General features: G+C 55.4%; 5 protein-coding genes across 13 annotated transcripts; 3 read left to right on the plus strand and 2 right to left on the minus strand.

Moving 5' to 3' along the window:
- The first annotated feature begins 12,623 nt into the window (after positions 1 to 12,623).
- Positions 12,624 to 30,696, plus strand: ARF1 (ADP ribosylation factor 1). 3 transcript variants are annotated; one of them, XM_029217197.1, is made up of 5 exons: positions 12,624 to 12,750; positions 28,613 to 28,797; positions 28,873 to 28,983; positions 29,092 to 29,216; positions 29,377 to 30,696. In XM_029217197.1, exons 2-5 carry the CDS (start codon positions 28,650 to 28,652, stop codon positions 29,536 to 29,538), a joined length of 546 nt encoding a protein of 181 aa, XP_029073030.1. In that variant the 5' UTR covers positions 12,624 to 12,750; positions 28,613 to 28,649; the 3' UTR covers positions 29,539 to 30,696. The 3 variants fall into 3 exon arrangements, with proteins under 3 accessions (XP_029073030.1, XP_029073032.1, XP_029073031.1); XM_029217199.1 differs by lacking the exon at positions 12,624 to 12,750 and adding an exon at positions 12,894 to 12,912; XM_029217198.1 differs by lacking the exon at positions 12,624 to 12,750 and adding an exon at positions 20,774 to 21,075.
- A 1,289-nt stretch (positions 30,697 to 31,985) lies between these two features.
- CUNH1orf35 (chromosome unknown C1orf35 homolog) lies at positions 31,986 to 34,214 on the minus strand. Its single transcript, XM_029217066.1, has 8 exons — positions 34,055 to 34,214; positions 33,814 to 33,964; positions 33,618 to 33,663; positions 33,446 to 33,525; positions 33,177 to 33,249; positions 32,901 to 32,986; positions 32,267 to 32,392; positions 31,986 to 32,184 (listed from the first exon to the last, which is right to left on the minus strand). Exons 1-8 carry the CDS (start codon positions 34,146 to 34,148, stop codon positions 32,127 to 32,129), a joined length of 714 nt encoding a protein of 237 aa, XP_029072899.1. The 5' UTR covers positions 34,149 to 34,214; the 3' UTR covers positions 31,986 to 32,126.
- A 1,868-nt stretch (positions 34,215 to 36,082) lies between these two features.
- Positions 36,083 to 40,103, minus strand: MRPL55 (mitochondrial ribosomal protein L55). Of its 3 annotated transcripts, none has more exons than XM_029217075.1 (4): positions 39,953 to 40,103; positions 39,125 to 39,202; positions 36,719 to 36,923; positions 36,083 to 36,316 (listed from the first exon to the last, which is right to left on the minus strand). In XM_029217075.1, the coding sequence occupies exons 2-4, from the start codon at positions 39,148 to 39,150 to the stop codon at positions 36,167 to 36,169; spliced, it is 381 nt and encodes a 126-aa protein (XP_029072908.1). In that variant the 5' UTR covers positions 39,151 to 39,202; positions 39,953 to 40,103; the 3' UTR covers positions 36,083 to 36,166. The 3 variants fall into 3 exon arrangements, with proteins under 3 accessions (XP_029072908.1, XP_029072909.1, XP_029072907.1); XM_029217076.1 differs by having other exon boundaries at positions 39,125 to 39,205; positions 39,953 to 40,076; XM_029217074.1 differs by lacking the exons at positions 39,125 to 39,202; positions 39,953 to 40,103 and adding an exon at positions 38,790 to 39,096.
- Positions 40,104 to 40,116: 13 nt separating this feature from the next.
- GUK1 (guanylate kinase 1) lies at positions 40,117 to 49,396 on the plus strand. Of its 4 annotated transcripts, XM_029217070.1 has the most exons (10): positions 40,151 to 40,347; positions 40,811 to 40,963; positions 46,509 to 46,622; positions 46,870 to 46,911; positions 47,020 to 47,116; positions 48,354 to 48,492; positions 48,567 to 48,651; positions 48,838 to 48,923; positions 49,064 to 49,126; positions 49,294 to 49,396. In XM_029217070.1, the coding sequence occupies exons 2-9, from the start codon at positions 40,897 to 40,899 to the stop codon at positions 49,097 to 49,099; spliced, it is 666 nt and encodes a 221-aa protein (XP_029072903.1). In that variant the 5' UTR covers positions 40,151 to 40,347; positions 40,811 to 40,896; the 3' UTR covers positions 49,100 to 49,126; positions 49,294 to 49,396. The 4 variants fall into 4 exon arrangements, with proteins under 4 accessions (XP_029072904.1, XP_029072903.1, XP_029072902.1 ...); XM_029217069.1 differs by having other exon boundaries at positions 49,064 to 49,378; XM_029217071.1 differs by lacking the exon at positions 40,811 to 40,963 and having other exon boundaries at positions 40,117 to 40,347; positions 49,064 to 49,378.
- Positions 49,397 to 53,656: 4,260 nt separating this feature from the next.
- Positions 53,657 to 60,608, plus strand: GJC2 (gap junction protein gamma 2). 2 transcript variants are annotated; one of them, XM_029217068.1, is made up of 2 exons: positions 53,657 to 57,752; positions 57,927 to 60,608. In XM_029217068.1, exons 1-2 carry the CDS (start codon positions 57,678 to 57,680, stop codon positions 58,965 to 58,967), a joined length of 1,116 nt encoding a protein of 371 aa, XP_029072901.1. In that variant the 5' UTR covers positions 53,657 to 57,677; the 3' UTR covers positions 58,968 to 60,608. The 2 variants fall into 2 exon arrangements, with proteins under 2 accessions (XP_029072901.1, XP_029072900.1); XM_029217067.1 differs by having other exon boundaries at positions 53,657 to 59,974.
- The last annotated feature ends 5,756 nt before the right edge of the window (positions 60,609 to 66,364 follow it).

Raw genomic sequence — 66,364 nt, forward strand, 5'->3', positions numbered from 1 at the left:
TCCTAAGGGAGCAGAGCCCAGATACCCAGAAACAAGAAAGGAGCTACCCTGGGAGCTGATGCAGAGGTAGGTTCTGCCTACCTGGTCTCAGCTCTCTACCAGGTGAGGCACCAGGCTCCCACTACCCATCGCCACGGCTCCAGGACAGAGAGGGGCAGAACCCCACCAGAAGAGGCCCATAGATCCACAGGACAGGCCCCAGTAAATGGGCGACGGGAGCTAGCAAGAGCCTGTGTGAATGAGGAGGCAAAACTCTCAACTCTCTGCTGGCCAGGAGCAAGCCCCACCCGGGGCCTCAGTTTCCCTCTAGTGCCAGAGGAAGTGGGATGAGGGGGCTCCCCAGGGCCTCTCTGCTCCTGCCTTTTGCTGATGTGGGATCTATCTGGAGCCCCCTCTAGAGCCCAGCTGGCCCCCCTCACCTGCCAAGATCAGCATGTCCCCATGAACCCTGGCCCAGCCCCTCAGCCGCTGCCCTTTACCCTCAACTCAGAGGGAGGGCAGAACACAGTGCAGCCTGCCTGGGCCTCAGAAGCACCTCTCCAGGGAGTTTACAGCCCCTCCCGCCAGCCCTGAAGAAGGAGGAAATGGGCCTGGTGGGCCTGTTCACAGGTAGTTGAGATAGGAGAGGAATAACCATATTAAAGGCCCGGAGGTAGTAGGGCCTCACCCCACCAGGGCCCCCCTTGGCCCAGCCCCCTGCAAATCTCACACCCCCAGGGCAGCAGCTTTGAAGTTCTGGAGGGTGTGTGGCCAGCCCCCTCCTCCTGGGGCCCCCACAGGCCCTCCCCTTCCCCCTCCTCCCCATACTCCCACTTTCTGGGTCCTAGGACCTCAGTTTCCACACACTTCAAGAAAGCTCTGAAGCACCCCATCCCCCCACCCCTATGCTGGGCCAGAACCTCCAGGGCTGGGACCCCCAGAGCAACAGGTGCAGGGCCAGCTCTGGATCACCAAGCCTGGTACAAAGGGCTGAGGACCCCTGGCCAGGTTCCCTGGTCCCACACAGTGATGGCCCACACTGCCTACAGCAGAGCCTGGGCTGGATGGGCTTTAAGGTCCTGCTGGCCAGGCCTTTGCCCCTGTCCTGAGGGTCTGGTCTGGGGGACATGACACAGCCCATCCTGGGGTCTGGCCTGATGGCCTGGGGTTGCCCCAATCCCTCAGCTTTCCCCTTCAGGGGCCTACCCTGGCTCCAGCCCCCTGTCCCTCCCCAAGCTGCTTGGCCCTCTTGCCTGTGACTCATTTCCCTGTTAGAAACCTGTGTCCCTTCGTGAAACCCTCTGGTTGGGACACCCAAGGACAAGGCATCCTGGCAGTCAGCAGCTTCCTCTCCAGCAGCCCCTTGGCCTCCTGGCCTGAGCAGGAAAAGGACACCTTACCCGCCCACACTGCCCTCCAGCCTCCAGCCTCAAGTCCAGCTTCAGTCTGGACTGAACAGACTGAAGCTGGACTTGAGGCTTGAAGTTGTCCCTGCAGGCAACCTCCCAGGGTGATGTCCAAGGCTTGGAGGAATGAGACAGCATCCCTGCAGGGGTGGGAGTGCTGCCAGCCCTTCTGTTCATAGGCACTGACAGGTAAACTGAGACCTACTGGGTGAGGTCTCTCTCCCCAGTGTGAGTTTATGAAGGCAAAACTACCCCATTTTCTCCCTCCCTCTCCCACCATAAAGTAGGGGGACGGGAAGCAGCTAACAGAGGGTACTTCCACCTGTCACACCCCTCACCCCCCCCTTACTCCCTCATCTTGGCCCCAGAGATTTGGGTGATGGCCCCTTCTATATCTTCTGGGTCATCTGCGAGGGCTCCCAAGAGGAGGTGAGCATGTGGTGCTATTTCTATGGCTCTGACATCCTCAGTCTGGGCCCCTTAGGCATCCTATACTACTGAGAAGTCCATCCCTACAGATGCCAGGACGAAGGGGGGTGCCCAGGGCACTGGGGAAGCCCTGGGGAGGGCCCCAGCCTGGGAGCCACCACTGCCTGGCCTGGCAGCTGGGACAGAAGCTAGTCAGAAGGTGCTAATTGATGTTTAGATCCAGGCTGGCTCCTCAATCACGTCTTTCTCTTTCTCTCTCCCTCTCTCTTTTTTTATTTGAGTCTCTGGAGCACACAGTAAACAGTCATTTGGCTCTCAGGGCCCTGCAAATTGGTGTTTATGGTATAAGGACCAAGAGTCGTCCACCCAAACACGGCAGGCTGGGAGGGAGGCACTGGGCTGGTAGGGATGGCACGCCCTCCTGCCCATGGAGGCCCAGCGCTGGGAGGGCCTTCCCTCCACTCTTAAAGGAGGAGGCAGGCCTGCTTCCAGAAACCCCTGATGCCTGCATCCCAGCCTGAGGTGAGGAGCCAGCTAGTTCATCCACCAGCAGTGGGCCAGCACTGGCCAGAATCCTGCCAACTGGGCACTTGTGTGGTTGGAGGTGGCCAACACTTGAGGAATTGCCATTAATCCAGGAGGGCTTCTAGGAGGAGGTGAGTTTCTGTGAAAGAGAGGACCCTCCAAGGGGAGGTCCAAAGGTTCGCCAGTGCCCTCAGATTCCCCAGGGCTCTGTGTCCAGTCACAGCTCCTGTCCAAGCTCCTCTCAGGCTTCCATCTCCTTCAACCTTCTCCAAGTCCCTATGGCAGATGTCAGGACCCTCTACACACACACCCCCTCCCAACCCCAGAGGCCATCTGCAGAACTAAAGACAGGAATGTGGGGAGGTCTAGGCCTTAATGCAAGAGGTTGAATGGTGGAATTCCAGGACAGCAATGGGAAGGTCTTGGGAGAAAAGGGGGACTTCCCAACCTGTCTGCCCCTTGCCTAACAACCAGACTGCAGAGAGGCAGGCAGGCCTATGCAGAATCTCCAGCAGGGCTCAACAGCCCTCCCCGGCTCCTTAGCTCCCTGTGCTGCCTATAGGTTACAGGGGTTCATTTCACCTCAACTGGCTCGCCCAGCCTGTCAGCCTGCAACCTTCAGAGAGGCAAAGCCGGGAGCCCTGGGGAAGGCTGTTTGATGTTTGGATTTTGGAAGGAGCCCCATAGATCACATGTGCTTCTTCCCTGAGTGTGCTCTTAGCTCCCAGGTCTGGGCCAGAGAACAGGAACCTCAGGAACAGAGGACATGGGTCGCACATCCCCAAGCTAGCCCCCTCCTCTTCTCAAGATACTTCCACGGCTCCCCAGTGCCCATGAGTTGGAGTTGGAGTGCCTCAGCCTGCACCCATCACAAACTGGTTCCACTCTGAGCTAAAGGGGGACCTCTAATCCGTGGATGGAGAAACTGACCTGGGCAAGACATGACTTGCCCGAGGGCATTCAGCACGTTAGTCAGGACAGAGTCTTAAGGAAAACTGAGACCTCATATATACCTTCTGGTCCCACCCACAGTTCACTCTCACCTTCCTTCACCCTTGCCTCCATCCCTCCAGTCTCAAGCCTCCCCTGGCCTCTGCTGCAGCCTTCTCACCGCCTCACTGCCATAACCTTTGTGGTTCCTGTATCACTGTCCCCTGGGGACATGGAAGGTCAGTGCCAGCCACACCTCAGGGGCCCATGCAAGGCAGAGGAGAAGCTGTGTATGTGTTGCATGTGGGGGTTGTTGGTGGTGGGATATGATGTCAAGCTGGCCCGTCCCCAGGGCTACAGGCCTCTGCAGGGGCCCTGACCAGCTCCTAGGGCTGAGCTATCTCCCCAGCTCTAGACCCAGCTCCCAACAGATCCACCCTCCCCAGCTCCAGCCCTTGTGCAGGCCAGTCTGAGTAAGCCAGATTATCAGAATGCCTGAGGGGAATGCCCCTTATCTGGGAGGAGATTTGGGAGTGGTTGGGACACCTGCAATGGGCCACCCTTACAACAAGTGGCGTCAGTATCAGCTGTCTCTGCAGCGATACCAGGGGGTCCCTGTGTGCATGCCCACCATGGAGCCTCACCCCAGCTCCCATATCAGGGTCCCCAGGAGGTGGCTGTGAGGAAAGGTGTCCCAGGTCTCTGGTCACATTGCAAACAGGGAAACTGAGGCTGGGAAAGAGGCAGGCCTTGTCCCAGCCTCTCAGAGTCAACGGCACATTGAGGACAGGCAGGATCCATACACTGGGTCACCCCTGCCCTGGAAGCCCACCAGGAAGGGGCTGCATCCAGCGCAGGCAGCTCCAGCTGGGCAAGTGTCCAGGAAGGACAAGTGCTGCCTGGGACAGGATCAGGGTCAGTCTGAGGTCAGAAGTCAGCCTGGCAGCTCAGAGCTGGGTCTGGGTCTGCCCCTTGCCTGTCTCCAGAGGGCTGGTTTTCATGGATGTCCCCCACGGTATGGGGTATGGGTGGCCTCACCCAGGCTCCTGGACACCCCTGCGGGTGCAGCAACAGCTCCCTGGTCCCCAGCCCATGCCTAAGCGCCTCAACTCCAAGTCTCCCACCCACTGGACCACTGGGGAGCTGCCCTGGCACTTCCCAGTGACCCACAGCCCTGCCAGTGCTTGTTTGGCAACTACTCCTGGGGTTGTGGAGGTTAGAGAGTTCTAGCCTCTCAGATGGGGAGGATGGACACCCCAGCCCACAGCTGGTGTGAGGAAGCTGGTAGAGCTCCAACCCAGCACCCACCCACTCAGACTAGGAGGACAGTGTGGCCTCCTCCCCCAGACAGCTCAGCTCAGCTTGCCCCAGAGTAGCCGAGGATAACAGGTATGCTGGGGACTCAGATGGGGGTAGTGCAGCTGGGGACACTGCAGGTGAGAAGGACACTGCAAGTCAGGAGGATGCAGGTGGGAAGGAGAGAGTACAGGTAGGGAGGATACAAATGGGGACCCTGCTGGTGTGGATGCTGCAGGTGGGGACAATACGAGGGAGCATACTACAGGTGGGGTTGCACACAGCACAGGTGGGATACCTCAGGCTAGGACACACTCACAGGTGGTTCAGACCCGCTCTCTGCCTCTCCCTGTCACACAGCCTGCCCTATGATGGACAAAAAGAAAGGAGTTTTGTTCTTGACCCCAGGTTTAGCCCCTCACCTGGGCTGACCCTCGACTGTGAGCCAGTCGGGGCTGACCCACAGGGTCCAGCTCCTGCAACCCAGCCCAAGGCTGACATGACAAGTGGGACAGGCCACCATCCACTCTGATATGCTTCCTCAGCCAGTAGGTTCAGGAACAGGTGCAACACTTCCTATTTCCCCTATCACAGGGCTTGGGGTCCCTGAGCAGGCCCTTGGGTTGAGGGACATGAGGACACACCTGGGCCCTGGAATAGGACCAGAGGCCTCTCCAGGGTTCCCCCTGCAGCTCTCCAGCTGCAGCTCGAACCCAGCCTGGCCTGACACGCTGGCAGCCAGCAGCACCAGCCCAGCTGATACCCCAGCATGGCCAGCAGTCTCCAGCTCTGGGTCTGTCCCAGTGTCAGGTGTTCTTTTTATATTTTCCTTGTTCAGTTATGAGGAATAATTTCTCTCCAGGCCCAGAAGCAATGCTGGGCCTCCTCACACCACCTGGCCCACCTGCTCAGGCTCCCCCAGCCCTCAGCCTAGCTCTGCTGGGCCTCTGGGCCTGGACTCTGCCTGTTGCCCTGATGTTCAGGCTCTGGGCAGCAGTGAGACACTCAGGCTTTCTTTATTCCCATCTATGGCAGAACAAGGCCTGCTTTTGTCAGGGACTCGCCTTCCTCGGCCTATCCATGTCTCCCTCTCTAGAGCCAGGCCTTTGAAGGATCAGATCCCAGATCCTGATGTCCCTGACTTCTCATCTGGCAGGCCTCTGCCTGCCTACTGGCCTCCCTCACAGGGCACCCACCCCCTTGAGCACACCCGGGGAGCCAGGTGCCTTCCAGGGCCTGTCCTTCACAGACAGTTCTAACTAGGGGTGGCAGGAGGTAGCAGCCTGTGCAGGAAAAGGCTTGAGACACCCTCCCAAGAAGGGGACTCTCCAGGGCAGGTGCCCAGCTGGGCTTGCAGGTAGAGATGGGGTGCTGAAAAGGGCAGGGCCGGCCCACCATGACCTGGGAGCCAGAAGCAGCACCCAGCCCCCCAGGCTGGAATCAGGACCTGGCACAAACAGGCTGGTGTCCCCAGAGCCAGGCTGCCCTCACTTGGTGGGGACAGCAAGCCACTTCAGAGCCTCAGGATCCCTGAGGGATTTTCACACTCTTGGAGAGACCAGAGTGGGGATCATGGAGCTGCACCCCAATGTGGGGTGGCAGGTGTGAGGCCAGCCCTCTGGGGTATGAGGCAGGGTGCACGCGGGCAGACCCTGGCAGCAGGTGCTGGGACACCGTGATGCCTTTGGCTGGGCTTTTTAATTAACCTTGGCCACTCTGAAGGGCCCCAATTAAATGGAGAATGTGATGGCAGAGTGGGGTCAGGCAGAGAGATGAGTTTTAATTAAAGCACAGAAGGTTCCCAGCCAGGGTAGCAGTTGCCTAGGCAGGAGCGCCCCCGCCTGACCGCCTTTGCTCCAATCTTGCTCCAAAGGATGATGGCACGTCTCAGATGGCAAGAGTGAGCACTGCCTGCCCTTGGCCTGGCAGGACACAGCATGGTGCCTGCAGAGCCTGTGACCTCTTATCCAGTCTGTGTGGCCCAAGATCAGGCAGCTCCTCTCTGAGCCACTGTCCTCTGCTGGCTGCCCCCCTGCTCTCCTTCCCATCTTTGAGCATCTATGGTGTGTCCACTGCAAAGGCCCTGCTGGGTGGTGGAGGATAGACAAAAACAATGAAACAAATGTATTAAATACTTTCATGTGCAATGGAGGAGAGTAGAGTGAAGGGCTGAGAGAAGCAGGGAGGGCTGCTTCAAATGGATAGGGGGTACAGAGGAGCACCTCCTTCCTCGGAAGGAGGAAGGAAGGAGGGAGCGAGCTCACCTGGATGGGAGCAGTCAGTGCGAAGGCCCCGGGACACGACCCTGGGCACAGCTGAGCTGCCTGATACCTGCAAATTAGAATGAGAGGGGGCCAGATGGCAGAAGGCCGTGGGCATGGGGGGCTTTCAGCTTCACTCAGGGGGACAGGGACCACATGCAGCTTCTGAGCAGGGCCACTTGCTAGGTGCCAGGAACCAGGGTGTCTGAGCCCTCCACAACCCAGACCCCAATCTGCTTGTCGTCCAGGCTCCCTAGCCTTGCTCAGTGGGATGGCAAGCAAGATGCTCATGAGTCCTTGGGAGATTCTGTGAATCCTGACTCCTTCTTCTGAGGATAATCCACATCTGGGCCTGGGCCTGGAGCTGGCTGGGGGAGGTGGTGGCAGGCAGGCACATGAGCCTGCCCCCACAGCTGCCCATCTTTCTTCAGGGCAGTTTTGCAATAACTGCAGCTACAGAGACATTCTCCACACCTGGCTTCCTCCAGACACGGGGCTTTGGGAGCGATGAGTGAAGGAAGCAGGGTGAGGGAGTGTCTTTCAGTATCAGCACGGACTGCCTCCAGTCCTTCCCCTAGTCCTGCTGAGGGCTGCAGGACAGGGGGCACCTGGGAAGGGACTGGTCTGACCCCAAGACCCAGAACCACTTCAAGGTGTGGCGGTCACAGCAGAGGACACATACCCAGTGGGGGACACATACCCAGCTGGGCAGGCTAGGTGGCCACTTGCTAGAAGTCGGCCACCCTCAGGCTGATGTGTGCAGATACCACCCGGACAGGCAGGTGAAAGGAAAGAGGGGTGTCTAAGGGGCCCCCATCCTTTCAGCCCCAGGAACCAGCCCACATGAGGCCCTGGGGAGGCCATGACAAACTTCCACAAATGTGGTGGCTAAAAACAGAAATTTATTCTCTCCAAGGTTTGGAGGCCAGAGCTCTGAGATCAATGTGTAGGTAGAGTGTGCACCCTCTAGAGACTCTAGGGGCAGATCCTTCCTGCTTCTTCCAGCTCCTGATGCCCCAGGCGTCTCTTGGCTTATGGCTGCATCACCCTAATCTCTGCCTCTGTTGTCACGTGGCCATCTCCCCTTGTCTGTGTCTCAAATCTCCTTATAAAGACACTTGTCATTGGATTCAGGGCCCGCCCTAATCCAGGGTCATCTCATCTCAAGATTCTCAACTAATTACAACTGCAAAGATACCATTTCCAGACAAGATCCCGTTTGGAGATTCTGGATGGGTGTGATTATGGGGGTCGCAATTCTAACCCCCTGCAAAGCCTGTGGTGTAAACCCAGGCACTGCCACTGTCTGGCTGCACCTCACGCAAGACTTCATGCCAGTACATGTCACCAAGATGCCGCTAGGTCCTAACCCTCAAGAAGGTGGCATATATAAGGACTGTCATTTTAAGCCACTAAGGTTTGTGGAACTTGTGGAACCAGTCACCAGACCGCAGAATGGGCGGGGACCAACTTTTCCCTTTCCTAGGGTTTTTGGAACCCTGAATTCATTAGATGCCTCCCAGGCCAGGTGGAGTCCCTCCCTCCTGCTGTCCTCTGTCCGGGGATTGAAAGGGGAGAAGGGCCCCCAGAGAGAGGCACAGACACCAGCCCCCTCAAACCTAGGGGTGAGTCCCAAGAGAACAGCTTGGTCCAGGTGGAGACTAGTGTTGCATGCCCCCTCACAATCTGTGTCTCCCCACCCCCAGACCCATGAGGGCCCCACTCTTCCTCCCTCCCCTACCCACCACCTTGCTGGGTGCTGTGGCTCCACACCCTGGTCAGCCTGGTCCTGGTGGCCTCCTCCTGCTGGCTCCCTGGCCTCCAGCCCCTCCCTGGCCACACTGCAGGAACCACCAGGGAAAGCCCCTGAGTCACTGGGGCTCTTCCTGCCCCTCAAATTCCAGCACAGACATCTCTGCTGGCCCCCTGCCCTGCAGCCTGTCTTACATATCCCCAAGTGGGGCCTCTCTCCCACCCCTACTGACCTCCTCCAGAGGTTAGAGCAGAGAGGCTATGTAGGCACCAGGGACCCCCTAGCAGGCTGGTGAAGCCCATGGGCTCCTTCTCAGAACAAGGTTTTATTACTGCCTAAAATAAATGATGCACCATCACAAAAGAAACAGATCCAGTTATCAAAAGCTTTAAGACTTTTGTGGCATGTGACTTCGGGGCAACAGGTTTCCATTACCTTCCATTACAAGGGTGATGGCTTCCAAGACGTACTAAGTGTGGTTAGAACTTTCCAGACCACACACCACCAGTGTGTCCTTCTAACTGCGTTCACCTCCATAAAGCCAGAAGATATGGAAGTGAAGCGTTGTGAAGAAGGGGGCACGGCATGCAGCATTGTCACCAGCACCAGAGATGAAAAGGCTGGCTGCAGGCTGACAACCTCTGTAATTTCAGTTGAGCAGGGAACAGAAAAAAGATTTCATGGTTCCTGCAACAGCTATGACACGAGATGAAAATGTCTTGAGGTTTCTGTTGCTGATGTCATAGGTCCAGCACATACTGCTGTTTGGGAATGTCACCTATATTCAAAATGGGAGGAAAAGCTAAATGTTAGTCAGAGGGTCCTAAAAACAAAGATGTGCTTTTTGGCACCCCTGTGCGAGGCTCACTGAGCGGGGCTCCCTGTACGCGCCTTACCTGTTGTCTGCCCAGGCATGGAGTGAGGCCGAGAACCAGGTGAGAAACATCCTTGCCCAGTGTAACTGGCCTTCCAGGGAGGACCATGGTGCCCAGGAGAGCTGAGGTGAGCGTGCAGGAACCGCCCATTCCCAGACAGTGCCCCAGGCAAAGGGTGAAAGGCCCTGGGTGGGGAATGGTCCCGGCCTGTCCCTGTGAGCTGGGCCAGAGTGAAGGGGCTATAGTGAGGATGCAGGGAGGGAGGGGCCTGCATGAGATGGGGAAACTGAGGCAGGAGCAGGTATGCTCAAAGGGTCCGAAGGTGAGAGAGACCCCAGAGCCAGCCCTCTCACATGTGTGGAACTGGGCTATGGGGGTCCTCACACTGTCCCTTGACCGCTGTGTGGCTCTGGGTGAGCCCACCCCTGTGCCAACCACAGGCTTCCCACATGACCTGGCAACCCCCAGACTCCAGCCCAGGCCCAGGACAAGGGGCAGAGCTGCCCAGGGATGGGGCAGGAAAATGGACATGGAGGGTGTGTAAGTCCCCTCCTGGGACCCACACCATCAGAACAGCTGTAATAATCCCTGCACCTGCACCAGGAGGGACATGTAGGAGGGTGGGCTTGGAGAGTGCGCCTAGAGAAGAAGGGATCTAAGCTGAGCAGAGGGAAGGGTGCGGCCCTCTCCACACCCCACCTCTATCTGGACAGAAGCCTATCTCAGGGTCTCCTCTGGGCTCAGGAAATCTATAGAGGCCAGCCCAACAGAGCCAGGAGCAGGTAGGGGAGTGCAAGTAGGCAGGGGACCCCCATCCCCACCCCACCCCCATCCAGGGAACTCTTTAAGAGGATAAAGTTCTGCAGTTACATCCTGGACGTTGAGTGCCTTCACAAGTAGTGAGCTCCCCATCACTGGAGGAGTCCAAGATAATGTTGCAGCCGGCAGATGTACTGAAGCTCCAATGTCTCCAGAGGCAGGGTAGGGCCAGAGAAATAGTGAAGGTGCTGGCAACAGGCTTTCTGGAGTCCGAGTTCCAGGGGCTCAATCCTAGCTGTGTGACCTTGGGTGGGCTTGCAACCTCTCTGACTGCCAATAACCTGGCACAAATGCTGTCCACCTCACAGGTGCCACACACAGAAGCTGCATGAGGTACCTGCCAGGCCTGGGGTCTTGGCATTTCCTATTCCCTCTCTCTCCTGCCTCTGCCCCTTTGCTCTTGCTGGTACTTCTGTCCCTCTAGCCACCTTCCCCAGGGGGCCTTCTTATTCAGCATCCTTGTGTCTGACCTTGTATTTGGACTCAGGGACCCCCAGAGGGGAGGAACTTGACGCCAGACCCCAGCCAGGCCCCTGGCGTGTGTCAAGCTGAAGGTGAGGATCTGGGCTGGGGACTCTGAGCCTGACAATGGAGGTGGCCATGGATGTTGGCAAGCCCTCTAGCCAGCTCACCTTGCCCCCTCCTGGCCAAAGCTGGGTAGGCACCCTGTTCTGTCCATCCCGTGTTTCCATCGCTTGGACTCCAGGGAAGGGGGCAGGGAGGTCCTGGTGGGCACTGGGGCCTCACCCTCCCTAGGCAACTGCCTGACACCTCCTGGCTCTCTAACAGGTCTCCTGCCAAGGGCAGGGATCCTTCCCCTGAGGTGCCCATCATGGGCCTCCCATACCTGTCTGGCCTGAAGATGCCTCCTTTTCCCAAGGGAGGGGGGGCACCAAACCAGAACAGAATCAGGAGGAAGGTAAATTAAGTAACCTGGGGATTACACAGGAATCCATCTTATTTTTTAAACTGTGCGCGTATCTTTCACATGCTCCTTCCTGTGTGTGTGTATATATATATATATATATATATATTAAAGGAAGCTCTGAGGACACAATAATCATTTGCGACAGTCAGCTGCGGGTCAGTTCTCTGGGGGTAGAGAGCCAGCACCACCAGAAGGTTCTGTGCCCCTCTCTGGAGATATAAACCCCTGAAGGCACTTTGAGTGAGCATTGTGATGTGTTTACAGCATTGGGGGGGGGCAGCAGCTGAGGTGCAGAGCACAGGCTGGTTCTTCCATAGATAGTGAGGTCTGGGGGAGGCTGGGTCTCGAGACGGGACTGGTAGGGTCTGGCTAACAGGGCCTAGGGCCCTCAGCCTCTCAGGAGAAGAGGTCATCAGTGTTTGGGGCAGGAGGGTTGCCGTGGGTGTGTGTGTGTGTGTGGCTGGGCAGCCCTGGGGAGGGCTGGTGAGGTCCTAGCCACCCCAGCCCAGTAAGGAGGCCCTGCCCAAGAGGAGTGGGTGGGTGAGGGGGGGCAGAGAAATGACAGGAGCCTGCCGGCATACTGCACAACACCTCAAGGCTTTTCTCTGCCGGGCAGGCTCCTGGGCCAAGACCCAGGTGATGGCCTGCTTTGCGCCCTCCACAACATGCAGGGGCACTTGGGGAAGAGGCCCCCAGCAATCTCACCAATGACTCTTGATTTGGGGACCCTTCACAGCAGCAGGAGGGTAGTGGGGGAGAGAGTTCAAGTAGCACAGGGGTGGAGGGATGGTGCGGGACTGGGGGTTGGGGGGAGGCCACAGTCAGACTCCCAGCCGGGAGAACGTGGAGAGGGACCACGACAGGCCCCCTCTCCCTTCTGATCAGCTCAGGGAGGCTTCCCAGAGGAGAGGGCTCCCCCGTCTGTCACCTGGAACCCGCCTCGGTGGCTACCTCGGGGGAGCGCTGTTCCCTGCCCAGCTTGGCTCCCGGCTCCGCCCGTGCTACTAGGCGCCAGCTTTATTTGATCTTGGGTCTTGCTTCTTCAGGCCGGCTCCTCGGGCGCGCACGGGGCTGCGTGGGTCACTGCAGTCACCCGAGCTGAGGCTGGGGAGGGGAGCTGGCACCTGGGCACCGCCCTCCCGGGACCGCAGGGCCCACCCGGGACTCGACCTCTGCATCTGCGAAACGGACGCGAGAGCTCCCCCCAGGGCCGACCACTGAGAGGCGCGCGCAGGCGCAGCCGTACTCTGCCGGGGCTGAGGGAGAGGGGGATTGGGGGCGGGGGGAAGGAGGGGTGCGCGCAAGCGCAGCGGTGAGAGAGGAGTCGTCCCTGAGCCCCGCGCCTGTCCGCGGTCCCGTCCCCACCGCCCGCCCAGTCTGCGTGTGCACGCCGCAGCGAGAGAGTGGGCGGGACTGCGGGCGGGACCGCCCCGTTCCCCAACGTCCCCCGCGGCAGCAGGCACTGACGTGGCTGCCGTCAGAGCCGCCATCTTGTGGGAGCGAAACCAACGCCTGCCTCCGAGCAGCAGCTGCGCCGCGGCCGCCGAGGGTGAGGCTGGGCTCGGGCCGAGGGGGGCGCGGGGGCTGAGTTGAGGCCCGGCGTGAGGCTGGGCCGGGGCGGTAAGAGCCAAGACGGGTCCGAGGTGAAGCCGGGCCGGGCGAGGGGCGAGTTGAGGCCGGGCCGTGGGTCGAGGCGGGGAGCCGAAGTGAGGTAGGTAGAGGCAGGGAGCCGAGGCCCGGCAGGGTCCAGGGTCGAATAGAGGCCGGGGGCTGAGGAGAGGCTGGGCCGGTCTGGGGGTTGAAGCCGGGCGTGGGACCGAGGCGGGGCGGGGCAGATTGGGTGCTGTGTGCTGGGCCAGGGGTCTAGGCTGGGATGGGGGTCGAGTAGGGGCCGAGCTGGGTCGGGAGCCGAGTCGAGGCCGGGGAGGGGGTTGGTCGCGCAACCCTCTCCTCAAGCCCCCCAGAGCCGCCGGGGCGGGCGCCCGGAAGTCCGGCCCGCAACGCGGGCTCTCCAGGAAGCCTCGCTTCCTGCTCCGCCTGCGAGGCCTCCTGCCTCGGGGTCGCGAGGACCAGGAAACTGAGGCCCGCAGCCCGGGACGCGGCCAAGGTCACACGATGGCCAGGGTTTGAGCCCAGTTCCTGTCTGTTCCGAGCACGGAGCCGGCGAGGCGGGGCGGGGTTCGGGGTCCGGGTTCCAGGGCGGGTGCTGTGGAGCTGGGGTCTGAGTGGGAGTGCCTGCGGCCCAAGGAAGCCCCCGATGGACGCGCTGGCGGCACTGTAGGACCCCTTTATCCAAGCTTGCTGCAACCCCGGGATTGCTTCCTGGGTGCCTTTGGCATGGATTAGAACACACTTCCGAGCTGGTGAATCTTTAACTTACGTTTGGAACGACCTGTCCAGGGTTGAGGCGGCCTCCCTAGCAGAGCGTCCTAAAGCTTTCTTGTCGCCCTGTCCAGGTGGTTACGGGAGGTAAAACGGTAGCTTTGTTAATAAGGCTTGGCAATTACAAAGTCCTTAAAATATTAGCTAATCAACTGAGCACTTTTGAGCTCCTCAAAACACCAAGTTGCTGTTTTAAATGAATCGAGCAAAAATGCACAAGAAATCATTGGCAGGAGACAGAGGCAATTCGGACGATTTGGGGAGGCCCCGGAAGTCGCTGTTGAGAGCTGTGTAGTTGATGTAGTTGTAGCTGATGTAGTTGGTGTTAGAGTAGTCAGCTCTAGTTCTTGTTTCAGAACTGGTGGTCAGCGTTTTTTTCTGCTGGCTGTTTGCGTGGTTGCTCCTGCATTTCTGGCAGTGTGTGTGTGTGTGTGTGTGTGTGTGTCTCTGAAGGAGTGTGAGATGCCATGGCGCATGCTGTGTGTGGTGTTCTTGGAGTTTTCAGAAACTCAAGAGTAGCCAAAACTGGAAGAACTTTGAATGCATGGTGTTGTTAGCTGGGTCCAAAATTATGAAGAATTGAGTGTGTATGTGTTTATCACAAATCTGGCCACTTTGTTAGAGTGTGCCATAAAGGTTTTCTCTAGTTAACGGGTAGAATGTAGTGTGCCTGTTCACTGGGCATGTCCTGTTGAAAACAGATCCTTGTCACTTGGGCATTAGAAACCTGCTGTTTCCCGTGAGGGCTAACTTCAGATACAGGTATTCAAAATTGCTACTTCAGAAAGATTTAAAATAGTTGGTTTGGATAATAGCTGACTCACATGCTGTCTGCTCATCATTGTAAGAAAGTTAGTAGAAAGCAAAAACTGGTTCTGTGCTTCTCACAGTTCTGGTTTTTAAATCATGTGGTTTAGCTATTTGCTTTGCCTCTTGCACAATGTGAAGAGGGCGTTCAGACCTGCTAAGCCACCTCTACCAAAGATCAGACAGGGTTTGAAACTACAGGAAGGTACACCTGGACTTTTCTGTTTACTTTAGTAGAATTCAGTATGGACCATCAGCCACTGAGGTGATCTCCAGGGTCGAATGGCTGTAGGAATAAATCTAACATAGGGGAAAAACCCTTGTGCAAGTTCACAAATAGTATATTAACTTGGTTTGAGAGAGTTAAATCAGTTTCCTTCAAATTCTTCAAATTCAATGTTGCCTTGAGATATATGAATTTAAATCTGCTCTTGATCACAGTTCAGGCTCACCAAGCATTTCTGCAGCCTTCCTGAGGGTTGTGATCACTTACTGAGCTGGTGTTCAGACCCAGCTAGCCTGTGCTTGCCATAGCATTTATGACTGGTCTCTGTACACGTTGTCCCATAGATATTCTCCCCTTTGACCTTCCAACCTTTGTAGGATTAGGAGAAAGAAGGAAATAAAATGCACATCTGTCAGAGGTGGTTGGGAAAGAAACATGAAAAATTCCTTTCAGTTGGGATCTTAACATTAAATAAGAACTTACCTCTTTTGTGGTCTGTCTGCTCGTCATTGGTGTGGATGGTGTTAGAGATGTCCTCCCAGCACCATCTGAAGTGGTCTTTTGGAAATGTTTTTGACCTAATAGTGGGTTGGGTGTAACACTTCCTACTGGCAGGTAAAGGAGGGCTTGGGAATGTGTGAGTGTGAAAGAATGGGGGTGAGGTTAATTTCAGAGTGTGAGCCAGGGAGAGGGGAATACTTCATCCTTAGGTTCTTATCCTCTCGTGCTTGTTATAGTCTTTAAAATATAGTATCTGTTATAGCTATACAGCTCTATCACTATTCTGGAAGGTAGTTCAACATTCTCAGATGGTTCAGATGGCCTGATTAGCTAGAAAAAATGTGGCAGAATTTAACACAGAAACATCAAAGCTCCTTATTCCTAGGAGAATCTGTTAGGCCCTCACCCAGTTCTTTCAGCCAAGCTTCCTTATATGAGTGGGAAGAAATGGTGAAGCTATCTGTTGCAGGGACTAACCTCCATATTCCTAACAAACCCATGTTTCCTGGGTTTTGCATACATTGGAGACAAGAGCTTAGCAGCCTGTCATCACATAGAAAGGGAAGAGTGGGACTTATCACTCACTGAAAAAGAAGAGACAGAAAAAAAGCATACAAGACAGGCAGATTTTACACACATAGCATTCGGGAGCGATTCTCTTTAGGAGGCAAACATTTTTACACACCTGAGGCTACAGGGGTAACTGTTAGTATACAGCATAAATTAACAGAAGCCCCAGTTATGATCCATGCACATTTTCAGAAGTTAGAGATGTACAGTATATTTTAGAAACATTAATTAATGTTTAATCAGAATTTAGTAAGTTTTGCTCCTCAGAGGGATGCTAGCAAGCTAGAAGAGTTTGTCTCCAAAGAGCAAGTCATATGTAAAATAGCCAACATCTTTCGGTTTGTATTGTACATCAAATTATTTTTGCAGTGATGTGTGTGGGAGCTAAACAGAAAGCTTAATAGTACTAGGTCTCTGAGGTCCTGGAAATTTTTAACATGAAGTTTTTAAGTGTCCTATCAGTTTGACTTAGGGACAAATGGCCAAGAAAGCAGTTTCAAGATTCTGTCTAGACTTATATGTGAAGAGTAGGAACGAAGGCAAAGTTAGATGTGCCTGTGTTTTGATCACAGGTTTCAGAATAAAGGATGTCTTTAAAAATTGCTGTTAAGAGGGTGTTTTCCTGTCAAGTATTCTATCATCTGTAGATGAGCATGCAGTTCCTAACTGATTGAATCTGTTAATTTATATTTAAAATACTGTATCTTTTGTCAATTTTGGTGATGTAACTTTGCTTAAAATAATTATAGCTTTTAGCATTTCTCTTTTGTCAAAGTGATATGAGATCTTGCAGATTCCTGGGGAGATCACTGAAAATATATTTTTAGTCACTGGTTGCATGTACCTGAGGGCAGGTTTAGGAAGCAGATTGTGTACACACCTCTCCTGTGGTATTGAACTTTGCTGAGATGGACGTGTTTGCCCTGAGTAGTTATCTGTGTCTCTACAGCCCAGATTTCCTCCTCACTGGAATGTCAAAGGAATGTTCAGAGTCCATCACACTCATGTATACTTTTAAACCAGCATGAAATTCGTCATTGAGTTGATAGGGTTTTTTTTCTGACAAACTAATTTTTCAGAAAAGCATATGTGTATGATTAATCTTTCTACTTTTTCATACTTAAGACCCTGATAAGTGTTCTTTTATGATTCTTTTCTCCTCTTCTTGACAGTGAATCTCTTGGGTGCCCAGGGAGGTGGCCAGTAGAGAAAAAAACAGGTGGAGATAGAGAGATGGGCGGAGGAAGGTGCGTGAGTTCTGGGCAGAGGAGTACTCACTGGCAAAGTATAAGGCTGGGTGGAGACGCAGGGCCATGACAGTGAATGGAATGGAAAAGCAGGCCAATGGGACACAGTAAAAGGAGTGGGCACTGAGTCAGACCTATCAGGAGGATAGGGGAGGAGGTGCCATTTGAGAAGAGGTATAAGGGAGTGGGGGTCCTGTGGGTCTTTGGGAGAAACAAGAAGCTTCTCCCAGGCAGGGGAACAGTAAGTGCAAAGGCCCTTAGGTGGGAGTGCACTTAGTGGTTTTGGAGACCTGCCAGGAGCACAGGAGGGGAGAGAAGCCTGCTGGTGTGTACCAGTGGTCCTTTGAGGGATAGCCCCACAGAAAGGGTATTTTGGGAACTTGTGGGAGGATTTTGGGCCCTGCCAATGGTGAGAGGCAATACTGATATTTAGTACGTTTAGCAGCAAGAATGCATTCAGCATGACTTTCATATAGGTGAAAAATCTGTTTATATCTTAAACCTAATTCTGTTTATGTACGGAGTCAACGTGTGTGTGTGTGTGTGTGTTTGGTTTTAGTAGATGTTCTGAATTTTCTAGGAAGTAAACTACCTTGTAAATTAAGGGTGATTGTATTTTGTTCTTTGCAGAACTTTACCAAGAGTTGTTCTCTGTTTCCGGTGGTGGGACATTTCATGGACACAGCAGGTTCTGAGTATCTGAGATGCTGGCGTATTTGTGGCAGTCTTCATTAGGTGGTTCTCTGACTACCTCCCTTGAACTTGTAGTGTGGTCATGACCAATACTGAAGGTCATGTGTTATATGACACCATCTTTCATTTCCGTGTTACATTTTAGTTGGGGCATCATGGGTTTTTTGCAGTCTGGTGTGTATGTTGGTTGTATTGTCTGCTAGTTTCCTTTCTGGATGGCAGGGGTGGTGCTGCGAAATGCCATGGGGGTGTTGGCTCTGATCTTCTTAAAGAACCTGACTTAGTCTGACCTTTCCTAACAGGACCCTCTTGCTGGCATTGAGAACACCTTGGAGAGTGGAAGCTCCAGGCTTTGGGAGTGCCAGAGGAGAGATGAGGTGGCCGGGACCAGGTGGATAGTGATGGGGAAGCACCTTTTCAAAGGGAGAGGTGATGGGACTTGCCAGTAAAGTAAACAAATTTGAGGATGATCGGGACAGAGAGAGGAATTGTGAGTGTCTCTGGGGTTTGGGTCTGAAGAACTGGGAGGAAGTTGCAGAGGGTTAAAGTGGGAAAGAGTGGGTCCTTTATATTTGAGGATTAGATTTTGATGGGAAACCCATGTGTTAAGGGGGTAGTAGAAGAGAAGTCTGGAGGTGAGAGGAAGCCTCAACTGGGGTCCCATGTAGGGGACTGCGTTCCTCTGGGAGTGAATGGCTGGATAGGGGCAGTACTAGGGAGTGAAAGTGCAAGACACTGAGTGTGATGGGACTGCTGGTCACCTGAGGCGGGTGATGGGGACTGCTGGGAGGTTTTAAGCAGAGGATGGCAGGAGCAGGTATATGAATGAAATTTCCCTGAGTCCAGGGCTGTCCAGGGTTTGAAATGTGAGGAGAGGTAGGAAGAGGCCTATTGAGAGGTAGCTGTGGCTGTTCAGGCCAAACAACGAGAAGTTCCCCACAAGGACATTGTCCTCCCAGCCAAGACCAGCTGCTTGGAGAGTGAGGCAGAGGTTTCCCCGAGTGCTCTGAGCTGGTGCACCTCTGGGTGCTCCTAACAAGGGTCTTAGGAGGGCAGATCTGGCAGGGGGCTTGCTTCAGAGGTAGGAGGATCTAACAGAGGCTCTCAGCCACTGCTGCACTTTGCTATTCTGTGTCTTCTGGGAAGCCCATCACTCAGAAAAAGAGGTGGGGCTGTAATTTTTTTTACATTTTGTTTTCAAAATGAAAGTTCTCTGCAGGCAAAAATCAAGTTTTAGAGATTGGTTTAATCATTTTAATCACTCACAAAATCCCCTTGTGCTGAAAAAGCCTCAGGGGGCTGCCTGCCACTCTGAGAAGTTTGAGGAGGAAGAACTGGGCACTCTGACAGCTCATGGTTGGTTGCAGTTCCCTTTTTCTTCAAGGATGTGGAAAGGGGTCCGAGCAACGCTGGCTTCTCCAGAGCCCCACCCTTGTGCCTGGAGAGGGTCCTATGTCTGCACCATGGGTGCAGGTGGCCTCCTTGAGAAGACACCAGAACAGAAACCATAGGGGCTTTAGCATGTTTGTGGTGATCATATAATTAAAGAAGTAGAGTGACAAAAACAAACTAATGTGATATACTTCACAACAGAAATCAGAATCCTGAATTGCCTTCTCTTCCTTGTTCTCACTACTGGAACTGAAACATAGGACTGTGTTATTTGACAGGTGTGCCTGTCCTTTCTGTCAGGATCATGGGGACTGAGACTTCAGCAGCTGGAGCTGTGTGTGTGTGTGTGTGTGTGTGAGTGTGAGAGAGAGAGAGAGAGAGAGAGTCCCTGCGCTCATGTTGAAGCTTTTAGCTGCATTGAAAGGACTATAGTGTAACTGTGGATCAGTCTTTGACATTGCTTGGCCCAGAGCCTTGTTTGCCATTGAGGTGAGGTTGGAAGGATGAGCACTCTGTTCCACTTGTGTTTCACCATTTGTCAGTTGGATTCATTGAGTACTCTTGAGCTTTTGTGTGCCCAGGGCTGTGCTCATCACACAGCTACTCCTTACATGAGTGTGCTGACTGTTAGCCCCACAGTGTGTCGAGGGTATGCTGAGAACAACAAAAAGGAAAGGACTCTTCCCTGTGGAAGGTGGCATCTGAACTTGGCTTCAGAGGTTGAGTGAAGGGCTCGGTGGGCATGGCATAGAAAATCAGTATGGAGAGGGGACTGGGAGCCAAGGTCAGAATATGGGCCTGAGTGACTTGCTGAGGAGTTCCAAACCAATGGTGCTCTGTTTGCCACTAGGATGGGTTGAAATACAATTCTAATTGATTTCCATAGAACCACTGATGTGCAGAATTAGTAAGGAGTTGGTGGTCAACACTTTTCAGGGTATCTGGGTGGTTTACAGTTGCCTGTAGTTTCTCTAATCCTGCTTTGCATTTTAGTCATAAATTGCTTTGTTTCCTCCATTTTCAGTTTAATTTGTTATACATTTTAATGTTCTGAAGTTGATGCAAATTTGTTTTTGGTTCTGTTTTTTCGGTCTTTTGATCTCTTTTTCCAGTAACAATTTCTTTAGACTTAAGTGTGTTTGGAGTCAGATGGAGGGTATATATGCCCTGACTTCTGGAGTAGAAGTGCTCGTTAGGGTCCATGGCACTGGCCCCACCACAGCGAGGGGTCCAGGCGCCGACCACCAGGTCTGCAGGACCTGGAAACCATTCCATCACTGTTGCCCCATCCCACGGGCTAGCATACTCAGATGGTCCTGCATAGCTACAGGGGGCCAGGAATGTAGGTTTACTCTGGAAGGCCTCAAGCCCAGGGACAGATCTGGGAGAAGAAAATACCAAGGAGCAGCCAGCGTCTGCCACCAGGACGAATGCACAGAACTGTGAGAGATGCTCCTGATGTAGCATCCGAGTGAGGCCTCAACTTGTGGGTATCATCCACTCTTTGTTTTACTCCAGTTGGAGGCCGCATGACATTTGTGTTCAGAGGTCCTACATGGATATTGTTTTCATTTGGGGTAGACCATCTGGTTATTTGCTCCCATCTGTAGATTTCACGTCAGTGTAAGTAAATCTTTGGTAATGGGCTTTGAGAACAGTTATGTTAAAAAATAGTAAAACTTTAAGACTATGAATAAGGGAGAATTGCAAAAGATAACTAAATGTATTCATCAGTTAAATGCTTTGGATTTTGTAGTTATTGGTAAGTAGGATTAATTGCAGTTTCGCTGTCCACGCTCGCCTTGTGGTTTGTATGCTTGTTCCGTTAGACAATGGACAGTGACTCTTGGATGTTCATGTTAGTGTAGACCAAGAGCTACATTCATGAATGAAACTCATTTCTTGTTGTCATTTTAAGGATTTCACCTTGAATCTTAAGCTGGCCAAGAGGGACCTAAATTGAATTTCACTGGTTGCTCCTCCTAAGAATCAGACCTGACCGGAAACCCCTTCCTTCAGCTTTGGGAGGCAACTTGCAGGGCATCTGGAGACCAGGGTTAGTGTACTAGTCTATGGATTTCTGGTACTCATCGTCCTCTGGGGGCGGCGGTGGGGGGGTTGTTGGGAACGGGACTGCTGCATAGAGGCCAGGTCTAGTGCCTAATTGATTCCTGCAAAACATCCTAAAAGTTTTGTTGTGAAAAACAAAAAACAGTCTCTCATTGGAATTCACCTTTAGGAGCAGACCAGAACTATACAGTTCTAGAATGTTTTTGCATGTTCTTTCATTTATTCTTTTTCTTTGTATTGAAAGTTCAGAGTCAGTGTAGATGAAATGGGTGGAGGTGGTCAAAAGGTACAAACTTCCGGTCATAATATAAATAAATCCTGTAATAAGAGGTACAGTATGGTGACTGTAGTTTACTGTACTGTATTTATATTTGAAAGTTGCTAAGAGAGGAAATCTTAAAAGTTCTCATCACAAGGAAAAAAAGGGTGACTGTGTGAGGTGATGGGAGTTAACTAGACTTTTTGTGGTGATCATTTCACAATAATACACATATCAAGTCATTATTTTGTACAACTGAAAATAATACAGTATGTCAGTTATATCTGAATAAAACTGAAAGGAAAAAAAAAGTTCAGTCAACTTAATTACATCCTTTGAGTGTCTCAGGCTGAATATTCTTCCTTCTGAGCGTGTTGATTCTTATCTTCATCACAATTGAGTTAGGCCTGTGAGGTGTATCTGCCTATCACTAGTATTGGCACGTTCAGTATTCTTATGCTAATTTTTATGAAAAAGTTACAACATGTAACGCTCTACCCAATAGCAGAAAAATGTTAGAGCTACAGAAATGGAATGTTGGACTAATAGAGTAATGACTGAAGGCTTTATTTAGCTGATGGGGTGGAGCTACAAGTTGATGTACAAAAAGCAGTTTGTAGCAGATTATATTATGTGATCATATTGCCTATGAAAGTAGAGGACCCCCACCCCTTAAAATTAAATCCTACATGTCAGGGATGAATTAGGCTTTTGAGTGGTTGATAATCTAAGCACATATTTGACTGCTTGAAGAATGAATGAAACCCTTGTTTTATAATGTATATCAATTCCTCAGGAAGATCTTCACTTTGTTAATTTTCCTCAAATTAGATATTAAAATTGACATTATGAACTATTGAGCTGTACATTTTACTATATGTAATTTACACCTAATAAACTTGACTTTTTTTAAAAAAAAGCAAAACGAAAAAAGTTCTGATGTCACCTAGCTGTTCATTTGAATAGGGGATTCATCCATGTGATCTCTCATTTACAGAGGGACCAGAACAGCCCATCACATCTGAGATACAGAATAGAATCCAAACCCTTGTTTTTTGCCTCCTTGGGTCACATTTTCGTTTCTCAAGACATGCTCTAGGTTAGTGGTTTATTCTTCCTACTGATTCCCAGCAGTTTGGGTCATCTTGATATGGATACAGAGATTTTGTTAAGTAAACCAGCTCTAACAGTTTCAGAAAATGTGACAAACTTTCCTTCTGCAGAAGTGAGCTGCACGGCTCTGTAGGGGAGGGCTGTCCCGTGCTTATCTTGAATCCTCTGAGGCTTGTTAGGAGATGCAGCAGGCACAGGTAGAGCTCGTGGGTACATATATTTCTCTTCAGCAGCTAAACCAGTCACTCTGGATTCATTTACTGGAGTGGAACGGGTGTAAACTCACACTACATTTTTTCCTCCCTGCACTGGCTTTCCCAGGGAGGCCTGTTGTTGGCCTTGGCCTGTAGCCTAGTAGGTCTTTGCATGCAGGAGTGTAGGCAGCCAGTTGTGTCCTGTTCTTTGCTATAATGTTGAACTGCCACCCTATCATTGTTTCTGGTCCTAACCAGAAAAAGGAAAAAACCATTCTTAAGGGGCTGTGTCCGCTCAGAGCTTTCTGTCTCAGGAAAGAGACGTGCTGTTGTTACTCTTGCATCTTATGAGCCAGCTGGAAGGTGCAAACTCAGGCAGGTGCGGGGAAGTGCTCTTTTGAGAAAATCAGCAATACTCACGGCCATTACCGTGAACCTGAAAAACAGGTTTTGACCTTAGTGCTAGGGATCCTGGTAGAGGAAAGGGTGAAATAGGCCTAGGCTGGGCATCCTACAAGTTAGAACCTGTGTGGAGAGGCCACGGAACAACTCTCATGGTCACTGTTGAACCTTTCCACTGTGATACTGTGTTAGGTCAGGAGCTGCCAGGGCCCCTGGACCAGGTGCAGGGTGGTTATAGATAGATGCTTGTATAGTGGGAGAGACCAAGTGCTGTGTGTAGCGTCTTAAACCCTAGAGTTTGTGCTCATCCCCATCCAGGTTCAGCCACCAAATATATGGCCCACTTCCCCTTTGGGGCTTCAGGACTTGAGTAAGTTAAAAAACTGTGTGTGGAAGGCAAGGACCACACTGATAATCAGGGCTCAGCAGACTGCACGGCCAAGGCAGGCCAGGGGTGAGTGGGCAGACACGCTTGGGTGGGGAGGGGAGGAGGCTCTTGGACTGCCATGGCTGTGACTGACTACATTTTGAGGCTGACATGCGGGTGTGGGCCTGCTGCTGGGCCCAGTTTACCTGGAATGTTCCATCAGTCCCATGTGGGAGTTGGGAGAGTACACTTAACCTTTTCACCCCTTAGTGCCCAGGTTTTTGTGTCAATTTGTAGGAACGTAACACTAAAACAGGTATAAAACAAGTATAAACAGCAGTCTTCCATCCTGCCTCCCAGGGATAGCCCCTTTCATGCCTCACTGTACTAAATAGTGTGCTAATACTGTTTCTCAGTGTGTCAGCTTTGGACAGTGAGGGTTGGCCCTTGAGACCACAAGTTCTGGCCTCAGCTTTCCAATACCCAGCAATGACAGTCAAAGTATCATGACTGAGTAAATATTGTTCACTGCTGAGTCAAGTGGTGACTGGCTTATGGTTTCCCTCAGGAAATCTTAAAATGACTTCTTTGCATTTTCATCCTTGGGTTTTTTTCTGTGTACCTGTCATTAGTTTTTCCCAATTCCCCTAGAATTGCCAGACCCCACGTTTAAACCACATAGGTAACTGTTCCTCTTTTCCTGGAACTCTCCTCCTTCCTGCTGCAGCCTGTGCTGGCTGCTGTTCAGGCCTGCCTCTGTGTCTCCCTCCATCACCTTGGGGGCACCTTCTGCCTGTGGCAACCTGGAGAAGAAGGCATGTGTGAAGCCTTGCATTTCTGACCTCTGTTCTGCCCTTTGGCTGATACAGAATTACAGATTGAAAGTGCTGCTTATGTCTCTCTTTTGGGGGAACAGTTTGAGGTTCACCACATAATTGAGGGAAAGGCATGGAGATTTCCAATACCCACATAGCCTTCCTCACTATATCCCCCACTAGAGTGGTGCATTTGTTAACAGTTGATGAACCTACATTGATACATCATCATCCAGAGCCCATAGTTTACCTTAGGGTTCACTCTTGGTATTGTGTGTTCTGTAGGTTTGGAGAAATGCATATTGACACATATCTACCATTGCAGTTTCACACAGAATAGTTTCACTGTCCTAAAAATCCTTTGTGTTCCACCTATTCATCCCTCCCTTCCTCCTAACCCCTCACAACCACTGAAAGGATCTTTTTACATCTCCACAGTTTTGCCTTTTCCAGAATGTCATATAGTTGGAATCATAGGTGTGTAGTATTCTTAGATTGGCTTCTTTCACTTAGTAATGCACATGTATGCTCCTCCACATCTTTTCATGTCTTGATAGCGCCTTTTTAGTGTTGAATAATATTGTTTGGATGTACCACAGCTTATCCATTCACCTACTGGAAGACATCATGGTTGCTTCCAAATTGTGGCAAAATTTTGAATGAATAAAACTTTTTGAATGAATAAAACTTCTGTAAACATCAGTGTGCAGGTGTCTGTGTGGATGTTAGTTTTCAGTTCCTTTGAGAGCATGATTGCTGAATTATATGTTCAGAGTATGTTTTGTAAGAAACCTCCAAACTGTTTGCGGACAGCTGTACCATTTTGCATTCCCTCGGGTAATGGAGGAGAGTTCCTGTTGCTCCACATTCTTGCCATTGCCAGCGTGTATTCTGGATTTTGGCTTTTGGTCATTCTAATAGGTGTGCAGTAATAGCTCATTGTTTTAATTTGCATTTCTCTGAGGACATATGATGAGCATCTTTTCATTGCTTACTTGCCTTCTGTAAACCTTTAATGAGGTTTTCATTAAGATCTTTGGCCCATTTTTTTAATTTTAAAATTAAATTTGTTATTGTTGAGTTATAAGTGGTCTTTGTATATTTTGGATGACAGTCCTTTATCAGATGTATCTCTTGCAGATATATTCTCCCAGTCTGGTTTTGTCTTTCACAGAGCAGAAGTTTGTCATTTTAATGAAGTTCAGTTTATCAGTTATTTCTTTCATGGGATCATGTCTTTGGTGTTGTGTCTAAAAAGTCATCACCATACGCAACGTAGATGTTGGTCTTTTAAATTGCTCCTAGTTTCCTCCCTTTTTTAAAAAAATATTTATTTATTTGGCTGCGTTGGGTCTTAGTTGCAGCATGCAGGACCCAGTTCCCTGATCAGGGATTAAACCTGGGCCCCCTGCATTGGAAGCTTGGGGCCCTAGCCACTGGACCACCAGGGAAGTCCCAGTTTCCTCTTTTTTAAATCTTGTGTGTGTGTGTGGATTTTTTTCACTTTGGTTGTGAGGTCTGCTGTTCTCTGTGTCCTAATGCCCTGTTCTTGTTTTGTGGGCACCAGGTCCCCACCATGTCGATGCCAAGGCTGTGTGTGGGTTGGGGATTTTGTTTATTTTTTATTGTTTTTTTCTTTTTAAATGTCTTCTGTCTTCTCTCCAAATTCTTTGTTTCAGGCACTTGCATTGGGGGCTTCTTAAAGGGAGATAGGGGCGTGGCTGTTTGAGGGCCTCCAGGTGCAAGAATCCATAGGTCCTTGCTTTGAGGCCTCTGGGTTACATGTGAGGGTCTGCAGGGAAGTGTGCCTCCCTGTTGATTTTGCCCATATCCGTCTGTTTCCAGCACAGTGCACCCCATGCCCTCCTCTGCCTGTATGGTGGAGTCAGGGCCCCTGGTTCAGCCGCTCCAAAAAGGTCCCTTGGCTCTCCTGCAGGGCTGAGGATGAGCACTTGGTCAGGGTCAGACCTCACCAAAATTTGCTGACTTCTGTCACCTCTTTCCACCTCCCCCCACTTTTCTCTTTTGAGTCAGTCATCACTTATTTCTTTATTGGTAACGATTTCAGGAGTAAGCTGAGATAAATGTGTGTGTTTAGTTTATTCTTTCTTCCATAATTTATCATTGTCTATAGGAAAAATGGCTGTCTGCAGAAAAGGAAATATAGTAAAGATATTTTTAAATTTTAATTTTATAACTAGGTAATATTATTCAAAACCAAAAAGAATTAAAGTGTTGAAAGTGCACTGAAGCCTGCTGGAAGCGCCTCCACGGGACACCTCTAGGACCATTGGAGCATCTAAGTCACAGTGGGGTAGTGATTCTGACCTACTGAGTAAACTAGGAATGCACAAGTTCACACTATATCAATATATGGAGAAGTGGTTCCTTGCAGTAGAATGCTAACTAATAGCTGGAAGGAATGACTCAATAGAAAATCACCATCTGACAGTCCTCATGGTAATAATTCAGCCAGGAAATGTCAGAGTGCTAAAACTAGAAGGTGGAAGTTGGATGAGGAGCAGGATGTGGACTTAGTCACCAAATACTCACTGATGACTAAGGCAGAAAGTAACTTGCAGTGGAGGCCTGGCGACTCCACCTGAGCCTGTCATCAGAGGTGATAAGGAATGGTGGGGATCTGGGGCACGCCCCCCAGGTGGAGTGCAGTGGGACATGCCTGTGGCAGGCCCATATCTGTGTCCTTCATGGGTCTGGCCTCTGACCCCAGCAGTGTCCATCCAAAGTCCAAAGACTGGGGAGCTCATTGTTACTTCTAGGGGGGTCAGGTATGCAGGGCAAGGCTCCTTCCAAGCCTTGACAGTGTCTTCCACCAACACCCTCTCAGAGGTCAGGTGCAAGCAGCTCCTGCCTGCTTGGAACAAGTTCTCTGTGGTTCATTTGGTTTTCTGTCAACACTCACACAGAGTTCTTCCCAGTTGAAGGCTGCCCAGCTCTCCACAGCTTGACTTCACCATAGGTGCCAAAAGTCCAGATTCCTGGCTTCCCTGGTGGCACAGTGGTTAAGAATCCGCCTGCCAATGCAGGGGACACAGGTTCGAGCCCTGGTCCAGGAAGAGCCCACATGCTGCGGAGCAGCTAAGCCTGTGTGCCACAACTACTGAGCCTGTGCTCTAGAGCCTGCGAGCCACAGCTACTGAAGCCCACATGCCTAGAGCCAGTGCTCTGCAACAAGAGAAGCCATTGCAGTGAGAAGCCTGTGCACAGCAACAAAGACCCACCTCAGCCATTAATTAATTAATTTTTTTTAAAAGTCCAGATTCCTAAGCATTTGAGAAAGTGACCGTTTTTTCCTAAGGCCTTGTTTGCAAATAAAACAGTTGAAGGAGGAGAGTACTGAGCATGGAGAGGCCAGGCCTGGGCAGCTCTGGTGCCTTGGGCGCCTTTTGGGACAGGAGATCCTCTCCTCCGTGAGCCTCACTCTCCCACAGCTGTGGTCACTTGTCCCTTCCTATAGGTCTGGGTGTCTGGGCCTGGTCTCTGACCTTGGGTCCAGCCAGCTCAGTGGTATCCTAGTGTTTCTGCCCTGCTGAGTGAGGAGAGCCTGGTGGGAGCCCAAACACAGCACACATGTTCTCGTACAAGCATGTTGCTGCACCACACAGGCCTTCTCCTCTCTGGGACAGCACTGACCACAGCTCTTGGGAAAGTGTCCCCTGGCAGGCTCCCCAGGGTCATTGTTGTGGGCTCACCCTTAGACTGAGTGCCCTGGTGTGCCGCCCTAGAGCCCAGGTGTTCTCACTCCACCGGTCCTGCCTGCAGGGTGTGCTAAGCTCTCAGCGTGTTGGGAAAGGTTGGCTTTTGGTCTCTGCCATGGGCCCTCCTAGCTTCTTGTGTGTTAGTTGCCTTAACATTGGACTGTTTTTCACTGAGACTTGGAGCAGTTGGGAGACATGGTAGGGCCTTGGAGTGGTTGTTTCTGGCTCCTTGAAAAGCTCTGTATTAGATTATGGAGAATCTAGCATTCATTTGAAAGCCACACCTCTCCACGCATGTTGGACATTGCACCCCACAGTGGCAGGTTGTAGGACTTAGAGGTAAGTTACCCTGAGGCCTTGGGCGTCACTTCCTGATATAATGGCAGTAGCTGCTTCAAAATCCGGTCAGCCCTGTTCTAAGATTCCCATTCTCTCCCTTTTAAGGGTGATTTTAGGGCTCAAGAGGCAGGCAGGCAGGACTCTTTTTCTTTTGGATAGGAACCAGAATTTCATCAGCTTATGCCTTGTGAGTTTTCAGGAGAGATAACAGGATGTCCATCTGTCTGTCTGTGGGTGAGTCTGTCTCTGAGCTGCTGCTGCTTTGCTGGCCCTGGGCAGCATAGAAAGAGACACAAGGACTCCTTGTATCTGCAGGTTTCTCTGGCCAGTGTTGCTCCCACCAGTCTACAGCATGGGGAATATCTTTGCAAACCTCTTCAAGGGCCTTTTTGGCAAAAAAGAAATGCGCATTCTCATGGTGGGCCTAGATGCTGCGGGAAAGACCACCATCCTGTACAAACTGAAGCTGGGTGAAATCGTGACCACCATTCCCACTATAGGTGAGGAGGCTGGGCCTCGGGAGGCTAGGGGGTAGTGGTAGCCCTAGGGAGAGCCTCACACTGGGTTTCCTCCAGGCTTCAACGTGGAAACCGTGGAATACAAGAACATCAGCTTCACTGTGTGGGACGTGGGTGGCCAGGACAAGATCCGGCCTCTGTGGCGCCACTACTTCCAGAACACACAAGGTGAGGGTGGGCCACCCCATTACAACCCTCAGGAGGGGGGCTGTGGCCTTTGGGAGAGGTTGGGAGTGTCCCGGGTGCCTGCACTAATGCTTACTGTTCCCTATGCAGGTCTCATCTTCGTGGTTGACAGCAATGACAGAGAGCGTGTGAATGAGGCCCGAGAGGAGCTTATGAGGATGCTGGCAGAAGACGAGCTCAGGGACGCTGTTCTGCTCGTGTTTGCTAACAAACAGGTACGCATGACTGAGCCACCCTGTGTGCTGGTGGTGGGTGCACGTTAGGCAGCCAGCCTCTCAGCGATGGAGGTCTGACGAGGGGGGGGTCACAGGTCAGGTGGAGAGGGTTCCATGCAGTCCCCTTGACCCACACCTGCTCTGCTACCCTCCCCCCTAGGACCTCCCCAATGCCATGAATGCAGCTGAGATCACGGACAAGCTGGGTCTGCACTCTCTGCGCCACAGGAACTGGTACATTCAGGCCACCTGTGCCACCAGCGGGGACGGGCTCTATGAGGGACTGGACTGGCTGTCCAATCAGCTCCGGAACCAGAAGTGAGCTGTACTCCTCTCTCCTCCCTTCACACTCCCTCCTTCTGCCCTCGCTTTACTCTCATGTGGCAAACGTGCCCCTGTGGTGTGAGTGCCAGAAGCTGTCTCCATGGTCGGTCACAGTGTGCTTCACCATGCTGTAAATGTGCAGACGCAGCCTGCAACTGGGTTTTTATTTAATGTAAATAGTTTTTGTTTCCAATGAGGCAGTTTCTGGTACTCCTATGCAATATTACTCAGCTTTTTTTATTGTAAAAAGAAAATCAACCCACTGTTTAGTACTGAGAAGGGATTTTAGGCACACGGGTCATCCAGGAGTCGCTGTGTCAGAAAAGCCCGATGTTCCTCTTCTGGGCTTTACATCTGTGTTGAGATCCATTTTGGTGGTTGGTTTTTAACCCACTCAGTGCATTTTTTAAAATAGTTACAAATACAAGATAAGGAGAACACTTGAACACACAGAAGGGAGAAATGTGCCTAGTGTAGGTTCTGCAGTAATGGCCTGAGTCCAGTCCACCAGTGGTCTGTTTCCCGTTGGGAACGTGAAACGGGGCAGAACCAGCTATGATCCACTCTGCATGGTCACAATAGGGTCCCTGTGATTTGCTCTGTCTTGGGTCATCCCACACCCCATAGCGTTTGTGCTTGTATCTGTGCTTACATGGCTGCCCAGGAGATGGGCTGGAGGCTGCAGCCACCACTCTCAGACCCCTTGGAGGAACCCCAGCCTTTTCTTGGGTCAGCATGGGCACTTTGGTTGGAACGCTCTGGTTTGAGCAGGAGCCCTGCAGTCCCCTTGCTTGCCTGCTCCGGGCTCTCTGGGGTCTCACCAGCAGGAGCGCGGGTGGTCATCCTTGAGCCCCAGCCCCTCGGAGCCCCTCTCTATGTGTGCTTTCACTCCCTCAGCCTGCAAGGGTCAGATTTGCCATCGAAAAATGATAACCTCTACTTTTTTCTTTTGTATTTTGATAAACACTGAAGAAGCTGGAGCTGTTAAACTTTATCTTGGGGAAAACCTCAGAACTGGTTTATTTGGTGTCGTGGAACCTCTTAATGCTTTCAATACACAATTAGTAATCAACTGTTTTGTATACTTGTTTTCAGTTTTCATTTCGACAAACAGGCACTGTAATTACAGCTATTAGAATAAAATCTCTTAACTATTTCATGGCTCTCCCATTTTTGGGTGCCCCTGACTGACAGTCTGCCTCTTGGAAGCTGGGCAGGGACAGCTGCTTCCTCCCCACTTAGGGAGGGCAGCATTGCTCTGACTTGCCCTGTTCTCTCTCTCTGCCCATCCCTTCCCTGCCACCCCACCCTTGTCTCCCTCCCCCCCTCCCCCACCGTTTCACTTTCCCATGGGTGGGTGTGGTATGTCCCAGTGCCCTTGTGGTGACCACCTCATTGGTCTCATGCTGGCAGTCCAGCCCCCTGGTCCCAGTCTTGGCAATGCCTGGTTGTGAAAGGAACGGCAGGGTCACCAATATGGAGTATGCCCAAAAGGCTTTAGGGCCAGGTGGTATGTGGAGGAAACCCCCCACCCTTCCTAACATCCACCCTCTGTGGTAACCCCCAAGCCAGCCAGCTTGTCCTCTGGAGGGGTGGGAACCCCTGGCCAAGCTCCACGTCACTGCCACAGCGATTGACCCATGCCTGGCTGGGTGCTTTGTGCACCTGTGCCATAGACCCCGTCCCACTTTTGCAGGGGTTGTCCCTCTGACCTGGAGCCCTTGGCACCCTTGCTCCCCCCACTGGGTGCAGGCATTGGCAGGCGAAGTTCCAGGTGTCCTTTCCCCCAGAAGGCAGGCTGCCCCACCATAAATAATGATCTGCTCTAACAGGTTGAAAACCAGTGCTGAGTGCTCTGAAGACAGAATTGCCTTCAGCTCTCATTTCTTTGAAAATCAGAAGCAAAACAAGAACCTCAATAATGAATCCAGGCTGGGTTTTGTCTTTATTCCAATGTGGTTGTAAGATGTTTTCACTTTTTCTGTGGAGGGCCAGGTTGTATGTATGCCTCCCAGCCTTGGAGATGGGGGGCCGGGTGGAGGGAGCCAGTGCCATAGCACGCAAAGGGGATGGGGGTGAGACAGTGGTTAAGAGGTCCCTTGGTGGCCTGGAGAGACAAGGGTGGCTCCAGGTACAAGTCCAGCTCCCCATGATCTAAATGCCCAGGCTGCCCCTTCTAGCATGCTCACCTACCTGCAGCTGAGCACTCTTTGGCCCCTCTGCCTTCCCTGCTGGCCAGACATGACCCAGGGCTCTTGGTACACCTGAGGTTGATGCAGGGGACCAGGCCAACATGGGACCCCAGGATGCTGACCACCAAAAGGACAGTGCCCCTCCCAGTGGGCTTGCAGGTAGTCTTGCTGGAACTCAAGAGATTTACCACATTTTCACACATCACGTTCTATTGTGACACATGACAACAACCTTCCCTTTAGTATGAGACACTTTCCACTTAAAATAAGTTTATTTAAGTACAAAGAATGAGTCAACACAAAGAAGAATAGAAGTAGCCATACTTGGCCACAACTAAGCCTCTTTGGGGACCTGGGGTGACCCCCACAGGCCAGCCCTCCAGATCCCTGGGCCTCAGTCGCTGTCATGCCTGCGCTTCCTCTTGCAGCAAGTCGAGGAGTCTGAGTCATGCCTAAGGGAGACCAAGGGACACCTGGTGTGAGGGGCCCTGCCTGCCCAGCACTGTGTCTCCATCCCCAGGCAGCTGCACCTACTGGATGGGAGCAGGGGGCTGTGAGGAATCCGGCCCCTTCCCGTGCTCCTTTTCTTTCCTCCTCTTCTCTCTCTTGTGCCTCTTCTTCTTTTTCTTCTCTTTCCTGCTCTTCCTGTGGCTTTCAGGGCTGCAAAGGATGATACGGAGTGCCAGGAGCCTCGGGTTTTGGGGGTCTAGCCGGGGGTGGGGCCACCACAGTAGCCACTGACCATGTGTAGCCATTTCAATCTCAAATCACTAAAGGAAACTCCTCAGTACCATGTGTGGCCAGTGGCTACCATGGTGGGCATCACAGACACATTCCAACCACGGCAGAAAGGTCTGCAGGGCAGCACCTGACAATCTCATGGCTCCTTCCAGCCCTCCCATTGGGATGCCCCTGCACTCTTGGGGCCGGGTGGTGACCCCCTCTTGTGCTCCCCAGACCCTCGCACAAGTGGCCCATGTCTGAGCATCCTCCTCCAGGGCCCCTGACCCTGCAGGGGGTTGGTAGGCAGTCGTGAGACCGCCCCAGGGCTCAGAATCTCCAGAGGCTCCTCAAAAGAAAAAAGGGGCTGGAGCTGGGGAGTTCACTGACTGGAGAAGCAGCCAACATGCTGAGAAAACAGTGAGTTCTGTGCCCTGGGAGGCCTTACCCCGGCTCCACCTTCTCCTCTGACCGAGGCTTCTTTTTGGCCGAGGCCGGGGAGGTCCCTGTCCGACTGCTCTCCACGCGGTGGTGCTGCCGAGAAAAGCCACAAGCCACTCGGGGTGTGCGGGGCGCCCTGGCATACCGACGGGCGAGAACCAGCCAGAAGCTGGGAGGGTATCCCCAAGGAGAGACGGCCTGCCCCCACGGCCCTCAACAGGAAGAGGCACTCAGACCGCCCCCCACCCCACCATGGGATCCCAGGATGTTTGGGGGTAGTTACCGTGAACACTGAAAGCCCCAGCTTAGCAGCCTCTTTGTCTTCCCGGGACAGCGCCACTCGCCCTGCAGAGCCACTGCGGGGACGTGGGTGAGATCCCCCCATGGTGAGAGACACCCACGGCGAGGACCGCCCATCCCCAGGCCTCCCTAGAGAAGTGGTGCGCCCAGACGACCCGTGCTAGCGTCCACCTGGGCGGCTGACAGTGCGGAGCCCCGAGGAGCCACGCCCTCGCGATTTCTGGGGCCCCCAAGGACCCTCTGGCCCCGCACCTGGAGCTCCCCAGGCCCAGGAGCCGGTCCACTCCCTTCTCGGGGTCACCTCCTTCCCGCTTACAGACTTCGACAAAGTCCTGTTGGGGAGGGGAGTGCAAGTGCTCACCGCAGCGCAGGGTCAGACCCCTCCCAATCCCGCCCCCGCACTCCAGGAGGGCCCACCTCTCACCTCCTTGCTCAGGCCGGTGGGCTGCTTCCTTACGTTCTTGTAGCCTCTGCGGGGGCCGCGCGTGAGCTTCAGGGAGCTGCGGGCCTCGCCTCGGCCCCTGCCCCTGCCGCGCCCCCACCCGGAGGTAAACCAACACCCTCCCCGCCCCCCCGGCCCCCCACCCCCACCCCGGCCCAAGCTCTCAAGCCGCACTCACAGCGCTGCCATGAGCGCCTCCTGCTCCGCCTGCCTCACAGCCGCCAGCTCCTGCTCCCGGCTCAAACCCGCGCTGTGCTCCCGGCCCTTGGCGTACCAGGTGAGGTCACGGCCCTTCTGCCAGCGGCCCACCGGGGCCATGAGCGAGTTGCCTGCGGGGAACGGAGCGCCGAGTGCTCGGCACGGCCCGCGGGTCGGCGCACCCCCAGCCCGCGAGCCCCCGGTCCCTGCGCCCCACTCACCCAGGTAGTTCTCCCTCTGCTTATCAGTCTTCACATCCTCCCAGCTGAACTGGTCCTGCCCGCCGCGCACGCCGCCCCGGCTGGAGCCGAACATGGTAACAGGCAGCCTTCTACCTCCGGACTTCCCGGTACCCAGGCCCCACAGGTCCCCGCTCCCACTCACGCGTCGCACGCGGTGACGTCACGCCTGCGCCAAACCCGTGCGCTTGCGCTCTGTTCCCCCCTCACCTCCCGAAGGTGTCCCGCCCTGGCGCGCCTGTGCCTCTGTGCCGGCCCCCGAGCGCTTGCGCACTGCCGCGGGCCCAGCGGTGGCATTGGCAAAGGTGCGGAGGCTGGACCCGGGCACCCCAATGACAGGACAGCCGTTATTAGAAGTCACATTATGTGCGTGACGCCCCAGAGTCACTGTTCCCATTGTGTGCCGTGTTCCCTTGGCTGTGCCGGCAGAGGGGCAGGCACTGGAGAGACGTCTGCAAACCCGCACTGAGTTTCCCGGCTATGGCTGCTTGAGGTTTCGATCAAGTAGCAGGCTGCCCCAGAGACAGGGAGCGCCAAGGTCAGGTCGCGCCTGCACCGCTCGTCCTCCGCCCTCGGGGGTACCGGCTGTGTCCAGTTCCCAAGGAAGCACACCTCATCGCGTTCGTTCCCCAGACAGCACAGAGAACGCCTCAGTCACCCACAAAGTGTTGGCAGATGCTTCTCATTCGGCACCGTTTCGGTCATTGCTGCTGTCAGGTGATGGCTCAGTATCCGAAGTAAATTGAGCTAGTTGTAGGGCAAGCGCGTTCTGTTTATCACCAGAGCGAACCAGACTAGATTCAGTGATAACGGTGCTAGTGAGTGGAGGGGTGCCACTCTATTAGCCAACCCCTGCTGAATTGAAACCGTAGGGTGAACAAATGTTCTCTGAGGAATTTACAGCAAGGTGTCAAGACTGTTATTCTGTATGCCCTTTGTATTAGTCCTTTCACAAGACACTGCCCTCCTGCAGGTTACTCAGTGAATTCACCTGATGGGCTGGCAGGACATTAAATGAGAAGAGGCCTTTCACCTGGCCTTCCTCTGAACCTGCTTTCTCGGGGAATCCCGCACTTGCCTGACGGCTGCCGGGGACATCCTTGAGCAACCCAGGTTGGCAGGGCCTGGAGTGGACAGCTGCTGTGGGGGCCGGGGGGTGGTGCAGTGCAGTAGATGTCCCCGTGCAGCTGTACAGTGCTGGTGTGGTGAGTGGACCAGAAGGGGTTGGCCTTCTGATCTAGAGATAAGGTACAGGGTTCATCTCCCACAGGCTGCTGGCTCCTGCCTCCCAGGTCATGAACAGAATGCCGTCCCCACCATCTACTATATGACAGTGCTCTACAACTGGCCCTCAGGTTTATGAAAAGGAGCCTGACAACCAAGGACCTAACGAGAAGCAGCCCCAGGCCTGGGCCGGGTCAGCTGCCTTAAAAAGGCTGGGAATTGCTCCCTTGGGTCTTGCAGGAAGGCTGCCAGGGTAAAATCAACCCCTGGAGCAGAAAGGCAGCAGTCAACTGGAAGGCCTAGCAGATTGTAGCTACAATGCACTGCAGACCTCAGTGGTGTTAACAAAGAGGAGCGGCCAGTCCCTTTGGCCCCTTTGATGGGGAGCACCTTCCCACTGCGTGCTGGGTAGGGCTGAGGGAGCCCTGGTGAGGGGTAGGGCAGGCCAGCTGTAGGCTAGGTGCAGATGCCCTTGGATCCCAGACACCCTGCTCCTCCCACCTACTCTTGGTGGCCACTGTGCTCCCCCAGGAGAGTCCCTGGTGCCCTGAGGCTGAAGGCAGCGCTAGAACCAAGGCGGCTCCAGGACCCAGAGGGGCAGGTAGAGCAGTGGCCAGGCTTCCCTGCAGTAGGAAGAGCACCCATGACCTCGGTACTGTTGAAGGATCACATGCCCTTTGGACCTCATCCTAAAACCACAACTGACCTGATTCTAAGCCCTCCATTCAGCTCAGTTGTAGAGACCCTCAGGCTAGGGCACATGAAAAGGAAAGACAAGATGGACACAGCTTCGTGAACACATGATTTAAAGACACATGCCCCTCCCTGCTCCATAGCATCCCCCTCGGTCAGAGCAGCTTCCAGGCACCATCACTTTTTGGTCCAAAACTGCTTGTACTGCTCCACATCGAAGTCGTCACCGAGCTCTGGCTCCTCCTCCTTCTCTTTGACCTGGGCCTCTCGTTTCCGGAACCGTGCACGCCTCTCCTCTGGGGACAGAGAGTCCAGGTCCACGGGCATCTGCGGGGAGGAAGGGATGTGTACATGGCTCAGGTGGAGGGTACCAGGATGTTCTCCAGGGTCTCCACTTCACCTTGTTATCATCTACCACACAGTTTAGGTCTTATGTGTTCTGTTGGGTTTTCTCTCCCTTTGAAGCTTTTATTTTTTAAAAAACCTTTTCTGCTTGTTTTCCCAAGACGTGATAGTTTTTTGAATACACACCTCACTATTGCTTTCTCATCTTGACGTGTGGAGTGAGCTCCAGGTCACCCTCCTCCCTCCCTCCAACAATTCTGACCCATGACTCGCCTTCCCTCCCCAGTCCAGTGATGGTGGGTTCTGACCCCATGAACCCCTAGAGGAGCAGTTTCTACAGGCTAAGACCTGCACCCCAGGGGAGTGTTGGGGAAGGAAGCTTACTGTGAGTATCTGTCGAGGCTCCCGGTAGCGGATGTGGATGGTGGAACCATCCTGCTTGACCAGGAGCACAGGGTAGAGGCGTGCGTAGGTCTGCCGGTGCACTCGAGTGAGTGAGGCTCTGTTGCAATCAGCCCGCTGGGAGGACATATACAGTTGGCGGTGGCTCTCAAGGGCAGCCCCTGTCACCACACGCTGCCAGAGCAGGCTGCAGACACACACGTGCTGGTCAGCGGTTGGTGCCAGGACCAGAGTGGCCACGCAGCCCAGCTCCTATGGGGGCACACAGCAACCCGCACCAGGGCAGGATGTGGTCAGAGTAGCTTCACCCCACATCCAGAAAGAGGCTGCAGGGGTGAGCCCACAAGGCTCTCAGATGGGTGAGGACAGAGTCCACAGCCAGGACCCTGGTGGGTGTCTCTGGTGAGGCCTGGCCCCATAGCTAAGGTGCTGGACTACAACATTGAGTGGGAAGCTGACTTCCAGGGGACTGCAAACCTGGTGCTTGGACTGACCATTTGAGCCCATCCCACGCCCCCTTCCCCATTCACACATTGAAGCCCTAACCCCCCGTGAGATGGTGTCAGGAGATGGGACCTTTGGGTGGTGATTTGGATTAGATGAGGTCGTGAGGGTAGGGTCCCCCCAGTAGGATTGGTGCCCTTACAAGAGGAAGAGACCAGAGAGCTAACTCTCTCCTCCATATGAGGACACTGCAAGAAGGCAGCCATCTCTGAACCAGGAAGAGAGACTTCACCAGAACCCTGCTGGCACCCTAATCTCAGACTTCCAGCTTTCTTAAGCTGCCTGGTCTGTGGTGTTCTGCTAGGTCAGCCCAAGCAGACCGAGACACCTGGTCCACTTGGCTTCTGAGTGTGGTGGGCGCTCAGCCCTCCCGCACACAGCAGAGCACATGCTCCAAGGTGACAGGAAAGGGCTAGGTACTCTTCATGCCCCACTCTACCCAGCCACGTGACCCCACATTTGTCTCACCCACTCGGGACCTCGATTTCCCTGTCCCAGCCTTTCCCTGTGACCCCCCGCCCCAAAGTCCCTTCCAGGCTGGCTTTCATGCAAACTTGAATTCAGAGCCCCAGGCTGTGCCTCAGTCCATCCGTTTCCTCCCTCACAGGTTTGAGGAAGAATGCATTCAAACAAGTACCAGAATTTCCTGGAATTGTCAGGTACTCTGGAAGTGACCACCTTCTCCTGGCATTCTTTTGAACACTCACGGTGGACAGGCATCCTGCACACTCACCATGTGCCTTTTCCCAACCCCCTCACTGCATGGGCAGTCACATCAATGCAGACCTTCCCAACAGCCTCCCACCTGGTCCCCATTTCAATTCCAGTTAAGTTCCCCTGCTTTGTGGGTAGTGATTCTAAAAACCTGATATTCACATCACTTCAGTAGCTCCCACCAGACTTTCAGGACTTCTCTCTCCACAAAGCAGCCAGCGTGAGCACATGGGCCACGCACAGCCACAGTATGGCAGCCTCTGCTTTGGTTGTGGTTCCCACCACCCCCTGCACTCCCCAGCTGACACCTCAGGCTGAGGGCCCATCTCCTCCACTAGCCTGATGGCCTGGGGCAAGAATTGCATCTTATTTGCTATCAAGTCCCAGACCCTCCCTAGCTAAGTGCTCGTAAATTTTGTTAAAATGAATCCAGTCCCTGCCTCCAGAAGTGGAAGACTGGAGAAAGGAGGTGGTGGGTAAACTCCAGCACCAGAGGAACCTGCAGTCAGTTGGGCAGGGCCTGTACCTAAGCAGCACCAGGGAGCCCAGGACACAGCCGCTCCGGAGAACCTGGGGTTGGTGACTCAGGAGGCTTCTGGAAGGGGCTGGAGTCAACCCTTGAGGGGAAAGAGTGGATGTTTTCCCACCAAACAGCAGTTGCAGCTCCAACATGAACCTTCTCCAGCAATGAGGGCCCTCCTGGGAACGCTGCAGCCCGAGTCCCTTCTCCATCTTCATACTAACCCACAGCTTCAGGTGCCACATCCCTCTCCCTAGATTCCACAGAAACAATTCAAAACCTGCATTCATTTTCTCCTCCATCAATACTTCTCACCTGGGGGAGACCAGGGAGTGAGAGGAACACGCAGACGGGGAGGCAGTTCTGGTGGTAAGAGAAGGAAGGCCATGATCTTCTCCATGGCTGGCCCGCAGGCTCTGAATAGGACAGTGACCACCATCACATCTGTTTGGTGCCAGGTACTCACAAGTCACTTCCATTCCTCCTTCAACACTTAAGGTGTCCACACATATGTACTTGTATGTATTCTCCAGATAAACACACTGGCTCTGGAGGTTTTCCTGAGGCAGCAGACCCTAAGGCTCTTGAGTTGGCATTCTTTGGGTGGCCCCATTACAGCAGTCCCGAGAGGCCTGGAAATCCATGCTTACCCAAGCAGTCTGCCCTTGGCCACCATTCCTCCTGCAGCACGTGAAAGCCCAGGGTCAGTCACTGGCCCAGTGTGTGACCTGCTAGGCAAAGAAATGAGAGATCTTTTTAAAAGGCAGGCTTTTCCACCTAACTGATTCTCACCAAATCCCAGCCGGGAACAAAGCGGTCTCCGAGACATTACCAGGTCAGTGCCAGTCTTGCCCAGTAACCTATCAGGCTTCCAGCCCTGACCTGGCGTTAGAATCACCTGTGGAACGTTTTTGACCCGGAGATGCCCCAGTCCTACTCCCCAAAACTCTGACTTAGTACGTCTGCAGCAGGGCCCGGGACCTTTCTGGTGGGTTGCTGAGTCAGGGGAGCCACTCTGAGGATGGAATGCAACGTAAACGGAGAAGACTAGCTCATACCTTGTTTTCCAAGGTCATTGCATTCTCACAAAATCCAGCAAGGTAAAGATTACAAAAGGGCAGCCGCGGCTTACTAAACCTTGAGTCCCAGGGAAACTGAGGTTTCCGCGGTGACAAACCAGTTGTTTCAAATGTCGAAGACCTGATGTATCAGACATTCAGACCCCAGGAAAAGAGCCCTCCCGGCCGAGATGAGGTTTGCCTCGCTATCCCCAGTCAGGGCAGGGCATCTGCAGGCTTCCTTCCGCCTTAGGACGTGACTCAGCAGGACAACGAAATGCTATAAACCTCCCAATCGATACCCGCCCATTCTCTCGCCCTCGAGGGCGGCTTGCGGCGGGGCCCGGACCCTCCCTTGGGGGAAGCCCTCCAAAACCCGCGCGACGCGGCGCCTTTCCGGCACCAACTTGCCACCCTCACCGCCTCCGGAGCGGCCTCGAGGACCAGCGGCCAGGCCGCCACTGGCCAATCGGGCGCCGGACTGGCCAGAGCCCAATCCACAATCACTGTAAACGCAGCTTTCAGTTCTCCTGCGGCACCGCCACAACGTCATCCGGCGGGCGCAGCGTCGTGCGGCGCTGACGTACAGCCTTGAAAGGCGGGGCGAGGCCGGCGCAGCTCTGACCAGCTTGCCCGCTGGCTGAGGCGGGTCCGGCGCCGCGCTGAAGTGCTTCTCTGAGGGGCGGAGAGAGGCCGGGCCGGCGCGGCGCTGCTCTGTGACGTACGTCCCCGCGGGCGGTGGCGGCGGGCCTTCATGCTGCGGCGCCCGCTGGCCGGGCTGGCGGCGGCCGCCCTGAGCCGGGCCCCCTCGGACGGTGAGTGGCGGCCCCTCGCGTGGGGGCGGAGGTCCGGGCGCGCGCAGGCCCACGGGAGGGCCTTCCTGGGGAGTCCGGTCCCGGGCTCGCGTGTCGCTGTCTGAATCCGCGGAGGAGAGACGGGGACCGCCGCTGCTTGCGTGCGAGGGGCCGCCAGAGCCCGTGCTGAGCGCCGGTGTCGTGGACCTGCCTGAGGGACTCGTGGGGCTGTGCTCGTGAATTCTGTCATCCCGCCAGGCACCGAAATTGCCCTCGGCGGTCCTCAGTGGTTTCCAGAGTTCCGTCTCGGGGCGAGCAAAGCAGGGTAGACAAGGAGAGGGTAGTGTGTCTTCTCATGGAGTTTGCAAATTCAGGGAGGCTTTCCTTCGCTTTGGAGTTGTATCCCGTCTGTCTGTGTTTTAGAATTGCTTTTGGTAGTTACTATTTTACTTAGACAAATTAAAAGCTGGTTCCCCTGTGTCAGTCCTCAAAATGTAGGAGGAAGTTCTCCTGGCACGGGAAGCTCCAAACAGCTTGTAAAACCCCTGCAGCTTGAGGACTTCATGCTGGATGCCATTGTGGACCCTGCAGGATGCGTGGGGGCAGAGAGGGGAGCAGCCTGACACCCCTCTCCAAGGTGGGCCACACAGCAGAGCCGAAAACCCTGCGAGATCAGGGTTTTGAAAGACCTTAGGTTGCCCCTGGTATGGCAGAGTCGCAGAAGTCCCGATTAGCTCACCCGGCCTGTAGAAATATGTAGTCTACCCCGAGCTCAAGAGGAGCAGCACAGATAACAGTTGGGAAACCCTCCCGGTGGTCCAGCTTTGGTGCTATGTTTGGTTCCCAAATATTGCAAACGCAGGGGCGTCCTAGGTGGGCAGAGCTGACTGCTCCAAGGACTCCCAGCCAAGAGGGCCCCTGGGACTGCTACAGGTTCCTGGCCAGCCCACAGCCCAGCGCTGCTGGACATTGCAGATATGGGTACTCCACGTAGGAGCAGATTGTTGGTGGCAGGCCTTCCTGACTTGTGGGCATGGTAGCTGGGGTTCAGCTTCCCTCAGGACAAGACACCTCAAGTCTAGGTTGCTGGAGCTGCCCATCTTCTGATTTTAGACATTCTTTTGGGAGCAGTGAGAGGGAGTGAGTCTCCACCCAGATGTTGGTTTGAGGAGGAGCAGTGAGGGGTGCCACCTCACATGTTATCAATGTCTTTTGATCAGGGTGGAGGAGGTGGAAGCTCAGGTGATGATTGGCCAGTGTGGGATGAGGCCCACGGGGACAGGAGGAGGGAGGCCAAGATGTGCTTCTCATGGTCAGCCTTGCACGAGTCCCCTGTGAGTGCCCCTTGGCAGCATGCCTGGCCAAATGTGGACTTTTCTGGACTTTTCTGTCACTCTTTCCCTTCCCAGACCATGACTTGTGAGGGACCCAGGAAAACCTTCACCTTCGCCACCAGGACGGATGTGGGGTGGGTGTGGCTTCTTGTCTTATCATTAACAAGCTGAATTTCCTGCCACGTGAGCCCCCACTCTGCCCTTTTCTTGTAAGAATTCCACACACTTGCCTGCACACACCAGGCCAGCTTGTGATCTGGGTTGGTGCCACACCAGTGATAGGTGTAGTTCGCTTGGGCTTTCCTTTAGATTCTGAGAACACGTTGATCCAGCCCTTGACCTTTGTCTGGAACTGGTAAGATCAGCAGTTTATTTGAGTAGCAGATTCTGCAAGTTCTGAAGTTGTACATTTTTCTTCAGCCACACCCAAACTTTTTTTTTTTAAACACTTGAACTGTTGATCTCCATCGTTTGCGTCACATTTAGCATAGCCCAAGAAACACGTTCAGAAGATTTGAGGAAGAGCAAGAAGGAAGGTATTATGATGTGGTTGGGGGTGGAAGGAAGTGACCCCAGTCCTCAAGGAGAAAAGGGGAAGCACAGAGGGTGAGCTGTTGGGGCACTGGTATGGAGGCAGGTGCTCTTCAGTCGGGCTCTGACCCCTGGCTGAACCTGTGTACCAGGCCTCCTCTATTCCCCCTGGGTCCGTCTCTGATCCTGTGCGTGCTGGGCCTTGATTTCCCCTGGTCCCTGGCTGAGCCTGCATGTTCCAGGCCTTGGTTTTCCCTGGTCCCTGGCTGACCCTGGGTGTGCTTGACCTTTGTTCCCCTCTCTGTGAGAGTGAACGCTGCCCCAACCAGAAGGGCTTGGGGTTTTTCTTGCTCCATGATTTGTATGTCCTGGACCCCTTTCCCTTTTATGCTCCCTCTGCCTTCCCTTAGGGCTAGAACTGAGGATCTCATGTGGGACTGAATCCCGGTTCTTCTCCTTGATGGAAAGAGATCCAGATGCAGCTGTGTAGTGCCATGACAGGCCTGAGTCCTCCATAGTGTGGCTTCTTGCCAACACTTTTGAAGGACAGGCTTCCTCTCAGGGAAGGCATGGTCTCACCCCACTGCCGGGAGAGGAGGTGAGAAGAAAATCGCTGGCTGCGTTGTGGCTCTCCCACTTCAAGTCAGGTTCTTGAAGGTTAAGTGGTTTCTTAAGGTCATTGGGCCAGGGCATGTCCCACACACGGAGCACCTGAGGCCAAGGCCAGCATAGTCCTCCTGTCCCACACAGCCTTTTTGGGGGATAGGGCATGACCAGCTATCCTAACCCAGATCAACTCATGTCTTGTGGCTTGTGTTTCGCAAGAGGGCTGATGGGGTTTGACTTTCTCTTCTGTGTATCCTCAGAGGGTTGCACCTTGTCTTAGTGTCTCATGGAGGAGTGGGGAGGGAAGTGGGATGGTGGCCATGCCCAGCCCTTGGGACAGGGCGGGAAGGCAGGTGGAAGCAAGAAGGAGAGCAGGAAATGCTTCTCGAGGCAAGCCTTCCAGGGCTGCCTGAGGAGCTCCTCGTGAGGGGTTCCAGCAGAGAGCATTCCAGAATGCACAGACTTGCACCAGCGACTCCTACAGAAATTGCATCCCTGATCCTTATTGCTGTCCTTGTGAAATTTCCAGTTTCTTGCCAGGAAGCTGGGGTTCAGAATTGTGGAATAGTCAAGGAGTAGAGGATACAGAGCATTCCTAACTGCCAATCAGTTCTACCAGCTGCTGGGGCCAAAATCAGGCTCAGGGGTATCTGGCACATTTGATCACTGGGACTGAGAGGCCCTGAGGTCTGTCCCACACTGAGTGTGCTCCTGTCAAATGTGGCTTTAGTGAGCACTCTATCACCATGATCACTGGGTGGAGCCCAGTACCCAGCGACTCCCCAAGTGCCTTCTGCAGGGCTAGTCCACTCCGATGTGGTCACTGTGGCTCGGACCCTTGTGCTAAGAGGAGGTGACCTCAGGGAGGAGCCCCACAAGAGGAAGGACTCTGGATCCCACCCACCTCAAGGCAGTGGTGCCCTTGTCATCAGTAGTGTAACCTTTGAAGGAGGGCACGATGGATGGCCAGCACTGGGAAGGCCTGGGGCCTGGACTTGAGGGGCAGGTTGGGGCTCAGGAGGATACCCTGTGAGGAGTGGGCTGGCAGGGTAGGGTGATGATTTGGACCCAGGCAGGGAGTGAACTTTGCAGCCATCAGCCAGTCCCCATGCGTGCATACATACCTGCTGCTTACTGCCAGTGGTTGTTGGGCTGGGGATGGGAGGTCTCAGTGAGATGCAGGTGCCGTGCCCATGACCCCAGCGTTCACAACATGGGGTAGAAAGCCGGATAGAAACCAGGTAAGATGATGAGTAAGACTTGTGCACAGCATGCTCCTTGAGGGTTTCAGGCGCTGGGACTTCCACGTGTAGTGTTTGGTCCTGACTGAAGACATATCTTCCCTATGTAGGTTTGCAGTGTCCAGATGTTAGAGCTTATGACCACAACATCTGGCCATGATTGCAGGCATGGGGAACAGGGCAGGAACTGCCAGGGAAACATGTTAGGGGCCTGTGTGCTGGCCTGGAGGCACAGGGCAGGTCAAGACCATGTAGCCTCTGGGTGTTGCTGGCAGGCTTACAGTTGGGGGCTGTGGGATGTGAGGGTGGGGCACCTGTTCAAGTTGGCAAAGGAGCATAGTGTTCCTGAGGGGCTTCTTCATAGATAAGCAGGATGGGTCCTCCCCTCCCTGGAGGTGGATACCCCAAGTTGGGTCCAGAAGGCACCAGCTGCATCCACTGAGTTGAGGGTTTGTTGCTGTGAGCAAGGCCCAGGTAGGCTTTCTGGTCCATCTCTTGTGAGCATTGCCATGTGTCCGCTTGATGTTGCCCCCGCCCTGGAGAAACTCACATTCCTGTGGTGCCTACGTGCTGCCGGGTCCTGGGAAGACCTACACTGCCGAACAACCACAGCCCTCCTGCTTGCAAGGTGGGGGGGCAGTGTGTGTGCGGCGGTGACTCGGCACAGTCCAGAGGCCAGGCAGTGTGGTGGTAGACCCCAGCCTCCATTGCCTTTCTCTTGCCAGGGCTCCTCTAGGAGCAGCAACCTTACTCAGGGACTGACTGGCCCCCAATATCTCCTCTGTCCTCCTATGCCCCTCCACCCCGACGTAGCTCTCTCCACAACCCTGGTCACTCACTGTCAAGTCAGAACAGACCCAGGGGGGTGGGCTGGGTTGCCCACAGGACATTCATTCTGCAAAGGAAGGACCTTTGTGAAGGCCAACAGTGAGCCAGAGATGAGACCTTCCCATGCACCAGTCCTTAGGGTAGGGAGGGGGCTGCGGTCTATTGGGCAGCAACAGCAGTGGGCTTAGAGTCGGACACACGCACATGTGGGCATTTGTATGGTGGCACTGTGTCTGGGTGGGAAAGTCAAGACACCAGAAAGGAGTTGGGAGTCCAGTGGGACCGTTGCTAGATAAAAACGGTGTACTGTTGTAATAGGAAACTTGGAAGAGACAAGGGAACTAAGAACGGGTCACTTAGAAGTGACAGGTAATTGATGAGCTCCTCTGGGTCCATTTCTTCTATCTCTCTTCAGCAGGGGAACGTATCTGTTTCCTGACTCCTTCTCCGGGGTGTTTGCATATGGCATGATGGTCCCAGAATAGCTAGCTATGCTTTAGCCAGATTACCCAGGTTGGCCTCATTGCGGATTAGGGAAGCAGTGACCACCTGGGGCCCTGCTGGAGAGCTGCCCTGGGCTAGATGACTGGGTGTCCCCAAGCAGAGTGGCCTGTCCCTCCTGGGCCTCATCGCTGGTCTGCTGGCCACTGACTGCTCCTCCACACCTTACCAGGCACCCCACAGACAGAGCCCTGCTGGTGTAGGCCAGCTCACCACATGCCCTCCCAGGGTCTCCCTCCGGAGCAACACATAGCCTCCCAGCCCCCTAGCTCAGTGCCTGCCTCGATTCCTGTCTTCTGAGGCTCCAGATGCACCTGACCTTCCTCAGCCCATCTTGTTCATGTGGCTGGGTGGGCAAGTGCGCATCTCTAGGGTGAGGAGCAGCCTTTGCCCTCTGCTGAGCAGGTGGTGCTGGCTGCCCTGGGAGGGATTTAGTGCTTAGAGGGTGGAGAGCAGGCAAGGATTACCACTCTCCTCTCAGCTCATCCCGAGCAGCCCCAAGGTGAGCACGGAGGCTGCACCCCACGCAGAAGGTAGGTCCTGTATGAGGGGTGCTGGGGTGATCCGATGGGCACAGAGCAGGCTAAGCTGATACTTCCAGAGCTCCCCCACTGTTCCTGCCCTCGGCGTTTTCACCTGTGGCAGGTGTCTGAGCCCTGTGCTATGAGCTGGGAGGGTGGCACCCATTGCTCTCCTGCTGGCTTCATGAGACCCAAGTATCAGAGAAGGGGAGTCAGGAAGCTGTGGTCGTTTGTGGTCAGCCCCTTGCTTTTCAGTGGAAGTTCCCAGAACAGAGCTTGGGTTCCGCTGACCTTGACCAAGGGCACCTCTGGGGTGTGGTGCCAGGAGACACAGGAATTGGGACCCGGACATGCCCCTCCCAGGAGCTCCTTGACGGTGGGATAGGAGTGGACAGCTGGGGAGGCCACACATTTGTGGTCAGTGCATGTGTCACCAGGTAGCACGCCCAAAGGGAGGCATAGCCAGGGTTTGAGCATGGCTCTGAGTGACTGCCCACAGCTCTGCCCAATTTCTGGGGTGAATTCACTTGGGGCAGAGGTGGGGGCACTGCAGCCACCTCGCCCACTTCCATAGGGAGCAAGGCCCTGCTGATATTTGTCTCCCCCGTCCCCCGCTACAGGGATGTCAGGACCAAGGCCCGTTGTCCTGAGCGGACCCTCAGGGGCTGGGAAGAGCACCCTGCTGAAGAGACTCCTGCAGGAACACAGCAGCATCTTCGGCTTCAGCGTGTCCCGTGAGGCCCCAGGGGAGGTGGGGGAGGGTCTCAAGGAAGCTGGGGGCGGGGACCCCTGCTGACATGCTCTGAAGCCCCCCACACTCCCACACGGTGGGGCGGAAGCCCCCACACTGCTGACCCTAACCTGGAGCCTCCTCCCACACCCCCAGATGGGCTGAGCCAGGCCCTGTGGGCAAGGCCCTGGGGATGGGATGCCTGGGGCTCCAGGTGTTGTCCCAAGTCAGTCACTGGTACTTGTTCCTAGACACCACAAGGGACCCGAGGCCAGGAGAGGAGAACGGCAAAGGTGAGCTTGGCCAGCCTCAGTGCTCCAGCACAGGAATGGAGCAGCCCTCCATTTGTCAGAGTGATGCATGAGGCCTCAGTCTCCCCATCAGCTCCTCCTCCTTTGCAGATTACTACTTTGTGACCAGGGAGGTGATGCAGCGGGACATTGCCGCCGGAGACTTCATCGAGCATGCTGAGTTCTCAGGGAACTTGTATGGGACCAGGTGGGCCATGCTTGGGGCCCTCCCTTCCTCCAGTTCTCTCAGGAACCTAGAGTGGGCAGCCCAGGCAGGGGTATCTCTCTGTGGGCATTGAGCAGCGGGTCTCCCCTTGGCTGGGCCCCAGGTGGGGGGTTTCTTTCTATGGGCTGTCTGGGCAGTTGGGGCAAGGGACCCAGCCCCCCAGGGGGTCAGGATGCAGCCACAGTCAGGGCTTTCTGGGCCACTCCCTCCTGGCCCAGCCCCACTTGTGTCTACCTGGCCAGGCTGCTGTGAAAACAGTGGGCCACACAAGGGCCTGGTATGCAATGAGGACTTGGAGGACCTGGGTCTCATAGGTCGGCAGGTTGCACTTCCCCCCCCCCACCTCCAACCCCTGGGGTAGCCTGAGAGGGTCCCTGGCACAACAGCAGCTGCCCCTCCCAACAACCCACCAGAGCGGGGTCTTTGCTGGCTCCTCGCACCTGGCTTGCAAGGCCTGGAAGCAGTGCCTTGACACAGGCAGGCATGCCTCTGTGCATAGCCTGTCCCTGAGCCACCTAGCTGGGTGAGGCAGGGACCCCACAGGACCCAGCATACTCTGCCCCAGGTGCAGATGGGAAGAGTAGTGGGCTGCCAAGTGGGGTCATTTGGCCACTGTTGGGACACTCAATGCCTGCTGAGGGGCAGTGCCCCCAGTGGATGAGGAGCACATGGTACGTGGTGACCCTAGGGTGAGGGGCCAAGGCCTACAAAGAGTGGCCAGGGGATGAGGAAGCCCAAGGGCGTGCCGTGTAGTTCTGTGGGGGCCATAGCCAGGGCATCCCTCTCCAAGCAGGGCCCCAGCATGCAGGATATGGGAGGGTGGTCGCCATCGCTAGCCTGAGGGCACGATCCAGGGGGTGATGCCAGAAACTTCTGGAGGTATGATTGGCGGGTGGGACTGATTGGGGTGATGGAGTGGTGTGGGGCCTGGGAGCAGGTGCCAGGAGAAGGAGAGGCCCTGGGCCAGGGTCTGAAGGTGCCCCTCCCTACTGCCACACCAGACCAGCAGAGGGCCCCCTTGTGCAAGGGTTGCTCAGGGAGTACTTCCAGAAAGAGGGAACAGATGCCACAGTTAGGGTGGGCCCCTGTGGGCACCCCCAGAGAGGCCCAGAGCAAGGGATGGGCAGTAGATGGTCCCACTGAGGCTCTTCGAGGCCATGGGGTCTGCTAGGGCCTCAGGAGCCCACAGCTGAGCAGCCCCTCTCCTATCATCCCCCAGCAAAGCAGCTGTGCGGGCCGTGCAGGCCATGAACCGCATCTGCGTGCTGGATGTGGACCTGCAGGGCGTGCGCAACATCAAGAAGACCGACCTGCGGCCCGTCTACATCTTTGTGCAGCCACCCTCACTGGATGTCCTGGTGGGGGCTGAGGGAGGAGGGCGGGGGGGCAACCCTGGAGGCTCTGACCTTCTGACTTTCATACTTTGTCTCAGGAGCAGCGGCTGCGGCAGCGGAACACAGAGACGGAGGAGAGCCTGGCTAAGCGTCTGGCTGCTGCCCGGGCTGACATGGAGAGCAGTGAGTGTGGGCACCTATCCCTCCGTGTCCCTGGACCCTCTCCAACCCCCACAGTAGAACAGTCCCACCCAGCAAGGGGCAGAGGAGGGCTGGAGCCATCACCCAGCACTGTGGTCCACGTGAAGGGTCCCCGGACCCCCTCCCCTCTGTCACCAGAGCCTCCACTGACCCTGCCCCCACCCTCAGGCGAGGAGCCCGGCCTGTTTGACCTGATCATCGTCAACGACAGTCTGGACAAGGCCTACTGGGCCCTGAAGGAGGCGCTCTCCGAGGTGGGCTGGGGGTGGAGGTGGGGCCTCAGACCTCTGTCTGGCAAACGGGGAAAATAGGCTGGGACAGGTGATATGGCGACCCCAGGCCCTGGGCGAGACCCTCTTCCTTTTCCCAGCCTCTCTTCCTTTCTCCCCGGCAGGAAATAAAGAAGGCTCAAACAACTGGTCACTCCTGAGCAGGTCCACCGGCTATAACTCCTCAGGTGGGGCCTAGGGCCTGGCACCCACCCGCAGCGGGCCAGGGTCTCCGGCAGTGGCTCTGCTCACCTCAGCTAGCACCCAGGGTTTGGGGTGCTGCCTATCTTCCCTCAGTCCCCCACCGTGACTGGAGGACTTTTCTCTCACCCCCTCTCCCCATGTCCATTTCTAGGCTTCCTCCCCACCCTGCCCTATCAACCCCCCTCCCATGGAAGCTGGGCCGACATCCAAATAAAAAACTGCTGGGTTAGAGTGTCCTTGAGCCCTTGGATCATGGCCCTGGGTGGGTGGGGCCACGGTATACTACTCCAGACCCACCCCCCACCCCACCCTGCTCTTGGCAACCACACCCTAACTGGCCAGCACCTGGAGGTCCTTGGGCAGCAGCATCCATCTGACATCTGCTGCTCTGGGCTGCCGGGCCCCCAGAGAGGGCTGCCCCTGAGCTGCTGCACGCTACTTGCCCAGGGCTCCCACCAGGTGGGTGCAGGGCCTCATCCCCCACTGTCTCTTTGAGTTGCCGTTGAGGCCAGGGTCAGAAGGTCCTGGGGGCTCATCCTGCATGAACCACTCCTCCTGGTCCCTGAGCTGGGCTGATGGTGGCAGAGGGACAGACACTGCATACCTGAGGAGGGACTGAGACTACAGAGGATGGACCTCTGCATCTGGGGGCCTTGTGCATGGCCCACTGGGGGTCTGGCCGGCCATAATGTTCCTGGAGAGGCCAGCCCAGGGAAGACACCTGGGGACCTCTGTTAGGGTTCCAGGCTCTGTGGAGTCTCAGAAGATACCTCCAAAAGCTGCCCATCTCAAGTTGGGGCAGCTGAGTTGTACTAGGCACAGGAGGCACTCACCTGAGCCCTGGTCCATGCCCAGGCCATGCTCCTATGGTGGAACCCAGACAGATGGTGGATGCAGACCTGGAGGAGGCAGGGAACCCAGACAAATAGAAAGGCTGCGCTCCATCCAAAAGTCCAGATGCACAGCGGAGGGCAGGCGAGAGCTGGGCCTGGACACTGGACGGTGGGCAGAGGGGCGCTGGGCAGCCCCTAGGCCTGGGGGCAAGTGAAATGGGGCTGGGCTGCCTCCTGACCTACTGTACAGCCTGGGAGAGACTGGTTCCCTCTCTGGGACCCATCCAGCCCCAGGGACAATCAGGGATTCAGACCCCGAGCCTCAGGGGGAACAATGGAGCCCTTGAAGGCCCTCCCCCCACATTGTGCTTGGTGGTGAGAGGTGGCCCTGGGTCGGGTCGGGCCCTGGACTTAGCCGGGTGCACACCCTCAGGAGGGCTGGTGTCCAGCCGGCCAGCAGGTGGAAGGGCTCAGAAGGACTTGTTTCCTGGCCTGGAAAAGGTAGGGTACCACCAGGGGATCAGGTTTGGGGTGCCCTTTGGGGCTGACAGCACCCTGTTTACTCTGGGCCCAGGGTCTCAGGGGCCTGGACTCAACTCTCTTGGAACAGCCAACCCCAGGAGATAACGGGTGCTGAGCCTGGTTGGGTGGCCCTCCATTCTGGGGGTCTGTCCATCTCAGGCCCACTGCCCTCACAGGGCCATCAGTTTGGGTGGTGATTCAGCTGCAGTAAGACTCAAGGGTAGGAGGAGGTAGAGGCAGAAGTCTGCCCCTCCCCCTCCCCCAGAAGCTGCTCAGGCCAGCTGATGAGCAAGGGGGGAAGGTGGTGGGCCTCCGAGCAGCTGGGACCCCTCAGGCCATGTGGGACTGGCCAGCCCCTGCCAGCTAGGCAGCTGCAGTGTATCCAGAGGCTGATGCCTTGGGCTATTCAGCGCTGGGGGGAGGTTGGGGAGCCCCTACTCTTCCACATGGGTAGACAAGCTGTAGTTGGTACACCTGCCTGCTGTCCACACTGCTCTTGGTTTAGCCTTTATGTGGCCACGGGCACCTCCTAAACCCTTGTGGCCACCTGCTAGGTCTTGCGTCCTCAGATCTGGGTCCTGGAGGTTAGCAGAGCAGAACAGACTCCTGTTCTCCAGGAGCAGCACCCATTGTGCCACAGATGTGAGTTGTCTGGATGCGGACTGCGTGCAGGGTGGCTGGACATGAATGGGGAGCGGGACTGGGCTGGGGTCCTGACAAGGGCAGCACGGCTGAGGGGCGGCAGCTGGTCCTGTGGTATGCTCGGCTGTTGGAGGAGCAGGTGGACACAACAGGTGTTCAGGGCAGGAAGGGGGTATGCAGGGCAGAGAGAGTGGCACTGCCACACACTGAGGGGGCAGAGCCTGCAGTGGCTTTAACGCGGCGTTTTGGGCCGCATCAGGGTGGAGGGTTGAAGGAGAGGTTGAAAATGTGGGCACCCCATGGAGTCCGAGGGGCACAGTGTCCTGCCCTTGGCCAGCAATGCCTGGGGAGGTCCTTGAGGGGGCACCGAGCTTGGGCAGGGGTCCTGGTTCAGCCTCACACCCTTGCTCCTCCTGACACCTCCCCCTGCCAAAGCCCAGGGTTCTACGGCCCAGGCCACCCTGTAGCAGCAGTTCCTGGCCTGGCTGCAGGAGCGGTACAGGCTGCGCCACCATGACTCACTCCCTAGGCCTGTCCCCATCACACCCTCCACTCCTGCAGGAGGCCCCTCACTTCCCAGGTTCCAGGCTGGAGCAGAGCAGAGAGGGGGCCCCCTCGTTCCTCCACAGACCCAGAGTCACCATGGGATGTGGTTACCAGCCCAGCCACCTGCACCTCCAGAGGCCCTGGGAGGGAGGAGGGCCCTCCCACCTCAGGTTTACACCAGCCCTCCCCAGAGCTTCCAGGCAGGGCTCCACTGCCTCAGACATTGAGTCATCCCACTGGCATTTGCTGAGCGTTTGGTGTGATTGGGGGCACTGAGCGTGCGGTAGGGACACCTCACTCTTCTGGCTGTGGAGGGAGCTTCCCAGAGGAAGGCCATTGGAGCGGTACAAGGCGGAAAGCAGTGCGTGTGTGTGCCTGAGCGTGAGGATGAAGCGTGTGGGCGTGCAAATGCGTGTATAAGTGTGTGGGTATGCAGTTGTTAGAGGGAGGGAGTCCAGACATGGTCAGCTCTGAGGTGGACAGGAGCAGGTCAGGAAGTTCCTGAGGACCTCTGAGGATATGGGTTTTGTGCTGAGAGCCCCAGGCTCCCTGGGACCCAACCCAGTGGGGCCTGTGTCCCCACCTTGGGGTGCCTGCAGGAGGGGAGATGGGGGTAGGGGACTGGGAAGGGAACCTCGCCACTAGCTGGTGTCTACACTGTGGGAGGCTGTGGTGTGCACTGGAGTTGCTGGGGGCGGATGGATGTGGCAGAGGGTCCCCAGGCCTGGGGTCTGGGTTTTGGGCACCTGGGTTGGGGGTGGGTGCACACCTCTCAGTGGCCAGGGGGTTCAGGCAGGACACAACTGGGGCATCCGGGACAGGGGCACAGGGAGGGAGGGGCATGGAAGACAACCCACAGAACCACTAGCAAACTGACAAGGGAGAGACCTCGTGGGCATCCTAAGGCCAGGCTGTGAGGGAGGCCACCATTGGGAGGCCTGGGAGCTAGTGGAGGTGGAGAGAAATCGGATTTCTTCAGGCATACAGCACTGGGGACTGAGCAAGGCAAGTGCTGCAGCCCCACTCTCTGAGTAAGAACTCTCCCCCACAGGGCACTTCAGTGGGTGGGTAGGCAAGCAGCAGGAGGGAGACCTTAGCCTGGGAGGTGGGTGGATTGCAGGAGCAGCCCCTGGTCCCTGATCTAAGGCCTCAAGTCTCCCAGGGCTGAGTCCACCTTGGGCTACTTGTAGGTACTCATATGTAGAAGAGGGACCACCCGGAGGGACCACCCAGTGCCAGGTGCGTGCAGGAATCTGAATCCTCAGGAAGGGAAAGAGGTTATCTGAGATGCCCAGGTTCCCAGGGAAGGGTTCCACCAGTCCTCTTGGTGAGCTGAGCACTCCACTCTGGGGGGGTGGGGGGGCAGCCAGGCAGCCCCACCTCAGCCAAAGGAAGTCCACCCACCATGAGAGGGGGCACATGGGAGGAAGCTGGGCCAGGGATGGGAAGGAAATGGCTGGGCAGGCCCTGACCTCACTACTGGGCATCTCTGGTTCTCAGCCTCTGACCACCCCCCCCCCACCAGCCCAGGACCTTTGTTCAGACCCAGGGGTGAAAGGGGCTTGAAGCGGAGAGAGCCCAGCTGCCCACCCCTGCAGGAGCCACTCCATTGGTGCCAGAACCAGGTGTGCAGGGCCCAGCTCACCCCAGCACAAGTCATCCTGATGCCCACTGGAGCCCATGGTGCCTGCCTATCACCCTCCTCCCAATAGGGTGCCTCCTTGAGCAACTCTTGGTGAAGATGACCCCAGCCCCCTTCATGGGGATCCCCCATGTGTGCCCTGCACCCTGCCCAGTCACCCCTCCCTCCCCCGACCCCACACCCTTTAGTGAACACTCCCAGGCCTGCCCCCTCCCAGACCTTGACACCCAGGGGCACCTGGGCCCCTTCTCCCCAAACCTCGTCCTGGATCCCACTTGAGTGGCCCCCATCTGCACTTGCTCTAACATGTAGCTTTGGGTGAGATTCCCTCTGGGGAAAGGATTCCCTCTGGGACAAAGGTCCCAGCAAGATTCCCTCTGGGACAAAGTTCCCAGCAAATGCCAGGGCCTTGTTCCCTGAGGGGCCAGCACCCCCTCACACACCCTACTCTCCTGCTGGCCCAGCCCAGAGCCAAGCTCCCACTGGCTGCCTCCCATCAGCACTGGGCAGCCATGGGCCTGGCCTTTGCCTCCCACTGCCCCATCTCTGTGTTGGGGTCCTTCTTGCACCCCACAGCCCCAGGACAGGTCACAAGCAAAACTCCCAGCTCTGTGCTTGAAGCCTCCAGACATAGAGAAATACGTTCCAGATGGGACAAGACAGGGAGAGGGAACTTGAAGTGATGGAGTAGGAAACCATTTTAAATAAGGTTTTTAATTTTACAACACGTGTGATTTACAGAGAAGCTATAAAGAGACCAGGGAGAGTTCTCATTTGCCCCCAAACCCAGTTCGCAGTGATGTGCTTGTCACAACTGGTGCACCAATATTGATACATTGCCGTTAGCCAAAGATTCCTCACTTTTCCATGTGTCCTTTTGCTGTCCCAAGGTCCCCAGGGGGAGGGGTGACTGTCCTCGTGTCTCCTTGGTCCCTCTTGGGGGTGACTCCCTCAGACTTCACTAGTTACTGATGCCCTTGGCATTTTGAAGGTCAGGTAGTTTGTAAAAGCCCCTGCTGGAACTTGTGTCAATGTATCTCATGATTGCCTGGGGTGAGGGTTTGGGAAGAAGCCTCCGGGGCAGCAAGGTCTGTGCTCTCAACTTGGCTCCTCCCTGCAGGTGGGGACCTCGGCCACCTGCCTGAGGTGATGTCTGTCAGGTTGTACTCCTCCCTCCCTCCTTGCTGTGCTCTCTGGAAGAGCACCCTCCTTGAGGTCACAGTGACTACATGAATTATTCAGAATTCCCTTCTCCCCCATTTAGTTAGTTATTGTATCATTTGTATCAGTGGGGTCTCATACATTTTCTACCTTGGGCAACAATCTATAAACCAATCTATAATAGCAGGGTGGTGGGCTGGCCTCAGAGGCAATCGGGTGGAGAGACAGGACCAGGGGGCAGGGCTCAGCGTGGGGTGAGGTGGAGCGGGAGTGTGGGCGGGGAGTGGACGCTCGTGGGACTGCGGCGTAGCAGAAGCCCCAGCAGGGGTGGTTTCCGCCTGTGTGGGAGCAGAATGCGGGTGCTGGTGCGTTGGGACCAGGAGCGCTTGGCATTTTACTGCAACGTCGGGGGGAGTGTCAGGAGCACAGGTCGATGGGCTTCCTAAGGTGCTTGGCAGAAGCGAGGCAGGCCCAGGGAGCGGCAGGACCCGGCGGAGTCCGGTTCAGGGTTTTTGCTGATGAAGCGGAGGGGGTGCTGAGCGGAGAGCCGTCCAGGATAAGCCCATCTGAGAGGAAGACGCTTTGGAGGGAAATTTTTGGGTCTGGTCGTCTGGGGTTTGCTGTGCCTGCTGGCATCCATGTGCCGATCCAGCAGCTGGCACCAGAAGTCTGGATTTGGGGGACCCCTGCGCATGGCACTGAGGGCCTGGGCTCCTCCAGGCCATAGCTGGTCAGCATCAGCCCCCTGACCATGGAATGACCCCGCTGTGACACAGGCCCTGCACACACATGTACACAGCACGCAGGCATGGGCCCTTGGGTCTGAAGAGCCAGAGCCTCTGCTCCACACCCAGAGGGTGCCTGAGCTCCCCCACTGGCACAGGGGGAAGGAAGAGAGGAGGTTTGCTCACCCTTCCTGCTGCCCAGGCTGTCCCCTTCTGCTGACAGCCTGCAGGGCCTGCACCCTCTTTCCTCCACACGACTTATCTCTGGGGGGGGCTCTGACTGCACCCAGGTCAGCCCCCCAGGACAAAGTGCCATCCTTCACACCCCAGGGCAGGGTCCATCCAGTGCCATGCTAGAGCTGGTCTCAAGAACCCTGTCCTCACCCCCCACTCCCCGCCCCCGTGAGTGTCTCCTCGAGCTGGTCATGGGCCTGGTGGGCGCATTTATACCACGGGAGTCAGCAAACACTACACCAAGGCTTTTCCACCGAGGGCCAGTTGTTAAATACCACACAGAAGGGGTCAGGACTGCCCTGGCACCCCTACCCTCCCTCCCATTTCTCCACTGGGCTCCATCTTGGAGGGGAGAGAAGTGGGGGATGCTCTGCCATCCCTTTTCTGGGTTCCTGCATGGTGGGATTATAGGCCTCAGCCTCCTGGGATGTGGGACTGTCGAGGTCAGGGTTGGGGACAGGTCCTGAAGGAGAGCTGAAGTTAGAGCTGAGGAAACATAGCCAGCTGAGGACATCAAGACCCTCATGCTCATTCCTCCTTGAGGCAGAGGTATATCAAAGGTGGCCCTGAAGGGCTGGGCATGTGCCAGTCTGTGTACCTGTAAATGTGTGTGCCTGTGCATGAGTGCATTGCACATGTGAGTGTGTGTATATATATGTATGCACATGTGTGTCTGAGTGAACGTATTTGCATGTGCACTTGTGAGTGTTTGCATGTGTGTGGCTATGAGGGGGCGCTGCACACAGATGTGAGGAAATAGGGTCACTTCCCCAGGAACCCCGGCTGCCCCCTCTTCCTGCCCCCACCCCTGCCCCGGGAGAGGCCCCAACTCCATAAAGAGGGCCCGGAGCCCTGAATGCCCCTGTTGTTCCATTCCACACCTGACCACGCTGCCTCCCAGGCCTGTTCCAGAAGGAGGGGGCCAAAAGCATCAGGTACTCAAGGGTCTTCTGCCTCCAAACTACCCAGGAGCAGGTACTGGTGTGGAGGAGGGAGGGTGGGCATTAGGAGGCTGCAGCCCCCTCCCTAGAGGTGCAGGGGTACAGGGGTGTCTGGTCCTGCCCACTGAGCCCCTTCTAGGTACAGGCTCACTCAGGGGTAGCTGATCTAGAAGGAGCACTGGTCTGGGACGTGGTAAGTGGCCACATGGCTGTCTCCGAGTGTCACAGGTGCCCGAGTGTGGTTGTGTGTGTGCCTTACGGTGTCTGTGGGCCTCGCTGCACATGGTGCCACCCTGAACAGACACCTGGGCTCACCCCCTCACACCCCAGCCAGGATGTGCAGAGGACATGGGAGTGCTGGAACAAGAGGGAGGAGCAGCCTGGAGGGTAGGCCTCAGCCCCTGGTACAGCTGGACCAGTGGCGGGGGTGGGGGGGTGCAAACAGCACGGCAGTGGTCCTTTGTGGAGACAGGGGGACCAGAGCCCCTGTCCAGGATGTGGAGGAAGTGGGGGCCCACTGTTGGGGCGTCTGGAACTGATGGGGCTGGGGGCTACAGGGGCTGGAGGCTGACAGAGCTGTTGGGTCTGGGGATGGATGGGATTAGGGGGTGATGAGAAGGCTAGACTAGGAGGCTGAGGGCTGAGGGCCACTGGGTCTAGGGGCCTGGAGAACTGTGGGCTGATGGGGGACTGGAGTGGCTGAGGAGCTGGGGGGCCAGGCAGGCTGCAGGCCCAGCCCTTGGTGGGCCCCTGGCATGCTGGAAATAGGAATCCAGCAACCTGGGTGCTGCAAGGTGGGAGCAGGCATCTGAGGTGAGGCCCAGACTCTGAGCGAGGCTGGTCCGTTTTCTGGTTGGCCTTACGAAGGCAGCTCACCCAGTGGACTCCCTGCGGCTCTCAGGGCCTGGGGTGAGGTCCCCAGAGGCTGGGTAAGGGACACAGCTTGCACGGCACTGGGCTTTCCTAGAGAGCTGGGGGAGGGCAGGAGGGCTGGCCCTGCTCCAGGCCACAGGGACCTAGAGTCGGGTTTTGGGGGGAGCAAGGGTATGTGCTCAGCCAGAGAAGGAGACCCCTTGTCTGTCCTTGTAGGATCTATCCTCTGGCTGCAGAGGCCCCGGCCTCTTGCTGATCCCTCCTACGGCAGGGTCAGGACCCTAGGTGAGGGCGGCGCTCCTGGAGGGGCTCCAGGTGCCACTGTACACCCTTCCAACCCACCAGCCCTTGCCCCCATTACCCTCGCCCCAGGTTGAGCTCCTGCTCATGGCCTGCAGGTCCCATCCCCCGCCCCTATGACCAACATGAGCTGGAGCTTCCTGACGCGGCTGCTGGAAGAGATCCACAACCACTCCACGTTCGTGGGCAAGGTATGGCTCACGGTGCTGGTGGTCTTCCGCATCGTGCTCACGGCGGTGGGCGGTGAGTCCATCTACTCCGACGAGCAGACCAAGTTCACGTGCAACACACGGCAGCCGGGCTGCGACAACGTCTGCTACGACGCCTTTGCACCCCTGTCCCACGTGCGCTTCTGGGTTTTCCAGATTGTGGTCATCTCCACGCCCTCCGTAATGTACCTGGGCTATGCTGTGCACCGCCTGGCCCGCGCCTCACAGGACGAGCGCCGCCGCGCCTCTCGCCGCCGACAAGGCCGCCTCGCGCCCCGTGCACCCCTGCCGTTGCCCCCACCGCCCCACCCGGGCTGGCCCGAGCCCGCAGACCTGGGCGAAGAGGAGCCCATGCTGGGCCTGGGTGAAGAGGACGAGGATCCGGGGGCGGCTGAGGGCCTGGGCGAAGATGATGAGGCTGAGGACGTGGGTGCAGCCAAGGGCGCAGGAGGGGACTCAAAGGCGACTGGGGTCTCAGGCCCGGCAGGTCAGCATGACGGGCGGCGGCGCATCCAGCGCGAGGGGCTAATGCGCGTGTACGTTGCCCAGCTGGTGGCGCGGGCCGCCTTCGAGGTGGCCTTCCTGGTGGGCCAGTACCTGCTGTATGGTTTCGAGGTGCGGCCCTTCTTCGCGTGCAGCCGGCAGCCTTGCCCGCACGTGGTCGACTGCTTCGTGTCGAGACCCACTGAGAAGACGGTCTTCCTGCTGGTCATGTACGTGGTCAGCTGCCTCTGCCTGGTGCTCAACCTCTGTGAGATGGCGCACCTGGGCCTGGGCAGCGCGCAAGACGCTGTGCGCAGCCACCGCCCCCTGCCCACCACCCCTGGCCCCATGCCTCGCCAGCAGCCCTGTGGTCTCCCCGCCGCGCCTTCGGGCCTGGCCTGCCCGCCAGACTACAGCCTGGTGGTGCGCGCGGCTGAGCGCGCACGCACCCACGATCAGGACCTGGCCAACCTGGCGCTGCAGGCGCTGCAGGACCGGCGGTCACTTGGGGACCTCGACAGCCCACCAGGCCCTGGCCTTCCAGCAACCGCCCGGGGGCCCCTGAGGGCCGGCGCCCCTGCCTCCGGGTCGGGCAGTGCCACGTCGGGGGGCACTGCCGGGGGCCAGGGCCGGCCAGGGGCCAAACCCAGGATGGGCTCTGAGAAGGGCAGTGCGAGCAGCAGCAGGGAGGGTAAGACCACCGTGTGGATCTGAGGCCTGCATTGGCTGCTGTTCCTCCTCCCTCCTCACCAGGGCCGAGGTGGAGGGCTCTGGAGGAAGTCTAGGGTCTGGACACTGCCTAAGGGGCAGAGCACAACCTACTCTCCTCCCCCTTAGGTGGCTGCTCTCCCCCTCGGGAGGGGGCGGAGGGCACCAGCCTGCTCTGCATCACTGCCCCTCCCTGCCTGCGCCCCATCTTCATCCAGGATAGGGTGGGGAAGGTAGGCCTGGGAATCACGAATGGTCCCCAGCTCTGGTCCATAAGCCCTGATGGGTAGGTGGAACTGTGGCTGGGGCATTTCCACCCTCCCAGAGCCACCCAGCTGGCCACCTCAGGACAAGGCTGCCCTCCAGGAGAGAGCTCCACCCCCTCCTGCCCCACTTTCCCACCAGTAGCCCATGTGTGACTGCCCAGCGGTGCTTGGCCTGGGTCTTGGGGAGTACTGTGCTTGTCCTCACTCCCTGCCCAGCAAATGGGGCTCTTTTCCTAGCACCCACACTCTTCTAGCCCAGGTTCTGGTTCTTGCAGAGATGGAAGCAATGCCAGGTCTTCCTTGTACAGAAGGGAAAACAGAGACCACAGTGGGCAGAGGCCCCTGTGCCCAGCCCTGGTTGGTACCACCTCCTGCCTCACCCCCACTAGGCCCCAAGCATGAGCTGCCTCGAGTGCCAGGTGGACCTGCACCCTGCTTCCTGTTCCCTGCCCAGGCAGATCTGGGGCTCAGGCCCCACATGGGCCCCAGGGTGGATGGGACCATGCCCTCTCCAGCTCCTGTGCTGGCCTGGCGTGGCCCCTTCCTCTGGGACATACTTCAAGTTCTGAAAAGACATCAGTCCCCCTTACCACTCAGACCAACAGGATGGTGGTGAGGGGCTATAGCTTTGCCCCTGTTAGGGGAAGGCGCTCTGAGGCTCCCACCACAGCCTCTTCCCTCCAGCCCCCTGTCCAATTCAGACACAGCCTCCAAAAGGAGTGAAATAAAACTAACTTTTGTTTACAACCACATGTGTATGTGTATGAATGTCCGCATAAATGTGTGTGTGTGCTTGTGTATGTATGTGGGAGTGTGGTGTGTGCACATATGTGTGAGTACGTGTCCACCGCTGGCCTCTGGGGACACATGGCTCAGCTCTAGGATGGCTGGGAGAGGAAACCACTTTGCAGGGACCATATGGGGAGCAAGGCCCAGGTTGAGCCCCTGCAGCTCCTTGGAGACACCCTGGTGCCTCTCTGTGCCAGGCAACAGGCTCTGCCCAGAGGGGAGGGATATGGCTGAATAAGAACAAAGAACAGCCGGGCCTGCATGTTTAGAGCCCAAGGTGGTAGCTCAAAGGACAGAGAGGCAGTCCTGTCTCAGGCCCCAGCATTATCCAGATGCTGGCCAAAGCCTGCAGTGGTAGCTTTTGGTGGGGAGCAAAGGTGAGCACAGTTGGGGAAACAGCTGCTGCCGTCAAGGAGCCACCTTGGTCTAGACTTCAGTGATCCTGCTGTCTACCAGCCTCCCTCAGGCCCAAGGCAGGCCCTGAGAGCTTTTCCCAGATTGCAAATCCTCTCTGGGGTCCCAGGGCCAAGCCCCAAGCCTGGGTGAACCCCAACCCAGCCTGCCTGTGGTCAGATGCCAAATGCAGGCTGAGTCCCTTTCCTTTGTGGGGTCTGACTGGCTGATCCCGGGTTCCAGGTGACCCCACCCCAAGGTGAGCCTTGCCCCCAGGTAAGCCCCACCCCCACGAAGTCCCAGATGTCAATGCTGGAAGCAGAGCCTCAGAAGGAAAGCCAATCCAGGTCCAGAGCAGGGACTCACCACTCGCCTCTCCAAGAGAGGAAAGCCCATGGAACTGGCATCCCTGCATTTGGGGCTGTGCTGCTGGCAGTGTCGTCATGAGGAATACTGGGTTTCTGCGGTGGGGAACATGCTGTCCAGCCATGCCTGGCTCCCATCAGTGTGACTGGGTGCAGTGAGCGGCAGAGCTGGTGAAGGATATCTGCAAGGCACTATTGTTGGCTGACACCCTTGCCGTGGCCCCTCCATAGCCTCCCTGCCCACTGTGTCCCTGAGAGCAGCCTCCTGCAGCCAGTGGAGGGCCTGGAGGACATCAGGACCTCAGGGAGTTAAGTGGGCATTCAAGGTGGGGAATAGTGGGAGACTTTAGGGTTCAGAACCACCCTAGTGGCTGGAGAGGGCTGGTGAGGAAGGCAGGTGTCCACTCCGAGCAGGGCCCAGAGGTTGGCCTCGATCCTGATGGTCAGTGCTCCCACAACTCAAGGCCATGAGGCACACTTGATGGTGACAGGGTCCCACAAGGGGTGGAAGGTGGGGCATGGGCCCTCAGCCTGCCTGAAAAGAAGCCTTAAGCCAGCAGACAGGGAGACCCTGGGTGGTTTTGTGTTTGGGGAAGAACATTCTGGATTTCACTGTGACAGTGTCCAGGGAAGCCTTCCCCCATCCTCTCTGTGGAGTAACATCAGGATCTCACCCTCTATAACTCGGGTTGGGCTCCTGGTGTAGTTTCAGCCTGGGAGTGTCTGGTGGGGCCAGGGCTGGCTCGACGATTTCCTCACTCACCGAGCTGGGGGTCCATGCTGGGGTCCCTCGATGTGGTTTGGACCTCCTTGCAGCATGGCGGCCCAAGAGGACCCAGCAAAGGCCAACTGACTCTTATCACCAGCCCTAAAGTCATATCACTTCACATCATAGCAGTCACAGGCCTGCAGGATCCCTCTCAATGGGCCAGTGTCACATTTTAAGGACATGTGGAATAGACTCTGTTGGCCTTGGTCCGCTGGCCCCCCTAGCCACGTGTGAAGCCCTTCAGCACCCCTCCCACCCGCACACACAGGGGCACGTGATCTTGGGGCCTCTGCAGCCACTGCTCCCTTCTTTTACCACAGTTCTGATATCGGTCCATAATTCGCCCCATACTGTTTAGCCTGTCCAGTTTCTATCATCTCAGTCCCCCCACCCCTAATTGGTTTAGATACAATTTGAGGCAGCTGGGTCAATGGGAACAGGACACTGCCCAGGGGCTCCTGGGGAAATCTATTTGCTGCGTGTCTGTGACATGGAAGTCAGATGTGGGTCAAGCTGTGAGTCTCTGTGCTCAGTGGGTTGGTCCAACACCAATCCAGATGTTGCGGTGAAGGTGTTCTTTTAGATGAGATTAGCATTGACAATCTGTGGACTTTGATAAAGCAGACCATCCTCCCTAATGTGGGTTGCCCTCATCCAATCAGGTGATGGCCTTAAGAACAAAGACTGAGGTTCCCAAAGAAGTGATTCTCCCTCCAGACTGCCAGTGATGATTACATTTATGGGTCAGCTTAACTGGGCCCTGGGATGCCCAGAACAAGCGTGATTCTAAGTGTGTCTATGAGGGTGATTCTGGATGAGATTCACACTGAGTAAAACAGAGTAAAACAGATGGCCCTCCCCAGTGCGGGTGGGCCTTGGCCAATCAGGTGAAGGCTTGAGTGGAACAAAAAGGTGGAGTAAGAGAGAACTCCTGCCTGACAGTTTGAGCAAGCACACTGGTCTCCTGTCTTCAGATTCAGACTCAGGCTAGAACTCTCCTGAGTCTCTAGCTTGTAGATGGCAGACCTTGGGACTCCTCAGCCCCCATAGTTGAGTGAGCCAATTCCTTATAATAAATCTTTATCGAGTTGGTTCTCTTTCTCTGGAGAACCCCAACTAATCAACATCCCATCAGCCAGAGGTTGTTAAAAGGGCATCCCAGCTGTGAGGAAAACTGCAAATGGAGGCTCTATTCTGGGAGGTATCTCAGTCAGCTCAGTCTGTGTAACAAATACCATAGACTGGGGGCCCAAACAACAGACATCTATTTCTCATAGTACTGGAAACTGGAAGTCTGAGACCAAGGTGTCAGCACCTGAGGCCACTCTCCTTGGTGTGTAGACAGCTGTCTTCTCCCTGTGTCCTCGCATGGTCTTCCCTTTGTGTGAATCTGTGTCCTCATCTCCTCTTCTTATAAGGAAACCAGTCCTATTGGATTAGGGCCCACCCCAGTGACCTCATTTGACCTTAATCACCTCTTTAAAGACCCCATCTCCTAATACAGCCCCGTTCTGAGGTCCTGGGCATTAGGGCTCCATAATGTGAATTTGGGGGGATGCAATGTAACCCATATTAGAAGGCAGATGCCTAACTAAAAGCTCAGTCACCACAGAAGGGGATCCTAATGCATAAGCCTCTTGTCTCAGGAACTTAGGGGCCTGTATGAACCACTGGGGTCCTGTATGTTTTGTGAGCTTTCAATGGGAGTGACTTAAGATTTACTGTCATGTCCTCCCAACTGATGTCACTGGCCATCCCAGGCTAGGGGAGCCAACCTCTGTGTCATACACGTTCCTACCTCTAACACCAATTTCTTGATGTTTTGAACCACCATAGCCATGATCTCATGCCTGAGCCCCGATACCCTAACAGGGTGTCCATCTCCCACCTATGACATAGTATCTAGTATGCCCAAGTCTGTTAACTCTCAGAGGTGGAACCCAACCACTAAACTTGGCACTTAATGCTCACCTAACTACTTAAAAAAAAAAAATCCTCTCAGTGCCTGTATGGCCATGAGGCTGGAGAGCTGAACTGGGGTGCAAAGCCATCGACCCTCGCCCCCCATCTTCTGTGCTCTGGAGCAGGCTGGTGGGTTGAGCCCAGGCCTCCCCACCACTGCTTCACTGTCTGGTGGGGTCCTCGGGCTGTGTGGGGCCCACCCAGGTCTGTATAGGGGCAGGGCCAGGCCAGGGGAGCGGCTGGAGCAGGATCAGACAGAACGGCCTTGTCTCATTCTCATCTGTTTCCATGGCTGGAGCCAACTCACCGGCTGCTCAGGGAGATCGTGGAGGGCTTCAGGGAGGGGGGTGCCCAGAATGGGGGCAGCTTCCTTCTTCTGACTTTGGGAAGGGAGGAGGCCATGAGGAGAGAATAACAGGAAACAACCCCTGGCCTGGCAGCAGCTGGGAAACAGGGTCTGGGACCCCCATGTCTGCTGATTTTCCAGCTCTCAGATCCCCACCCCTCCCGACAGCTCCAGGGCCCATGGCCTCAGAGGGAGGAGATGCACATGGGATCCAGCAGCAACCTATGCCCCCAGCTGGACCCAGGCCAATGAGTGGGGTTCCTTGGGAGCATCCTGAGACCAGTCCACAGTTCCCTCCACCTAGACCTGTAGGCATGAGAAGCTGCAGTGAGAGGACCTGAGAAGGAGCAGTAGCCAGGCCATGCCCACATGCAGGGGTCCCTGCTGTCAGGCTGGCCAGGCTGGTGCAGAGATCTGGGAAGCCTACCTGGAGGAGGGAGCCTGAAGCAGTGCTGGTTGGCAGACTCTAGAATGCTGGGAAGTGCTGCCTGCTCTGTTCACAGAGGCAGCCACCAGCTGACTGTGGCTCTGGACATTTCAGTGTGGCCCATTCAGTAAGGAGCTAAAAGTTTCATTTGACTTCATTTGAGTTAATTTGCATTTAAACAGCCCCAGGTGGCAGCAGTGGCCCTGCTGGACCAAGTGGGCTGGGCTTGGCACTGGACTGGGACTCAGGTAAGGTTCCGGGTGGCCCTGGGTCAGCCTGCTGGCCCTTCCCACAGGCTGTGCTGGTGGGAAGCAGGTTTTCTGCTGGCCAAGGGATGGGCTGATGTGAGGCTGGAGGAATGCAACCCCCCCCCCCCCCCCCCCCGCCAATGTTGTCCTCGAATGGTTTCCTCCCTGACCTCACAGGGCTGACAGGGAGGCGCTGGGTCACCCTAGGAACACAGGCCCAACAGAGGAAGACCTTTTCCATGAAAGGCCAGTGGAACTGCATTCCAGGCCTGGCTGCTCACAACCAGGAAGCCGACTGGGAGGGGACCAAGGGCCTGGAAAACCCTAGGGGGTTCTGGTCAACCAGTTTATGTTAATGAGGTGACTTTTGAAAAGCCCCTAAGGATGGGGGCTGGTTGCCAGAACCAACCATGTGATTAGAGGGTTAGAGCTTTCAGCCCGACCCCTTGACCTCTGGGGAGGAGTGATGGGCTGCAGGTTGAATCAACAGCCAATGGCCAATAATTTAATCAATCACATCTAGGTAATGAAGCCTCTGTAAAATCCCAAAAGGACTGGGTTTGGAGAGCTTCTGGGTTGGGGAACACCTGGAGATTTGGGGAGAGTACGGTGTGCTCAGACGGCATGGATGCTCCGTACCCCTTCCCACATACCTTGCTCTTTGCTCTCTTCCATCTGGCTGTTCCTGATTTATATCCTTTTATAACAAATCAGTAATCTGGTAGGTAAAATGTTTCTCTGAGTTCTATGAGCCACTCTAATAAACTAATTGAACCCAAGGAGAGGGCTGTTGGAACCTCTGATCTATAGCTGGTTGGTCAGAAGCACAGGTGACAACCTGGACTTCGACTTGCATCTGAAGTGGGGAGGGGGAGAGTGTGAGTGTATGAGACAGTGTGTGTGGCAGTCTTATGGGATCTCATGCTATCTCCAGGTAGATGGATTAAAAATTGAGTTAAATTTTAAGACACCTAGCTGGTGTCAGAGAATTGTGTGCTGTGGGGGACCCTCCCCCCCACACATATTTAGTGATAAGAAGTGAAGGGTAGTGTGAGAGTATAGGATACACAGGAGTGTCTGTTTTACAAAGGAACTGAAAGCAAAGTTGTACACCCATCTTCATAGCAGTATTCAAAACAGCCAATGGGTGGAAACAACACAAATGTCCACCAATGGGTGAATGGATAATTCAAATATGGTATTCACATACAATTGAACATCATTCAGCCCTTAAAAAGGTTGACATATGCTACATCATGGTGGAACCTGGTAGACACAAGCCAGTCACAAAAGGACAAATACTGCATGACTCCACTTCTATGAGTTTCCCAGAGGAGTCAGGTTCATAGAGACAGAGTGGAATGGGGTTCCCAGGGACTGGGGAGGTAGATAGGGATCTGCGTTTGATGGGGGTGGAGTTTCCGCATGGGAAGGTGAGAAAGTTCTGAATGATGGGGATGGCTGCAACAGAGTGTGAACGCGCTTAATGCCCCTGAAATGTGCACCCAAAAATGGTTAAGATGGTAAAGTTTAGGTTATGAGCGGCTCACCACTATAAAGCAAGCAGAAACTTCTCTGAGGCTCGTGGAGGAGGTCAACTGCAGGAGCAGAAGCCAGCTCAGGATAGGTGGGCGGGGGAGTGACAGCCCGAGGCGTCGCCCCCGCGCAAGGTCCGCCCACCCTCACCCTGGCTACTCACGCGAGCACCGCTCGCCCGCCTCCAGGGATTGCTGTGGTACTAGCCCGCGCATGCTCGCACACACTCCGCCCCCGCGCACGCTTCGCCCGCCCGCCGTCAGGGGCTGTTTTGGGGCCCGCCTGCACCGCCTCCACCCCCC

The sequence above is a fragment of the Monodon monoceros genome, unplaced genomic scaffold (genome assembly GCF_005190385.1).
Source record: "Monodon monoceros isolate NGI ecotype Baffin Bay Population unplaced genomic scaffold, NGI_Narwhal_1 Super_Scaffold_12, whole genome shotgun sequence".
NCBI lineage: Eukaryota > Metazoa > Chordata > Mammalia > Artiodactyla > Monodontidae > Monodon > Monodon monoceros.

What these genes read in the sequence shown, in the direction of transcription:
- ARF1 (XM_029217197.1), top strand. Translation starts at nt 28,650, where the DNA reads ATGGGGAATATCTTTGCAAACCTCTTCAAGGGCCTTTTTGGCAAAAAA. An exon ending in GACCACCATTCCCACTATAG is followed by an intron (nt 28,798 to 28,872) that starts GTGAGGAGGCTG and finishes GGTTTCCTCCAG; the next exon opens with GCTTCAACGTGGAAACCGTG. An exon ending in TCGTGTTTGCTAACAAACAG is followed by an intron (nt 29,217 to 29,376) that starts GTACGCATGACT and finishes CCTCCCCCCTAG; the next exon opens with GACCTCCCCAATGCCATGAA.
- CUNH1orf35 (XM_029217066.1), bottom strand. Translation starts at nt 34,148, where the DNA reads ATGTTCGGCTCCAGCCGGGGCGGCGTGCGCGGCGGGCAGGACCAGTTC. An exon ending in GAGGCGCTCATGGCAGCGCT is followed by an intron (nt 33,664 to 33,813) that starts GTGAGTGCGGCT and finishes CGGCCCCCGCAG; the next exon opens with AGGCTACAAGAACGTAAGGA. An exon ending in CAGCCCCCTGCTCCCATCCA is followed by an intron (nt 32,185 to 32,266) that starts GTAGGTGCAGCT and finishes GGTCTCCCTTAG; the next exon opens with GCATGACTCAGACTCCTCGA.
- MRPL55 (XM_029217074.1), bottom strand. Translation starts at nt 38,953, where the DNA reads ATGGAAGTGACTTGTGAGTACCTGGCACCAAACAGATGTGATGGTGGT. An exon ending in CACTCCCTGGTCTCCCCCAG is followed by an intron (nt 36,924 to 38,789) that starts GTGAGAAGTATT and finishes GTGTGTCTGCAG; the next exon opens with CCTGCTCTGGCAGCGTGTGG. An exon ending in AGCCTCGACAGATACTCACA is followed by an intron (nt 36,317 to 36,718) that starts GTAAGCTTCCTT and finishes TCCTCCCCGCAG; the next exon opens with ATGCCCGTGGACCTGGACTC.
- GUK1 (XM_029217070.1), top strand. Translation starts at nt 40,897, where the DNA reads ATGCCATTGTGGACCCTGCAGGATGCGTGGGGGCAGAGAGGGGAGCAG. An exon ending in GCCTGACACCCCTCTCCAAG is followed by an intron (nt 40,964 to 46,508) that starts GTGGGCCACACA and finishes CCCCCGCTACAG; the next exon opens with GGATGTCAGGACCAAGGCCC. An exon ending in CACCCTCACTGGATGTCCTG is followed by an intron (nt 48,493 to 48,566) that starts GTGGGGGCTGAG and finishes ACTTTGTCTCAG; the next exon opens with GAGCAGCGGCTGCGGCAGCG.
- GJC2 (XM_029217067.1), top strand. Translation starts at nt 57,678, where the DNA reads ATGACCAACATGAGCTGGAGCTTCCTGACGCGGCTGCTGGAAGAGATC.